This window comes from Leptodactylus fuscus (assembly GCF_031893055.1).
Source record: "Leptodactylus fuscus isolate aLepFus1 chromosome 7 unlocalized genomic scaffold, aLepFus1.hap2 SUPER_7_unloc_1, whole genome shotgun sequence".
NCBI classification, from domain to species: Eukaryota; Metazoa; Chordata; class Amphibia; order Anura; family Leptodactylidae; genus Leptodactylus; species Leptodactylus fuscus.
This window is the reverse complement of record NW_027439807.1, coordinates 746262-818350: the sequence shown is the minus strand read 5'-3', so window position 1 is coordinate 818350 and position 72089 is coordinate 746262. Positions and strand designations below refer to the sequence as shown.

The 72089-nt window shown below is 43.4% G+C and overlaps 1 protein-coding gene across 2 annotated transcripts; it reads left to right on the top strand.

Annotated features, from left to right (window-relative positions):
- The first annotated feature begins 12534 nt into the window (after positions 1-12534).
- On the top strand, positions 12535-69201 carry NPR1 (natriuretic peptide receptor 1). 2 transcript variants are annotated; one of them, XM_075261213.1, is made up of 22 exons: positions 12535-13843; positions 46478-46677; positions 47557-47667; positions 48094-48229; positions 51499-51590; positions 51674-51812; positions 53787-53871; positions 55112-55232; positions 57243-57317; positions 57524-57601; positions 59905-60009; positions 60131-60202; positions 62871-63030; positions 63477-63632; positions 63713-63881; positions 65786-65932; positions 66106-66229; positions 66392-66460; positions 66542-66716; positions 66807-66905; positions 68178-68269; positions 68361-69201. In XM_075261213.1, exons 1-22 carry the CDS (start codon positions 13138-13140, stop codon positions 68421-68423), a joined length of 3174 nt encoding a protein of 1057 aa, XP_075117314.1. In that variant the 5' UTR covers positions 12535-13137; the 3' UTR covers positions 68424-69201. The 2 variants fall into 2 exon arrangements, with proteins under 2 accessions (XP_075117314.1, XP_075117315.1); XM_075261214.1 differs by lacking the exon at positions 12535-13843 and adding an exon at positions 41947-42011.
- The last annotated feature ends 2888 nt before the right edge of the window (positions 69202-72089 follow it).

The window sequence follows — 72089 nt, the reverse complement described above, 5'->3', positions numbered from 1 at the left end:
TTCGTTTCTCCATTCTTCAATGTACCGCTCTCTGTTTGCCTCTGCGGTCGCCTTTATTTCGGCCTTGGTTATCATCTGTTGGTGTTTTTGGTTTGGTGGTTGGCTGCTGTTTGGTTGGTGAATGTCTGGTTTGCTCAGGTGGCTTAGCCATGCTTGGTGGTGGTAGGAGTCGCTCCCCTGGATGTGTGCCTGGAAAGCTAGCGCCCTCTTCTGTATGGTGAGCCATAGGGGGAGTCTGCCTAGCTCTGCCCTGCAGGCCATGTTGGTGGTGTTGCGATGGACATGGAGCAGGTATTTGCAGAACTCCAGGTGGAAGTTCTCTGTTGGGCTGGAATCCCACCTTGACTGGTCTGGGTAGGTGGCTGGGCCCCAAACCTCACTGCCATAGAGAAGGATCGGGGAGATGACAGCGTCAAATATCTTCATCCAGACCCTCACCGGTGGTTTGAGGTGGTACAGTTGTCTTCTGATGACGTAGAAGGTTCTGCAGGCTTTTGCTTTCAGGGTTTCTATTGCTGCTTTGAAGCTTCCTGATTGGCTGAGCTCCAGCCCCAGGTAGGTGTAGCTGTTGGTTTTCTCCAGTGTGGAGCCGTTCAGTGTGAATTGTGGGGTGGTGGAGGCTTTATTGTGGCCCTTCTTCTGAAATACCATGATTTTGGTCTTCTTCTGGTTGATGGGTAGAGCCCATGTGGTGCTGAATTTCTCCAGCACAGACAGGCACTTTATTATAGTGACCTGTGACCTCCTCTCCTGGGGGCGGGGCTGGTTGATTCCTTCTATTCCAGGATTCCCTGCACTTCCCACTGTTGAGCACTAGATGGCGCAGTAGAGCCGCGTCCCCCTGGCTGGGAATGTTGCGCGGAGTTAATGATTTTAGTGGAAACTTCCTAATCTCCTGGATCAGGCATGAAGGCCACGAGGAGGATATGGAGAAGGTCACATGACTGCCGGGAGAGAGGCCATTACCGGTGTGGGATGTAACCACAAACTGGGGGCACATACTTATATACTGCGCACTGTATGGGGGGGGGGCACATACTTATATACTGCGCACTGTATGGGGAGGGGCACATACTTATATACTGCGCACTGTATGGGGAGGGGCACATACTTATATACTGCGCACTGTATGGGGAGGGGCACATACTTATATACTGCGCACTGTATGGGGGGGGCACATACTTATATACTGCGCACTGTATGGGGGGCACATACTTACAGTCCTATGAAAAAGTTTGGGCACCCCTATTAATCTTAATCATTTTTAGTTCTAAATATTTTGGTATTTGCAGCAGCCATTTCAGTTTGATATATCTAATAACTGATGGACACAGTAATATTTCAGGATTGAAATGAGGTTTATTGTACTAACAGAAAATGTGCAATATGCATTAAACCAAAATTTGACCGGTGCAAAAGTCTGGGCACCTCAACAGAAAAGTGACATTAATATTTAGTAGATCCTCCTTTTGCAAAGATAACAGCCTCTAGTCGCTTCCTGTAGCTTTTAATCAGTTCCTGGATCCTGGATGAAGGTATTTTGGACAAACAATTCAAGTTCAGTTAAGTTAGATGGTCGCCGAGCATGGACAGCCCGCTTCAGATCATCCCACAGATGTTCAATGATATTCAGGTCTGGGGACTGGGATGGCCATTCCAGAACATTGTAATTGTTCCTCTGCATGAATGCCTGAGGATTTGGAGCGGTGTTTTGGATCATTGTCTTGCTGAAATATCCATCCCCGGCGTAACTTCAACTTCGTCACTGATTCTTGAACATTATTCTCAAGAATCTGCTGATACTGAGTGGAATCCATGCGACCCTCAACTTTAACAAGATTCCCGATGCCGGCATTGGCCACACAGCCCCAAAGCATGATGGAACCTCCACCAAATTTTACAGTGGGTAGCATGTGTTTTTCTTGGAATGCTGTTTCTTTTTGGACGCCATGCATAACGCCTTTTTTTATAACCAAACAACTCAATCTTTGTTTCCAAAATGAAGCTGCCTTGTCCAAATGTGCTTTTTCATACCTCAGGCAACTCTGTTTGTGGCGTACGTGCAGAAACGGCTTCTTTCTCATCACTCTCCCATACAGCTTCTCCTTGTGCAAAGTGCGCTGTATAGTTACCGATGCACAGTGACACCATCTGCAGCAAGATGATGCTGCAGCTCTTTGGAGGTGTCTGTGGATTGTCCTTGACTCTTCTCACCATTCTTCTTCTCTGCCTTTCTGATATTTTTCTTGGCCCGCCACTTCTGGGCTTAACAAGAACTGTCCCTGTGGTCTTCCATTTCCTTACTATGTTCCTCACAGTGGAAACTGACAGGTTAAATCTCTGAGACAACGTTTTGTATCCTTCCCCTGAACAACTATGTTGAACAATCTTTGTTTTCAGATCATTTGAGAGCGGGCTGTCCATGCTCGGCGACCATCAAACTTAACTGAACTTGAATTGTTTTGTAGAAAGAAATGGTCCAAAATACCTTCATCCAGGATCCAGGAACTGATTAAAAGCTACAGGAAGCGACTAGAGGCTGTTATCTTTGCAAAAGGAGGATCTACTAAATATTAATGTCACTTTTCTGTTGAGGTGCCCATACTTTTGCACCGGTCAAATTTTTGTTTAATGCATATTGCGCATTTTCTGTTAGTACAATAAACCTCATTTCAATCCTGAAATATTACTGTGTCCATCAGTTATTAGATATATCAAACTGAAATGGCTGCTGCAAACACCAAAATATTTAGAACTAAAAATGATTAAGATTAATAGGGGTGCCCAAACTTTTTCATAGGACTGTATATACTGCGCACTGTATGGGGGGCACATACTTATATACTGCGCACTGTATGGGGGGGGGGGGCACATACTTATATACTGCGCATTGTATGGGGGGCACATACTTATATACTGAGGATTTGTTACACTTGTATCCAGTCTCTGCTGGGTGCAGTGAATGGTTGGAGGGGCTGTCCGGCATACAGGAGGGGGCAGTGCCCCGGGGCCTGCGCTCTCCAGGTGGGGCCCGGTTATGAATGTCCCATTTATATCATCTCCTGGCACTGGAGGCGGCAGAACCGGATCATCTAGTCAGAGCCAGACAATAGCGCCATTATCTGCCATCACCAGGAGATGGCGTCAGAGCCGAGAACAAAATGTGGGGCGGAGCAGTGATAACAATATATACAGGTGGTTGTCAGTTACAGGGGGCGGGGCTGTGATAACAATATATACAGGTGGTTGTCAGTTACAGGGGGCGGGGCTGTGACTACCTCTCAGACATGATATATACAGGCTGGTTGTCGGCTAGTTTTCTCTTCTTCCTCTTTCTGTTTCCTCTTTTTCTGCTTCTTCTTAAAGGGCCAGCGCCTCCTCTTATACTAGTGCAGTATGGCTGGAGATCCCGCCTGGGACATGAGCAGTGGTCTCTGTGTGTGCAGACCCTCAGTACCTATAGAGGGCGCTCTGGTCCTCCATGCTGCCATCTAGTGTACAGTATATACAGTCCATGCCATCCTGTCCTCTCACTGGGGACCCGTGTATCATATTGCCTTACATAACATAAGGTGTATACCTGTATATAATGCAGCAGATACGTTCCTATATACCGGATATTTCAGGCCTGTATATAATGCAGCAGGTACGTTCCTATATACCGGGTATTTCAGGCCTGTATATAATGCAGCAGGTACGTTCCTATATACCGGATATTTCTGGCCTGTATATAATGCAGCAGGTACGTTCCTATATACCGGATATTTCAGGCCTGTATATAATGCAGCAGGTACGTTCCTATATACCGGGTATTTCAGGCCTGTATATAATGCAGCAGGTACGTTCCTATATACCGGATATTTCTGGCCTGTATATAATGCAGCAGGTACGTTCCTATATACCGGATATTTCAGGCCTGTATATAATGCAGCAGGTACGTTCCTATATACCGGGTATTTCAGGCCTGTATATAATGCAGCAGGTACGTTCCTATATACCGGATATTTCTGGCCTGTATATAATGCAGCAGGTACGTTCCTATATACCGGATATTTCTGGCCTGTATATAATGCAGCAGGTACGTTCCTATATACCGGATATTTCTGGCCTGTATATAATGCAGCAGGTACGTTCCTATATACCGGATATTTCTGGCCTGTATATAATGCAGCAGGTACGTTCCTATATACCGGGTATTTCAGGCCTGTATATAATGCAGCAGGTACGTTCCTATATACCGGATATTTCTGGCCTGTATATAATGCAGCAGGTACGTTCCTATATACCGGATATTTCAGGCCTGTATATAATGCAGCAGGTACGTTCCTATATACCGGGTATTTCAGGCCTGTATATAATGCAGCAGGTACGTTCCTATATACCGGATATTTCTGGCCTGTATATAATGCAGCAGGTACGTTCCTATATACCGGGTATTTCAGGCCTGTATATAATGCAGCAGGTACGTTCCTATATACCGGATATTTCTGGCCTGTATATAATGCAGCAGGTACGTTCCTATATACCGGATATTTCAGGCCTGTATATAATGCAGCAGGTACGTTCCTATATACCGGGTATTTCAGGCCTGTATATAATGCAGCAGATACGTTCCTATATACCGGGTATTTCAGGCCTGTATATAATGCAGCAGATACGTTCCTATATACCGGGTATTTCAGGCCTGTATATAATGCAGCAGGTACGTTCCTATATACCGGATATTTCTGGCCTGTATATAATGCAGCAGGTACGTTCCTATATACCGGGTATTTCAGGCCTGTATATAATGCAGCAGGTACGTTCCTATATACCGGATATTTCTGGCCTGTATATAATGCAGCAGGTACGTTCCTATATACCGGATATTTCTGGCCTGTATATAATGCAGCAGATACGTTCCTATATACCGGATATTTCTGGCCTGTATATAATGCAGCAGATACGTTCCTATATACCGGATATTTCTGGCCTGTATATAATGCAGCAGATACGTTCCTATATACCGGGTATTTCAGGCCTGTATATAGGTTCCTATATACTGGTGAGTGGTCAGAGATGACTCTGTAACGCCTGCAGCGCTCAGTTTGTCCAGCGGGTGTCAGCATCGGCTCCTCCTGGTGTCAGACCTGGGTAGTCAGAGATTTCGGGGCGACGCTCTTGGCTTTGGGGCCCCACAACATGGAGGATGTGACCAGAGGCGAGTTCTGGTCTGTGGGGCCCCGGGCAGACGTTTGGGGCCCTTTGCTCCCCGCGGCGATCCTATCGATTATCGGAGAATTCCTTCTTATTTTCTTACTTCTGCCCCCTTTGGGCATCCAGTTGCGTTCGATGCCCAGGTAACCCCAATGTGAGCCAACCCAGCCGCCATCTTGTCCCCTTTGCCCCCCCATTAGGTGGTGTTCTCTATGTCGGGCTCTTGGTCATGTGATCAGGGGCCGCCGCCTGGTATCGGGGCCCAGCCTGGGCAGAGGTCGGCGGTTCTCAGTGCCCGGGCTGAGTTCCTGGAATAGAATCCCACAGGGGGTGTCACAATCCGACATGACCAGCACAACAAGGGTTAACAAGGAGCCGGCCGGCCGAGCCTTAAAGGGCCCTGACATGTAACCCCGGCCCTGGACTCTCCTCCTCTGTTATAGCCGGGTGACTACTGATTCTTACAGGAGGAGTTGCAGAGGTACGTGGGTGATAAATCAGCGCTGACACCTTTATACACAGCCCGGAGCCGCTGATTGCCGTGTGTGTGACTCATGTGGGAACCGCTTACATGTTACACGCCTGTGACAATCCGCATGTAGCCAGGTTATTAGTGCAGAGCACAGCGACAAATGTCAGACATGCGTCAGTACGTGGGCGCCGGGACATGGTGGAGGGGGGGAGGCAAAATCGTGAGGCTGTGGAACTACAAGTCCAACAATGGCCACCTGATAACATTGATAGATGTCATATACAGACATATAGGGTACACAGACATATCATACCTATGTATATAGCATACGCTGACCATACACATGTATTACAGACACAGCTGTATATACAGGAGGCTTCACTGTCTGGTCCATCCCCCACAATCAATAATGGGTCATTACTGTCCGCCCCCATTAATGCTCCCATCCTCCGCTCTTGTCCTCACACTCATCTGCAGGGTCAGTACTACAACTCTCATCATCAGTTATGTGCTCACCTGTAATACTCTCACTCAGAAGTCATCTTCCATCCAGTCACGTCAGGTAGCCAGGTCTGTCTATCTACCACTTATACTCACCTGTGTAGTCTTATCTACCACTTATACTCACCTGTGTAGTCTTATCCATCACTAATACTCACCTGTGTAGTCTTATCTACCACTTATACTCACCTGTGTAGTCTTATCTATCACTAATACCTGTGTAGTCTTATCTATCACTTATACTCACCTGTGTAGTCTTATCTATCACTAATACTCACCTGTGTAGAATTATCTACCACTTATACTCACCTGTGTAGTCTTATCTACCACTTATACTCACCTGTGTAGTCTTATCTATCACTAATACTCACCTGTGTAGTCTTATCTACCACTTATACTCACCTGTGTAGTCTTATATATCACTTATACTCACCTGTGTAGTCTTATCTACCACTTATACTCACCTGTGTAGTCTTATCTACCACTTATACTCACCTGTGTAGTCTTATCTACCACTTATACTCACCTGTGTAGTCTTATCTATCACTAATACTCACCTGTGTAGTCTTATCTACCACTTATACTCACCTGTGTAGTCTTATCTATCACTAATACTCACCTGTGTAGTCTTATCTATCACTAATACTCAACTGTGTAGTCTTATCTACCACTTATACTCACCTGTGTGGTCTTATATATCACTTATACTCACCTGTGTGGTCTTATCTATCACTTATACTCAGCTGTGTGGTCTTATCTATCACTTATACTCACCTGTGTGGTCTTATCTATCACTTATACTCACCTGTGCGGTCTTATCTACCACTTATACTCACCTGTGTAGTCTTATCTACCACTTATACTCACCTGTGTAGTCTTATCTACCACTTATACTCACCTGTGTAGTCTTATCTACCACTAATACTCACCTGTGTAGTCTTATCTACCACTAATACTCACCTGTGTAGTCTTATCTATCACTAATACGCACCTGTGTAGTCTTATCGATCAGTAATACTCACCTGTGTAGTCTTATCTATCACTAATACTCACCTGTGTAGTCTTATCTATCACTAATACTCACCTGTGTGGTCTTATCTATCACTTATACTCACCTGTGTAGTCTTATCTATCACTTATACTCAGCTGTGTGGTCTTATCTATCACTAATACTCACCTGTGTAGTCTTATCTATCACTTATACTCACCTGTGTAGTCTTATCTACCACTTATACTCACCTGTGTAGTCTTATCTATCACTTATACTCACCTGTGTAGTCTTATCTACCACTTATACTCACCTGTGTAGTCTTATCTATCACTTATACTCACCTGTGTAGTCTTATCTACCACTTATACTCACCTGTGTAGTCTTATCTATCACTTATACTCACCTGTGTAGTCTTATCTATCACTTATACTCACCTGTGTAGTCTTATCTACCACTTATACTCACCTGTGTAGTCTTATCTACCACTAATACTCACCTGTGTAGTCTTATCTACCACTTATACTCACCTGTGTAGTCTTATTTACCACTTATACTCACCTGTGTAGTCTTATTTACCACTTATACTCACCTGTGTAGTCTTATCTATCACTAATACTCACCTGTGTAGTCTTATCTATCACTAATACTCACCTGTGTAGTCTTATCTATCACTAAAACTCACCTGTGTTGTCTTATCTATCACTAAGGCTCACCTGTGTAGTCTTATCTACCACTTATACTCTCCTGTGTAGTCTTATCTACCACTTATGCTCACCTGTGTAGTCTTATCTATCACTAATACTCACCTGTGTAGTCTTATCTATCACTAATACTTACCTGTGTAGTCTTATCAATCACTAATACTCACCTGTGTAGTCTTATCTATCACTAATACTTACCTGTGTAGTCTTATCAATCACTAATACTCACCTGTGTAGTCTTATCTATCACTTATACTCACCTGTGTAGTATTATCTACCACTTATACTCACCTGTGTAGTCTTATTTACCACTTATACTCACCTGTGTAGTCTTATCTACCACTTATACTCACCTGTGTAGTCTTATCTATCACTAATACTCACCTGTGTAGTCTTATCTATCACCAATACTCACCTGTGTAGTCTTATCTACCATTTATACTCACCTGTGTAGTCTTATCTATCACTTATACTCACCTGTGTAGTCTTATCTATCACTTATATTCACCTGTGTAGTTCTGATCTATCACTAAGGCTCACCTGTGTAGTATTATCTATCACTTATACTCACCTGTGTAGTCTTATCTATCACTAATACTCAGGGTTACTGTCTCTCTCCTTGTTACTCTCTCAAACTCTTTCTTCATGTTACTCTCTGTTTCTCATACTCTCTCCTCTTGTTACTCTTTCTATTGCTCTCTCCTCTTGATTCTCTCTCATACTCTCTCCTTTTGTTACTCTCTGTCTTTCATACTCTCTCTTCTTGTTACTCTCTCCTCTTGTTACTATCTCTCATACTCTTTCTCTCTCCCTCTCATACTATCTCTTCTTGTTACTCTCTGTCTCTCATACTCTCTCCTCTTGATTCTCTCTCATACTCTCTCCTTTTGTTACTCTGTCTCTCATACTCTCCTTGGTACTGTCTTCTTATAACTCTACTCTTGTTACTCTCTGTCTCTCATACTCTCTCTTCTTGTTACTCTCTCTCATACTATCTCTTCTTGTTACTCTCTGTCTCTCATACTCTTTCTTCATGTTACTCTCTGTTTCTCATACTCTCTCCTCTTGATTTTCTCTCTCTCCCTTGTTACTCTCTCTCATACTCTCTCATACTCTCTCTTCTTGTTACTCTCTCCTCTTGTTACTCTCTCATACTCTCTCTCTAATACTCTCTTACTCTCTCCCCTTGTTATTCTCTCATACTCTTTTTTTACTCTCTCCTCTTGTTACTCTCTCATACTCTCTCCCTTTGTTACTCTCTCATACTCTCTCTTATAATCTCTCCCCTTCTTAATCACTCTCTCTCATACTCTTTCTTGTTACTCTCTCCTCTTGTTACTCTCTCATACTTTCTCTCATACTCTCTCTTCTTGTTACTCTCTCCTCTTGTTACTCTCTCTCCTTGTTACTCTCATACTCTCTCCTCTTGTTACTCTCATACTCTCTCGCCTTGTTATTCTCTCATACCCTTTCTTCATGTTACTCTCTGTTTCTTATACCCTCTCCTCTTGATTTTCTCTCTCTCCCTTGTTACTCACTCTTACTACTACCCTTGTTACTCTTGTTACTCTCTCATACTCTCTCCCCTTGTTACTCTCTCATACTCTCTCCCCTTGTTATTCTCTCATACTCTCTCTCATACTCTCTCCTCTTGTTACTCTCTCATACTCTCTCCCCTTGTTACTTTCTCATACTCTCTCATACTCTCTCCTCTTGTTACTCTCTCATACTCTCTCCCCTTGTTACTCTCTCATACTCTCTCTCATTCTCTCTCCCCTTGTTACTCTCACTCTCTCATACTCTTCTTGTTACACTCTCATACTCTCTCTCATACTCTCTCCTCTTGTTACTCTCTCATACTCTCTCTCCTTGTTACTCTCATACTCTCTCTCTCATACTCTCTCCTCTTGTTACTCTCTCATACTCTCTCCCCTTGTTACTCTCATACTCTCTCTCTCATACTCTCTCCTCTTGTTACTCTCTCGTACTCTCTCCCCTTGTTACTCTCTCCTACTCTCTCCTACTCTCTCCCCTTGTTACTCTTTCTCTCTCATACTCTTCTTGTTACTCTCTCATACTCTCTCTCATATTCTTTCCCCTTGTTACTCTCTCTCTCATACTCTCTCCCCTTGTTACTCTCTCATACTCTCTCATACTCTCTCTCTCATACTCTCTCCTCTTGTTACTCTCATAATCTCTCCCCTTGTTACTCTCTCATACTCCCTGTCTTATACTCTCTCCCCTTGTTATTCTATCATACTCTCTCTCATACTCTCTCCCCATGTTACTCTCTCATACTCTCTTTCTCATACTCTCTCTCATATTCTCTCCTCTTGTTACTCTCTCATACTCTCTCCCCTTGTTACTCTCTTATACTCTCTCTCATACTCTCTCCCCTTGTTACTCTTTCATACTCTCTCTTATACACTCTCCTCTTGTTACTCTCATACTCTCGCCCCTTGTTACTCTCTCATACTCTCTCCCCTTGTTACTCTCTCATACTCTCTCACCTTGTTACTCACTCTCTCTTACTCTCTCTTCTTGTTACTCTCTCCTCTTGTTACTCTCTCTTACTCTTTCATACTCTCTCTCTCATACTCTCTCCTCTTGTTACTCTCTCATACTCTCTCCTCTTGTTACTCTCTCATACTCTCTCCCCTTGTTACTCTCTCATACTCTCTCCCCTTGTTACTCTCTCATACTACCTCTCATACTCTCTCCCCTTGTTACTCTCTCTAATACTCTTCTTGTTACTCTCTCACACTCTCTCATACTCTCTCTCATACTCTCTCCTCTTGTTACTCTTTCATACTCTCTCATACTCTCTTTCTCATACTCTCATACTCTCTTCTCTTGTTACTCTCTCATACTCTCTGATACTCTCTCCCCTTGTTACTCTCTCATACTCTCTAATACTCTCTCCTTGTTACTCTCTCATACTCTCTCCTCTTGTTACTCTCTCATACTCTCTCTCATACTCTCTCCCCTGGTTACTCACTCTCTCTCCCATACTCTCTCTTCTTGTTACTCTCTCCCCTTGTTACTCTCTCATACTCCCTCTCTCATACTCTCTCCCCTTGTTACTCTCTCATACTCTCTTTTCTTGTTACTCTCTCCTCTTGTTACTCCCTCATACTCTCTCTCATACTCTCTCCCTTTGTTACTCTCTCATACTCTCCCCTTGTTACTCTCTCATACTCTTTCTCTCATACTCTCTCCTCTTGTTACTCTCTCATATTCTCTCCTCTTGTTACTCTCATACTCTCTGATACTCTCTCCTCTTGTTACTCTCTCCCCTTCTTACTCTCTCATACTCTCTCTCTCATACTCTCTCCTCTTGTTACTCTCTCCCCTTGTTACTCTCTCATATTCTACTCTCTCTCCTTGTTACTCTCTCATACTCTCATACTCGCTCCTCTTGTTACTCTCTCATACTCTCTCCTCTTGTTATTCTCTCATACTCTCTCATACTCTCTCTCTCTCATACTCTCCCGCCTTGTTACTCTCTCATACTCTCTCTCTCTCTCTCATACTCTCTCCCCTTGTTACTCTCTCCCCTTGTTACTCTCTCATACTCTCTCCCCTTGTTACTCTCTCATGCTCTCTCATACTCTCTCCCCTTGTTACTCTCTCATACTCTCTCCACTTGTTACTCTCTCATACTCTCTCTCTCATACTCTCTCCTCTTGTTACTCTCTCATACTCTCTCTCTCATACTCTCTCCTCTTGTTACTCTCTCATACTCTCTCTCTCATACTCTCTCCCCTTGTTACTCTCTCATATTCTCTCTCTCTCTCTCATACTCTCTCCGCTTGTTACTCTCTCATACTCTCTCCTCTTGTTACTCTCTCACACTCTCTCTTCTTGTAACTCTCTCATACTCTCTCCACTTGTTACTCTCTCATACTCTCTCCTCTTGTTACTCTCTCATACTCTCTCTCCTCTTGTTACTCTCTCATACTCTCTCATACTCTCTCCCCTTGTTACTCTCTCATACTCTCTCCTCTTGTTACTCTCTCTCTTTCTCTCATACTCTCTCCTCTTGTTACTTTCTCATACTCTCTCTTTCATTCTCTCTCTCTCATACTCTCTCTCTCATACTCTCTCCCCTTGTTACTCTCTCATACTCTCTCCCTTTGTTACTCTCTCATACTCTCTCCTCTTGTTACTCTCTCTCATTCTCTCTCTCTCTCATACTCTCTCTCTTTCTCTCTCATACTCTCTCCTCTTGTTACTCTCTCTCAGTCTCCTTTCCTCTCTCTATGTCTTGCCTTTGAAGCCAGGGGAGATGTCACAGATGATTGTGACTGTCGTGCTTTTTCCTTCCTTCCTCCCCCATTATTACTCTCTGTTAATACTTCCTTCATTTCTCCGTCACTGTTGTCACCTTCCTGACTTTGTGTGTCAGAGTATTACCACACCCTCTGGTGCCCCCCCAGCCGCCGTCTCCATACTCCCCTCGCTCCTCGCTCTCTCTCATTCTGCTACCTGCCTCTCTCGCACAATCCCTCTCGCCCGGCTAGTCTTACTTTTCCATCATCCTCCTGTGTCCTCCTCTGTACCCCCAACCTCCTCACCCCCCCCCCCCACCACCCCACCAGACAACTCCCTTCCTCCTTCCTTCACCCCTGTCCTGTGGTCATTACCTGTCTCTGCGGGGAGAACTTCCCGGGGATTTCGTTTCTTACGTCCCCATTTTATTTCAAATTTTTAAAAATCTTCATAAAAATATCGAAGAAGAAAAAAAAAAAATCTGAATCTCTCGGTTCTGCTTTTCAGTAAAGATTCTGGGCGCCCTCCAAGTTTCAGGGTTGGAAGTCTCGCCTCCTCCGCGCCTCCACCAAGAGCCCCCCGTGGATTTGCCTAGGCTGTGAGATCCAGTTGGACTCTGCTGGAGGGGGGGGGGGAGAGACCTGGATGATTTGGGTTGTAGCCTTGGAAGGGTTAACCAGCAGGGCTTATGATAACAACCCTTTTGTCACTGAGTCAGGGGAAGGAAAAAAGGAAGCCAGCCTCCAGATAATAGGAATCCTGTCCTCCAGTTACTTCCAGCAGCGGGAGTCTAATGGCTGAGTGCGGCGACGCTCTCGCACACAGACGAGGAGATGATTAACATGAGTCTGCCTGGATCTGACTACGAGGAGCAGCAGTGAGCGCCTCCGACTCAAGTGCTCGCATCTGGAAGAAGAAGGCGGCTGGAAGGAACCTTGCGCGCTCCAGACCTTTCCTGACTTACCTTTCTTCTGGGGCATCTGGAGCATGAGGTCCCTCTAACCATGCATGGAGGTTGGGAGCTGGCGCTGCTGCTGCTGCTTTGGTGCGTTGGTCGCAGTTCTCAAACAAACGGCAAAGTTCACAATCTGACGTTGGCCGTGGTGCTGCCGGAGACCAACACGCAGTATCCATGGGCACTGCCGAGAGTCGGCCCGGCCATCAGACTTGCCATTGAACGTATCAACAACGACTCCGATCTCCTACCTGACCTCAACGTCTGGCCCGTGTTTGGGAACAGCGAGAACAAATACGGAAGATGCTCGGACGCGTCGGCCCCGTTGGTCGCCGTAGACTTTCAGTTCACCTACAAACCGGCAGTGTTCATAGGTCCCGGGTGTATGTATTCGGCGGCTCCGGTGGGTCGTTTCACTGGGCATTGGAAGGTCCCTCTGATCACGGCTGGAGCCAGTGCCTACGGGTTTGGTGAGAAGGATGAGGAGTACAAGTTTACCACCAGGATGGGTCCCATCTATCTGAAGCTGGGGCAGTTTGTGGTTCATCTCCACCAGCAGTACAACTGGAGCAGGCGGGCGATGGTGCTGTACAGTGTGGACAAACAGGACGACCGGCCCTGCTACTTCACCATCGAAGGTCCATACGTGGAGCTAGGAAAACTCAAAAACATGACCGTGGCCGACATGAGCATCAACGAGACGGAACCGGTCAACTTCACCCCCATCCTCCAGGAAATCACCCAGAAAAGTCGTAGTAAGTAGTAACTAAAATCATTCTCGTGTCTGGTGCATGGTGGGGCGGACGCCGCTCGGGTCAAACATCGTAGGAATGCAGATGTAGCAGAACTGAACTTGTTACTTTGGTACCATGAAAAGCCTAATGCAGGAGGTGTTACCGGCAGTCCTACGTAACCGCAACGGTAACACATCCTAGGAATTGTGCCAGGTCACAAAGTCAGCACTGCTACATTACACACAGTGAGAACATACATGTTAGACCGCTGCCTTGAATCTAAGAGGAAGCTCTGCTAGGTCTGGCAGTCGGCTCGGCTACCTCTGACACAGTCAGCTCTGCTACCTCTGACACAGTCAGCTCTTTGTGTTTATGTCATAAGGTCTCCTACATTGCACAGTCAGCTCTGCTACATCTTACACTGTTAGCTCAGGTCTAGTACATCGTACGGACTCGGCTCTTGCACACCTGCCAGAGTTTGCTCGGCTGCATGAGACAGAGTCAGTTCCGTACTAGTCGCAGAGCCAGCACTGCTACATCCGTACTTTACGGGAGTCCCCGGAGCGGGGCTCTCGTCGTCTTGGAATTAATATTGAAGGAATCTTTCAAAAACAAATTAACTTTTGCAGTTAAAACGACATTAAAGTTTAATCACACGGCGCCCCCCCGACGTCCGTTCCCGATAACTGGTAAAGGGCAGCGCACTCCTGAGCTCCGCTCTGTCTCCAGACGCGGCGACGACCGCTCCATGAAACGCAGATCTTCACCCCGAGAGGTTAATTCGCTGGTGACACAAGTAAAAGGACGACAAATCTGCCAGTAATGAGTTCTAAGATCTCCTGGAGGAGTTTTGGGATCAGCAAAATTCCTCTGTGACAGGCGGCGATACAACAAAGCGCTGCCAAGTCCACACGCCTGCCGAGAACTACGCCGAAATCTGCTCCTCCAGGGGTGGAGAGGCTACAAACACTTCCAGCAGCTCAGAGGTGATGGGGCTAAGTAAGACAAAGATGTCCGTGGGTCAGAAAAACTCTAAGTATATACCTATATACCATCATATACTGGGCATTGCCCAAGGAGTCAGGTCTGGAGGCCCCCCATAGTGCGGCAGAGCTGTGAAGGGCCTCATTGGCTCTATCATCTCTCGTTGTCATTATAACCTTGAGCAGTGCGAGGGTTAATGGTGAGTTTCGGGGAGTCACATAGTTACAGGTCCAGTGAATGAGTAACCAGTCACCATAACCAGGAGCGGCAAACCAGGCGGCCATTTTACATCAAACACTCCTAAGGTACGAGAGGGGGAAGGGGGACAGGCACACGGGCTTCCTGCAACTAAGGGCAACATGCCAACGACAGAGACGTATTGTTACCAACATAGCGCCAGCCAATGATCTCCACCCGAAACACAGAACTCGCCATACACAACATGTGAAGTCCATAAAACTACCCAGACTCCACCGGAGAGGACGACAGGACTCCAAAAACCTAAATATATAGAAACATCTTCATGTGACCACAGCTCTATATAATCCTCACATGTCTCTTCTTTATGTGACCACAGCTCTATATAATCCTCACACGTCTCTTCTTCATATGATCACAGCTCTATATAATCCTCACATGTCTCTTCTTCATGTGACCACAGCTCTATATAATCCTCACATGTCTCTTCTTCATGTGACCACAGCTCTATATAATCCTCACATGTCTCTTCTTCTTCATGTGACCACAGCTCTATATAATCCTCACACGTCTCTTCTTCATGTGACCACAGCTCTATATAATCCTCACATGTCTCTTCTTCTTCATGTGACCACAGCTCTATATAATCCTCACATGTCTCTTCTTCTTCATGTGACCACAGCTCTATATAATCCTCACACGTCTCTTCTTCATGTGACCACAGCTCTATATAATCCTCACACATCTCTTCTTCATGTGACCACAGCTCTATATAATCCTCATGTCTCTTATTCATGTGACCACAGCTCTATATAATCCTCACACGTCTCTTCTTCATGTGACCACAGCTCTATATAATCCTCACATGTCTCTTCTTCATATGACCACAGCTCTATATAATCCTAACATGTCTCTTCTTCTTCATGTGACCACAGCTCTATATAATCCTCACATGTCGCTTCTTCTTCATGTGACCACAGCTCTATATAATCCTCACACGTCTCTTCTTCATATGACCACAGCTCTATATAATCCTAACATGTCTCTTCTTCTTAATGTGACCACAGCTCTATATAATCCTCACACGTCTCTTCTTCTTCATGTGACCACAGCTCTATATAATCCTCACACGTCTCTTCTTCTTCATGTGACCACAGCTCTATATAATCCTCACACGTCTCTTCTTCTTCATGTGACCACAGCTCTATATAATCCTCACATGTCTCTTCTTCATGTGACCACAGCTCTATATAATCCTCACACGTCTCTTCTTCATGTGACCACAGCTCTATATAATCCTCACACGTCTCTTCTTCATGTGACCACAGCTCTATATAATCCTCATATGTCTCTTCTTCATGTGACCACAGCTCTATATAATCCTCATGTCTCTTCTACATGTGACCACAGCTCAATATAATCCTCACACGTCTCTTCTTCATGTGATCACAGCTCTATATAATCCTCACACGTCTCTTCTTCATGTGACCACAGCTCTATATAATCCTCACATGTCTCTTCTTCTTCATGTGACCACAGCTCTATATAATCCTCACATGTCTCTTCTTCTACATGTGACCACAGCTCTATATAATCCTCACACGTCTCTTCTTCATGTGATCACAGCTCTATATAATCCTCACACGTCTCTTCTTCATATGACCACAGCTCTATATAATCCTCACACGTCTCTTCTTCATGTGACCACAGCTCTATATAATCCTCACACGTCTCTTCTTCATGTGATCACAGCTCTATATAATCCTCACACGTCTCTTCTTCATATGACCACAGCTCTATATAATCCTCACACGTCTCTTCTTCATGTGATCACAGCTCTATATAATCCTCACACGTCTCTTCTTCATGTGACCACAGCTCTATATAATCCTCACACGTCTCTTCTTCATGTTACCACAGCTCTATATAATCCTCACATGTCTCTTCTTCTTCATGTGACCACAGCTCTATATAATCCTCACACGTCTCTTCTTCTTCATGTGACCACAGCTCTATATAATCCTCACACGTCTCTTCTTCTTCATGTGACCACAGCTCTATATAATCCTCACACGTCTCTTCTTCTTCATGTGACCTAACCTCTATATAATCCTCACGTCTCTTCTTCTTCATGTGACCACAGCTCTATATAATCCTCACATGTCTCTTCTTCATGTGACCACAGCTCTATATAATCCTCACATGTCTCTTCTTCATGTGACCACAGCTCTATATAATCCTCACACGTCTCTTCTTCATGTGACCACAGCTCTATATAATCCTCACACGTCTCTTCTTCATGTGACCACAGCTCTATATAATCCTCACACGTCTCTTCTTCATGTTACCACAGCTCTATATAATCCTCACATGTCTCTTCTTCTTCATGTGATCACAGCTCTATATAATCCTCACACGTCTCTTCTACATCTTACCAGAGCTCTATATAATCCTCACTTGTGTCTTCTTCATGTGATCACAGCTCTATATAATCCTCACACGTCTCTTCTTCATGTGACCACAGCTCCATATAATCCTCACACGTCTCTTCTTCATGTGACCACAGCTCTATATAATCCTCACACGTCTCTTCTTCATGTTACCACAGCTCTATATAATCCTCACATGTCTCTTCTTCTTCATGTGACCACAGCTCTATATAATCCTCACACGTCTCTTCTTCTACATGTGACCACAGCTCTATATAATCCTCACACGTCTCTTCTTCATATGACCACAGCTCTATATAATCCTCACACGTCTCTTCTTCATGTGATCACAGCTCTATATAATCCTCACACGTCTCTTCTTCATGTTAACACAGCTCTATATAATCCTCACACGTCTCTTCTTCATGTTAACACAGCTCTATATAATCCTCACACGTCTCTTCTTCATGTTAACACAGCTCTATATAATCCTCACACGTCTCTTCTTCATGTGACCACAGCTCTATATAATCCTCACACGTCTCTTCTTCATGTTAACACAGCTCTATATAATCCTCACATGTCTCTTCTTCATGTGACCACAGCTCTATATAATCCTCACACGTCTCTTCTTCATATGACCACAGCTCTATATAATCCTAACATGTCTCTTCTTCTTAATGTGACCACAGCTCTATATAATCCTCACATGTCTCTTCTTCATGTGACCACAGCTCTATATAATCCTCATGTCTCTTATTCATGTGACCACAGCTCTATATAATCCTCACATGTCTCTTCTTCATGTGACCACAGCTCTATATAATCCTCACACGTCTCTTCTTCTTCATGTGACCACAGCTCTATATAATCCTCACATGTCTCTTCTTCATGTGACCACAGCTCTATATAATCCTCACATGTTTCTTCTTCTTCATGTGACTACAGCTCTATATAATCCTCACATGTCTCTTCTTCATGTGACCACAGCTCTATATAATCCTCACATGTCTCTTCTTCTTCATGTGACCACAGCTCTATATAATCCTCACACGTCTCTTCTTCTTCATGTGACCACAGCACTATATAATCCTCACACGTCTCTTCTTCATGTGACCACAGCTCTATATAATCCTCACATGTCTCTTCTTCTTCATGTGACCACAGCTCTATATAATCCTCACACGTCTCTTCTTCTTCATGTGACCACAGCTCTATATAATCCTCACACGTCTCTTCTTCTTCATGTGACCACAGCTCTATATAATCCTCACACGTCTCTTCTTCTTCATGTGACCACAGCTCTATATAATCCTCACACGTCTCTTCTTCTTCATGTGACCACAGCTCTATATAATCCTCACATGTCTCTTCTTCTTCATGTGACCACAGCTCTATATAATCCTCACACGTCTCTTCTTCTTCATGTGACCTAACCTCTATATAATCCTCACACGTCTCTTCTTCTTCATGTGACCACAGCTCTATATAATCCTCACATGTCTCTTCTTCATGTGACCACAGCTCTATATAATCCTCACACGTCTCTTCTTCATGTGACCACAGCTCTATATAATCCTCACACGTCTCTTCTTCATGTGACCATAGCTTTATATAATCCTCACATGTCTCTTCTTCATGTGACCACAGCTCTATATAATCCTCACACGTCTCTTCTTCATGCGACCACAGCTCTATATAATCCTCACATGTCTCTTCTTCATGTGACCACAGCTCTATATAATCCTCACATGTCTCTTCTTCTTCATGTGACCACAGCTCTATATAATCCTCACATGTCTCTTCTTCATGTGACCAAAGCTCTATATAATCCTCACATGTCTCTTCTTCATGTGACCACAGCTCTATATAATCCTCACGTCTCTTCTTCATGTGATCACAGCTCTATATAATCCTCACACGTCTCTTCTTCTTCATGTGACCACAGCTCTATATAATCCTCACACGTCTCTTCTTCTTCATGTGACCACAGCTCTATATAATCCTCACACGTCTCTTCTTCTTCATGTGACCACAGCTCTATATAATCCTCACGTCTCTTCTTCATGTGACCACAGCTCTATATAATCCTCACACGTCTCTTCTTCATGTGACCACAGCTCTATATAATCCTCACACGTCTCTTCTTCATGTGACCATAGCTTTATATAATCCTCACATGTCTCTTCTTCATGTGACCACAGCTCTATATAATCCTCACACGTCTCTTCTTCATGTGACCACAGCTCTATATAATCCTCACACGTCTCTTCTTCTACATGTGACCACAGCTCTATATAATCCTCACACGTCTCTTCTTCTTCATGTGACCACAGCTCTATATAATCCTCACATGTCTCTTCTTCTTCATGTGACCACAGCTCTATATAATCCTCACACGTCTCTTCTTCTTCATGTGACCTAACCTCTATATAATCCTCACACGTCTCTTCTTCTTCATGTGACCACAGCTCTATATAATCCTCACATGTCTCTTCTTCATGTGACCACAGCTCTATATAATCCTCACACGTCTCTTCTTCATGTGACCACAGCTCTATATAATCCTCACATGTCTCTTCTTCATGTGACCACAGCTCTATATAATCCTCACAAGTCTCTTCTTCATGTGACCACAGCTCTATATAATCCTCACACGTCTCTTCTTCATGCGACCACAGCTCTATATAATCCTCACACATCTCTTCTTCATGTGACCACAGCTCTATATAATCCTCACATGTCTCTTCTTCTTCATGTGACCACAGCTCTATATAATCCTCACATGTCTCTTCTTCATGTGACCAAAGCTCTATATAATCCTCATATGTCTCTTCTTCATGTGACCACAGCTCTATATAATCCTCACATGTCTCTTCTTCATGTGATCACAGCTCTATATAATCCTCACACGTCTCTTCTTCTTCATGTGACCACAGCTCTATATAATCCTCACATGTCTCTTCTTCATGTGACCAAAGCTCTATATAATCCTCACATGTCTCTTCTTCATGTGACCACAGCTCTATATAATCCTCACGTCTCTTCTTCATGTGATCACAGCTCTATATAATCCTCACACGTCTCTTCTTCTTCATGTGACCACAGCTCTATATAATCCTCACACGTCTCTTCTTCTTCATGTGACCACAGCTCTATATAATCCTCACACGTCTCTTCTTCATGTGACCACAGCTCTATATAATCCTCACACGTCTCTTCTTCATGTGACCATAGCTTTATATAATCCTCACATGTCTCTTCTTCATGTGACCACAGCTCTATATAATCCTCACACGTCTCTTCTTCATGTGACCACAGCTCTATATAATCCTCACACGTCTCTTCTTCTACATGTGACCACAGCTCTATATAATCCTCACACGTCTCTTCTTCTTCATGTGACCACAGCTCTATATAATCCTCACATGTCTCTTCTTCTTCATGTGACCACAGCTCTATATAATCCTCACACGTCTCTTCTTCTTCATGTGACCTAACCTCTATATAATCCTCACACGTCTCTTCTTCATGTGACCACAGCTCTATATAATCCTCACATGTCTCTTCTTCATGTGACCACAGCTCTATATAATCCTCACACGTCTCTTCTTCATGTGACCACAGCTCTATATAATCCTCACACGTCTCTTCTTCATGTGACCATAGCTTTATATAATCCTCACATGTCTCTTCTTCATGTGACCACAGCTCTATATAATCCTCACAAGTCTCTTCTTCATGTGACCACAGCTCTATATAATCCTCACACGTCTCTTCTTCTTGCGACCACAGCTCTATATAATCCTCACACATCTCTTCTTCATGTGACCACAGCTCTATATAATCCTCACATGTCTCTTCTTCTTCATGTGACCACAGCTCTATATAATCCTCACATGTCTCTTCTTCATGTGACCAAAGCTCTATATAATCCTCATATGTCTCTTCTTCATGTGACCACAGCTCTATATAATCCTCACATGTCTCTTCTTCATGTGATCACAGCTCTATATAATCCTCACACGTCTCTTCTTCTTCATGTGACCACAGCTCTATATAATCCTCACACGTCTCTTCTTCTTCATGTGACCACAGCTCTATATAATCCTCACACGTCTCTTCTTCTTCATGTGACCACAGCTCTATATAATCCTCACATGTCTCTTCTTCATGTGACCACAGCTCTATATAATCCTCACACGTCTCTTCTTCATGTGACCACAGCTCTATATAATCCTCACATGTCTCTTCTTCATGTGACCACAGCTCTATATAATCCTCACACGTCTCTTCTTCTTCATGTGACCACAGCTCTATATAATCCTCACACGTCTCTTCTTCTTCATGTGACCACAGCTCTATATAATCCTCACATGTCTCTTCTTCTTCATGTGACCACACTCTATATAATCCTCACATGTCTCTTCTTCTTCATGTGACCACAGCTCTATATAATCCTCACATGTCTCTTCTTCTTCATGTGACCACAGCTCTATATAATCCTCACATGTCTCTTCTTCATGTGACCACAGCTCTATATAATCCTCACATGTCTCTTCTTCTTCATGTGACCACAGCTCTATATAATCCTCACACGTCTCTTCTTCATGTGACCACAGCTCTATATAATCCTCACACGTCTCTTCTTCATGTGACCACAACTCTATATAATCCTCACATGTCTCTTCTTCATGTGACCACAGCTCTATATAATCCTCACATGTCTCTTCTTCTTCATGTGACCACAGCTCTATATAATCCTCACATGTCTCTTCTTCATGTGACCAAAGCTCTATATAATCCTCACATGTCTCTTCTTCATGTGACCACAGCTCTATATAATCCTCACATGTCTCTTCTTCATGTGATCACAGCTCTATATAATCCTCACACGTCTCTTCTTCTTCATGTGACCACAGCTCTATATAATCCTCACATGTCTCTTCTTCATGTGATCACAGCTCTATATAATCCTCACACGTCTCTTCTTCTTCATGTGACCACAGCTCTATATAATCCTCACACGTCTCTTCTTCTTCATGTGACCACAGCTCTATATAATCCTCACACGTCTCTTCTTCTTCATGTGACCACAGCTCTATATAATCCTCACATGTCTCTTCTTCATGTGACCACAGCTCTATATAATCCTCACACGTCTCTTCTTCATGTGACCACAGCTCTATATAATCCTCACATGTCTCTTCTTCATGTGACCACAGCTCTATATAATCCTCACACGTCTCTTCTTCTTCATGTGACCACAGCTCTATATAATCCTCACACGTCTCTTCTTCTTCATGTGACCACAGCTCTATATAATCCTCACATGTCTCTTCTTCTTCATGTGACCACACTCTATATAATCCTCACATGTCTCTTCTTCTTCATGTGACCACAGCTCTATATAATCCTCACATGTCTCTTCTTCTTCATGTGACCACAGCTCTATATAATCCTCACATGTCTCTTCTTCATGTGACCACAGCTCTATATAATCCTCACATGTCTCTTCTTCTTCATGTGACCACAGCTCTATATAATCCTCACACGTCTCTTCTTCATGTGACCACAGCTCTATATAATCCTCACACGTCTCTTCTTCATGTGACCACAACTCTATATAATCCTCACATGTCTCTTCTTCATGTGACCACAGCTCTATATAATCCTCACATGTCTCTTCTTCTTCATGTGACCACAGCTCTATATAATCCTCACATGTCTCTTCTTCATGTGACCAAAGCTCTATATAATCCTCACATGTCTCTTCTTCATGTGACCACAGCTCTATATAATCCTCACATGTCTCTTCTTCATGTGATCACAGCTCTATATAATCCTCACACGTCTCTTCTTCTTCATGTGACCACAGCTCTATATAATCCTCACATGTCTCTTCTTCTTCATGTGACCACAGCTCTATATAATCCTCACGTCTCTTCTTCTTCATGTGACCACAGCTCTATATAATCCTCACATGTCTCTTCTTCATGTGACCACAGCTCTATATAATCCTCACATGTCTCTTCTTCTTCATGTGACCACAGCTCTATATAATCCTCACACGTCTCTTCTTCATGTGACCTCAGCTCTATATAATCCTCACATGTCTCTTCTTCATGTGACCACAGCTCTATATAATCCTCACATCTCTCTTCTTCTTCATGTGACCACAGCTCTATATAATCCTCACATGTCTCTTCTTCTTCATGTGACTACAGCTCTATATAATCCTCACACGTCTCTTCTTCATGTGACCACAGCTCTATATAATCCTCACATGTCTCTTCTTCTTCATGTGACCACAGCTCTATATAATCCTCACACGTCTCTTCTTCATGTGACCACAGCTCTACATAATCCTCACACGTCTCTTCTTCTTCATGTGATCACAGCTCTATATAATCCTCACACGTCTCTTCTTCTTCATGTGACCACAGCTCTATATAATCCTCACACGTCTCTTCTTCTTCATGTGACCACAGCTCTATATAATCCTCACACGTCTCTTCTTCATGTGATCACAGCTCTATATAATCCTCACACGTCTCTTCTTCTTCATGTGACTACAGCTCTATATAATCCTCACACGTCTCTTCTTCTTCATGTGACCACAGCTCTATATAATCCTCACATGTCTCTTCTTCATGTGACCACAGCTCTATATAATCCTCACATGTCTCTTCTTCTTCATGTGACCATAGCTCTATATAATCCTCACACGTCTCTTCTTCATGTGACCACAGCTCTACATAATCCTCACACGTCTCTTCTTCATGTGACCACAGCTCTACATAATCCTCACACGTCTCTTCTTCTTCATGTGACCACAGCTCTATATAATCCTCACACGTCTCTTCTTCATGTGACCACAGCTCTATATAATCCTCACATGTCTCTTCTTCTTCATGTGACTACAGCTCTATATAATCCTCACACGTCTCTTCTTCATGTGACCACAGCTCTATATAATCCTCACACGTCTCTTCTTCATGTGACCACAGCTCTACATAATCCTCACACGTCTCTTCTTCTTCATGTGACCACAGCTCTATATAATCCTCACACGTCTCTTCTTCATGTGACCACAGCTCTATATAATCCTCACATGTCTCTTCTTCTTCATGTGACTACAGCTCTATATAATCCTCACACGTCTCTTCTTCATGTGACCACAGCTCTATATAATCCTCACATGTCTCTTCTTCATGTGACCACAGCTCTATATAATCCTCACACGTCTCTTCTTCATGTGACCACAGCTCTACATAATCCTCACACGTCTCTTCTTCATGTGACCACAGCTCTATATAATCCTCACATGTCTCTTCATGTGACCACAGCTCTATATAATCCTCACATGTCTCTTCTTCTTCATGTGACCACAGCTCTATATAATCCTCACACGTCTCTTCTTCATGTGACCACAGCTCTATATAATCCTCACACGTCTCTTCTTCATGTGACCACAGCTCTATATAATCCTCACACGTCTCTTCTTCATGTGACCACAGCTCTATATAATCCTCACATGTCTCTTCTTCTTCATGTGACCACAGCTCTATATATACTTCTTGATATTTGTGACATTTTTACTGTTTTTGCCGGAATATGATAAATCTTTAATGCAGAACTCTCTTTTTTTGTGGTTGACTCTTTTTCTCTGCGTTGCTCCGGTGCTGGAACAATGGTTTGTTTATGTAACGCCCCGGGCAGCAGATGGCGAGCGAGATATCCACAGGGTAGTGAATGTTACCACAGCTAAAGTCATCCAAACCTCAGATGTACATGAGAGCCAGCTGTAGGCCCGTGATGGTGACCTGACTGCAGGAGCGGCCTGGGCCGATTCCCACATGTGAGCAACCATGACACGTATGAGCCAAGAGGTCTGTGGTCTTCAGGAACATGCCTGTGTGTACATACATGTGAGAAGGCATGACGTGTGTATGTAATAGTAAGACATGAAGTTAATCCTTGACATGTTCTTTGACTGGACGCTCTGAAAATGATCGGAAATCAGATTTTAAAATCGATCTTGAAATCTAAGATCGGCTGAACCCTAATTGTTACTCATGCTACCACTCATGACCATGGCTGGAATAGTCCTCTGGTGGTGACATGCAGGTGCCAGGTGATGCCGCCCATTACATGAGAGCTGGGCGTCCATATGTCCATGGTGTCACCACCTCAGCCATGCTCATGTCCTTGCACACGTCAGTAAATTTGTCTCCTCACATGTCCTGGTACTTGCTGACACGAGCAGCGCCTTATAGACACTTTGATGTAAACACTCACACTCGGGAAGGAAACCTCGCACCCCCTGACCGTGGCGTCCACCCCTCATCCTGCGGAAGGATTCAGGCAGCAGGAGGAAGCTGGATGTGACATTGTGCGCTGCCACCGCCGCTCCCTCGCTTAACCCTTGTCCTGCCACTATGCCTGTCCTGCTGGTCAATGCGCTGTGCATGCTGGACCAAAAACCGCATGAGCCAGCAGGTTACACAACGCCTTATATAACTAGTAACATGGAACTGAGAAGTAGTTATATAGCGCCAACATATACCGCAGCGCTGTAGTAACATCTACCTACTGGATGGTATAATGTATGACTATAGAGTGGTCTGCTCTAATGACTCTATACTAATACCGCCATTAGTCAGAGCAGACGAGATCTCCTCATAGGTGACAGAAGATGACAGCCGCGTCTTCACCCGCAGTCCTAGAGCCGGAGGCCTCCATACTAACTATAGGGAGTCCTCTGCCATAGTCAGACTGCACAGACAACTACCTCTACCCCTGCTTCTAGATATTAATGTCAGTCAGAAGCAGCGCCCCCTGTAGGAGCTCCCCGACAATGACACAGTGGCATAGGACACAGCAAGGGGCCCTCTATCTGCTTGGAAATGATATGCCCTGATACCCCTCCTCAGCTTTAACCCCTCAGTCTCCTCTCCCGTTGCTCTCTGGTATATGGATAGGCTATCTACTCTCTTATGTATTGGAGCTTTGTCTACTTGTCCGTGTAGTGCCGCCACTTCAGTTTTGGGGTACTCTGTAGCGGTCGCTGTTTGTGTAGGCCAGTGAGTCAGCTGTGGGAGATCCTGTGATCAGCGGTGACATCTGCCATCCATGTCCTTCAGCGTGTTCTCTGATCAGGTTGGGCCCAGCCTTGCTCTATTCCGTACGCTTGATCTCTCAGCCTCAGGCTTTTATTCCATTATATTCTACCTTCTACAAGGTCTCAGAGGATTCGGTCCGATGGAGCGATGTGTTAGACGTGCGCGCCGCCACCCCTGACTCCTCTGCTGAGATCCACTAATGAAATCTTGCACAATTTGATGTTAAACGTCTGAAATGTCACAATAAATTATCAGTTCTCAAGAAATTGCGCAATTGCTGAGCACAGGAGAATCCTCCGGAGTAGGGGCCGCGAATTTACAGGATTCATGAGGAGCTCTTAGTAAAACAGAAATCACACGCAGTCCCATTTTTGATGTCATTGACTCATACAGTATATATGTCCAGTCACCCCACATCTCCCAGCAGTCCCAGGAACAGCAGAGGCCCATCAAACTGTCCCGGGGACCAGAAATGGACAATTTATCTCATAACAAGGCCAAGGATTACAAATTGTTCCAAACAAATGGAGATTCATTTTGGGCGAGCTCGAGTCAAGGTAGCACTGATACCTCCCCAATAAAGGTCAGTGCTACAAACCTACTCTTGTTTTCGGGAACAGCGCGACCAGTAAACTCCCCACCCCCCTTATGACCTTCCTCAAGTGTTCCTATCGCTTCTAATTTGGCATCGCTGTCCTACAGGTAGGAGACACCTTGATGGTCCACCTGATCTAATGCTATCCTAGGACTCCAGGACTCCCGGTGCTCACGTCCCTGCAGGATCCATTGGATAAGTGTAAATAATGAGGCGTGGGATGTTCCCCTCTCCATTATGCATGAGATAAACATTACCGACTGCTATTAGCATTTTAAACACACATCAACTGTGCGGAGATTGGAGAGGAGTGACACTGCTGTGCCGCACCGGGGGTCCAGCCGGTGACAGTAGTGTTTACCATCCCTGTAGCTCCTTCCATATCTCATTTCCTCCTCGATAATCCTCCTGGTGTAAGGGATTTATAATTATCACAGATTTATAAATCTTCTTCTCCATGTCTCGCTCAGCCTGTGCGCTCTGTCACATGATGCTACATCTTTTGCTGGATACAGGATTTGGGTGTTGGGCATATCCTTGTTTTTGACAAGTTTTTATGGAATATCCTTCCTGGTCTTGACATTGTTGGAAGGAGAGTGTGTGTTTAGGAGGGATCATCCAGCATGTCGTGTACTGCCGAGTCTACTATAATCTTGCTGAGTTTGGGTTGTGTGGTCTTCGGGATCCTGTCGTCGGTGTTGTTGTAGATCCATGTCGTTCAGGAATCTCGGAGGATCTGCTGGCCGCCTAGTTTGGGTTTTCTTTAGTTAGTCTAGGTTCACCAGAATGGGTTGATCCCAATGGGTATATAGACATAGTCACGTGGTCTTTGGTTTCTTCTAGACTTGGTGACATTGGATCCTAGTTATGAAATTAAAGGTTTTTTTAGTAGGGTCAGTCCTGTAATCCTTTATAATAGGGTTAGTCCTGTAATCCTTTACCGTAGGGTTAGTCCTGTAATCCTGTACGATAGGGTTAGTCCTGTAATCCTGTATGATAGGGTTAGTCCTGTAATCGTTTACCACAGAGTTAATCCTATAATCCTTTACCATACAGTTAGTCCTGTAATCCTATACATTTGGGTTAGTCCTGTAATCCTTTACCATACGGTTAGTCCTATTATCCTTTACCACAGAGTTAGTCCTACAATCCTTTACCATACGGTTAGTCCTATTATCCTATACCATAGGGCCTGTCCAGTGCCGCACCTCCCATGAGGCGACCTGAAGCGAGCGCTTCAGGTGGCACTATGCCAGGGCCTCAGGGAGGGCGGCATTTTTGCTAACCTAAGCCAGTCCAGGACAAGCTGTCCTGGACTGGCTTAGCATGGAGCGGTGGTTTGGGGAGGCCACTGGAGCAGCGCTGCTCCAGCAGCCTCCCCTCACGCTCAGGCAGAGCGCAGGCAGTCTCCGGGCCTGCTCTCTGCTGGGAACGGCGCTAAGCCCAGCCCCCTTTCGAGGCGCCACACCCCCTCCGCTAAGCGGGGGGGGGGGGGGGGCAGCTTTCTGTACTTAGCTCGGGCGGCGAAAGGAGCAGGTTCACCCCTGGGCCTGTCCTATAATTAGACTTTGATTTACCACGATGGGTTGACCCCAATGGGTATGTAGTGATATTCATGTGGTTTTCATTGTCTTCTTCATTTGGTGACATTAGATCCTAGTTTTCTTCCTGCAGTTGCCTACATTTGCTTCCTTCTGGACACGTTCCGACATCTCATGCTTCACGCGGTTCAACAAGGTTTGTGATCTGGTGACTGTGCGTTTCTCTACGTTGGTATCTTCGGTGCCACCTTCCAGGGCTCCAGATCCCCAGCGTTCAGGTGGCCATGGTTCTGATGGGTTTATAGAAGGGATAGTATTGCCTTCCTTGTCTGGTTGGCCTGTGATGGGTTTCTGTCTTGTACTCGGTGTATGGTCGACTATGCATTTCGATTTACAGACAGTCACGTGTACATACGTATTGGAGTTGTCTAGTACTACAGGGTTGAGTTGGATCCTTGGCAGGCCATCTCCCTGTAGTTTTGGATTTACATTTGGTTTCACAGACATCTCTATGGCCGGGTTGTCTATATTTAGGGTTTGGTTCATAGGAATGGGATAAATCCTCACATGTTGCAACGCGTTGTTGTTGTTTGACTCGATTATCCCGGCCAGAGGTGGTGTCATATATTTTTGGCCATGAGAAGAGTCTATGTTGTCATTGCTTGGCAGAGTGACATCAAGTCCTTGGCAGAAAACGGTTGTGTTTGACTTTTGGGTTGGCAGAGATTTGGTTATAATGGCTCCAAATTTGGAAGAATTGTTTAGGTCTCTAGTTACCAAAGTCTTCTATGACATGTCTTTTGGAAGGGAGCGTCGACTCCGTTGTTGGCCTTGTGGATGTGTTGAAAGTATGTCACTTGGGGTTGTACAAGAACAAGAATAATCTCGATTTGGAAAATTACCCAAGTAAGCTGCATTCAATTATTTAAAGAAATACAGACGCGGCCAAAATATAAAGTGCAGAACAATGTTACGATGGCCGTGCCAGGATCTGCGAGCTCAGTGTTTATAAGCCTGGAACCTCTCTCCATGACCTTCTCCTGAATTCTTCTATCTCCACCGAAGGCTACCGTGACTGTCATGTTGGCAAACACATACACCGGGAATGGCAGGACTGGTCCTCCTATATACCCTGTGAGTATCATTAGGCAGGGCTTTTCTTCTCAGGCTGGTTATCAGGTGAAATATACAAGTTCTGAAATCTTCTCTTCGGTCTGTCACATTGTAAACTCCAGCCATACCCTGAACACCTTTCATATTTCGGATAGCCAACACACCCAGTATGATTATCTTATGTGAAGAGTGAACGTCCATCATATAGCGTCAGCACCGAAGGATATCAACACCTAATACTCTAAAGTCACGAGAGAACTTGATGGTTTCAATCTCAAGTGATGTAAATGTTATATTCTGCACCAAAAGTTATAACTGTTGGTGGAGATTTGGTTGTTGTCCTTGTGAATCTTCCTCGTCCTCTAGCCTGGATACAAACATGGAGGTATAAAGGTTCTGTATCCTCGGGGACATTTACCACAGATCCTGCACACTCGTAGGCTGGTCCCATAAATGATGAACTGGTGATAAATCTGGTGACCAGGAAGTGAGGAAATCTGGTGGAGACTTTCCTGGGGAACCATTGTGTGTGAAGGAGCATTACCCTGCTGAAAGACGGCTGGTGACCGCCCTGCCATTAGAGATAACACATGTGGCGACAGATTTACAGTATATATAACTAAGCGGCTAATGTCTCTCTTAACACTACTAGGGGTGACTGACTGTTGTATGTATAATACTGCTCCTATGTACAAGAATATAACTACTATAATACTGCTCCTATGTACAAGAATATAACTACTATAATACTACTCCTATGTACAAGAATATAACTACTATAATACTACCTCCTATGTACAAGAATATAACTACTATAATACTGCTCCTATGTACAAGAATATAACTACTATAATACTACCTCCTATGTACAAGAATATAACTACTATAATACTACCTCTTATGTACAAGAATATAACTACTATAATACTACTCCTATGTACAAGACTATAACTACTATAATACTACCTCCTATGTACAAGAATATAACTACTATAATACTACTGCTATGTACAAGAATATAACTACTATAATACTACCTCCTATGTACAAGAATATAACTACTATAATATTACCTCCAATGTACAAAAATATAACTACTATAATACTACACCTATGTACAAGAATATAACTACTATAATACTACTCCTATGTATAAGAATATAACTACTATAATACTACTCCTATGTACAAGAATATAACTACTATAATACTACTCCTATGTACAAGAATATAACTACTATAATATTACCTCCTATGTACAAGAATATAACTACTATAATACTACTCCTATGTACAACAATATAACTACTATAATACTACACCTATGTACAAGAATATAACTACTATAATACTACTCCTATGTACAAGAATATAACTACTATAATACTACTCCTATGTACAAGAATATAACTACTATAATACTGCTCCTACGTACAAGAATATAACTACTATAATACTACCCCCTATGTACAAGAATATAACTACTATAATATTACTCCTATGTACAAGAGTATAACTACTATAATACTACTCCTATTACAAGAATATAACTACTATAATACTGCTCCTATGTACAAGAATATAACTACTATAATACTACCTCCTATGTACAAGAATATAACTACTATAATACTACTCCTATGTACAAGAGTATAACTACTATAATACTACCTCCTATGTACAAGAATATAACTACTATAATACTACCTCCTATGTACAAGAATATAACTACTATAATACTACTCCTATGTACAAGAATATAACTACTATAATACTACTCCTATGTACAAGAATATAACTACTATAATACTACCTCCTATGTACAAGAATATAACTACTATAATACTACTCCTATGTACAGAATATAACTACTATATTACTGCTCCTATGTACAAGAATATAACTACTATAATACTACTCCTATGTACAAGAATATAACTACTATAATACTACTCCTATGTACAAGACTATAACTACTATAATACTACCCCTATGTACAAGAATATAACTACTATAATACTACTCCTATGTACAAGAATATAACTACTATAATACTACCTCCTATGTACAAGAATATAACTACTATAATATTACCTCCAATGTACAAGAATATAACTACTATAATACTACACCTATGTACAAGAATATAACTACTATAATACTACTGCTATGTACAAGAATATAACTACTATAATACTACCTCCTATGTACAAGAATATAACTACTATAATATTACCTCCAATGTACAAGAATATAACTACTATAATACTACACCTATGTACAAGAATATAACTACTATAATACTACTCCTATGTATAAGAATATAACTACTATAATACTACTCCTATGTACAAGAATATAACTACTATAATACTACTCCTATGTACAAGAATATAACTACTATAATATTACCTCCAATGTACAAGAATATAACTACTATAATACTACTCCTATGTACAAGAATATAACTACTATAATACTACTCCTATGTACAAGAATATAACTACTATAATACTACCTCCTATGTACAATAATATAACTACTATAATACTGCTCCTATGTACAAGAATATAACTACTATAATACTACTCATATGTACAAGAATATAACTACTATAATACTGCTCCTATATACAAGAATATAACTACTATAATACTGCTCCTATGTACAAGAATATAACTACTATAATACTACCTCCTATGTACAAGAATATAACTACTATAATACTACCTCCTATGTACAAGAATATAACTACTATAATACTACTCCTATGTACAAGAATATAACTACTATAATACTAACTCCTATGTACAAGAATATAACTACTATAATACTACCTCCTATGTACAAGAATATAACTACTATAATACTACCTCCTATGTACAAGAATATAACTACTATAATACTACTCCTATGTACAAGAGTATAACTACTATAATACTACCTCCTATGTACAAGAATATAACTACTATAATACTACCTCCTATGTAAAAGAATATAACTACTATAATACTACTCCTATGTACAAGAATATAACTACTATAATACTACTCCTATGTACAGAATATAACTACTATATTACTGCTCATATGTACAAGAATATAACTACTATAATACTACTCCTATGTACAAGAATATAACTACTATAATACTACTCCTATGTACTAGAATATAACTACTATAATACTACTCCTATGTACAAGACTATAACTACTATAATACTACCTCCTATGTACAAGAATATAACTACTATAATACTACTGCTATGTACAAGAATATAACTACTATAATACTACCTCCTATGTACAAGAATATAACTACTATAATATTACCTCCAATGTACAAGAATATAACTACTATAATACTACACCTATGTACAAGAATATAACTACTATAATACTACTCCTATGTATAAGAATATAACTACTATAATACTACTCCTATGTACAAGAATATAACTACTATAATACTACTCCTATGTACAAGAATATAACTACTATAATATTACCTCCAATGTACAAGAATATAACTAATATAATACTACACCTATGTACAAGAATATAACTACTATAATACTACTCCTATGTACAAGAATATAACTACTATAATACTACTCCTATGTACAAGAATATAACTACTATAATACTACCTCCTATGTACAATAATATAACTACTATAATACTGCTCCTATGTACAAGAATATAACTACTATAATATTACTCCTATGTACAAGAATATAACTACTATAATACTACTCCTATGTACAAGAATATAACTACTATAATACTACTCCTATGTACAAGAATATAACTACTATAATACTACCTCCTATGTACAAGAATATAACTACTATTATACTACACCTATGTACAAGAATATAACTACTATAATACTGCTCCTATGTACAAGAATATAACTACTATAATACTACTCCTATGTACAAGAATATAACTACTATAATACTACCTCCTATGTACAAGAATATAACTACTATAATACTACCTCCTATGTACAAGAATATAACTACTATAATACTGCTCCTATGTACAAGAATATAACTACTATAATACTACTCCTATGTACAATAATATAACTACTATAATACTGCTCCTATGTACAAGAATATAACTACTATAATACTACTCCTATGTACAAGAATATAACTACTATAATACTACTCCTATGTACAAGAATATAACTACTATAATACTACTCCTATGTACAAGAATATAACTACTATAATACTACTCCTATGTACAAGAATATAACTACTATAATACTACCTCCTATGTACAAGAATATAACTACTATAATACTACTCCTATGTACAAGAATATAACTACTATAATACTACTCCTATGTACAAGAATATAACTACTATAATACTACCTCCTATGTACAAGAATATAACTACTATAATACTACCTCCTATGTACAAGAATATAACTACTATAATACTACCTCCTATGTACAAGAATATAACTACTATAATACTACCTCCTATGTACAAGAATATAACTACTATAATACTACTCCTATGTACAAGAATATAACTACTATAATATTGCTCCTATATACAAGAATATAACTACTATAATACTGCTCCTATGTACAAGAATATAACTACTATAATACTGCTCCTATGTACAAGAATATAACTACTATAATACTACCTCCTATGTACAAGAATATAACTACTATAATACTGCTCCTATGTACAAGAATACAACTACTATAATACTACCTCCTATGTACAAGAATATAACTACTATAATACTACTCCTATGTACAAGAATATAACTACTATAATACTACTCCTATGTACAAGAATATAACTACTATAATACTACTCCTATGTACAAGAATATAACTACTATAATACTACCTCCTATGTACAGGAATATAACTACTATAATACTACTCCTATGTACAAGAATATAACTACTATAATACTACTCCTATGTACAAGAATATAACTACTATAATACTACTCCTATGTACAAGAATATAACTACTATAATACTACTCCTATGTACAAGAATATAACTACTATAATACTACTCCTATGTACGAGAATATAACTACTATAATACTACTCCTATGTACAAGAATATAACTACTATAATACTACCGCTATGTACAAGAATATAACTACTATAATACTGCTCCTATGAACAAGAATATAACTACTATAATACTACTATGTACAAGAATATAACTACTATAATACTGCTCCTATGTACAAGAATATAACTACTATAATACTACCTCCTATGTACAAGAATATAACTACTATAATACTACTCCTATGTACAAGAATATAACTACTATAATACTGCTCCTATGTACAAGAATATAACTACTATAATACTACCTCCTATGTACAAGAATATAACTACTATAATACTACTCCTATGTACAAGAATATAACTACTATAATACTGCTCCTATGTACAAGAATATAACTACTATAATACTACCTCCTATGTACAAGAATATAACTACTATAATACTACCTCCTATGTACAAGAATATAACTACTATAATACTACTCCTATGTACAAGAATATAACTACTATAATACTACTCCTATGTACAAGAATATAACTACTATAATACTACTATGTACAAGAATATAACTACTATAATACTACTCCTATGTACAAGAATATAACTACTATAATACTACTCCTATGTACAAGAATATAACTACTATAATACTACTCCTATGTACAAGAATATAACTACTATAATACTACTCCTATGTACAAGAATATAACTACTATAATACTGCTCCTATGTACAAGAATATAACTACTATAATACTACTCCTATGTACAAGAATATAACTACTATAATACTACTCCTATGTACAAGAATATAACTACTATAATACTACCCCTATGTACAAGAATATAACTACTATAATACTACTCCTATGTACAAGAATATAACTACTATAATACTGCTCCTATGTACAAGAATATAACTACTATAATACTTCTCCTATGTACAAGAATATAACTACTATAATACTACCTCCTATGTACAAGAATATAACTACTATAATACTACCCCTATGTACAAGAATATAACTACTATAATACTACCCCTATGTACAAGAATATAACTACTATAATACTGCTCCTATGTACAAGAATATAACTACTATAATACTGCTCCTATGTACAAGAATATAACTACTATAATACTACTCCTATGTACAAGAATATAACTACTATAATACTACCTCCTATGTACAAGAATATAACTACTATAATACTACCTCCTATGTACAAGAATATAACTACTATAATACTACTCCTATGTACAAGAATATAACTACTATAATACTACCTCCTATGTACAAGAATATAACTACTATAATACTACCTCCTATGTACAAGAATATAACTACTATAATACTACTCCTATGTACAAGAATATAACTACTATAATACTACTCCTATGTACAAGAGTATAACTACTATAATACTACTCCTATGTACAAGAATATAACTACTATAATACTACCTCCTATGTACAAGAATATAACTACTATAATACTACTCCTATGTACAAGAATATAACTACTATAATACTGCTCCTATGTACAAGAATATAACTACTATAATACTACTCCTATGTACAAGAATATAACTACTATAATACTACTCCTATGTACAAGAATATAACTACTATAATACTACCTCTTATGTACAAGAATATAACTACTATAATACTACTCCTATGTACAAGAATATAACTACTATAATACTACTCCTATGTACAAGAATATAACTACTATAATACTACTCCTATGTACAAGAATATAACTACTATAATACTAACTCCTATGTACAAGAATATAACTACTATAATACTACTCCTATGTACAAGAATATAACTACTATAATACTGCTCCTATGTACAAGAATATAACTACTATAATACTACCTCCTATGTACAAGAATATAACTACTATAATACTACTCCTATGTACAAGAATATAACTACTATAATACTACCTCCTATGTACAAGAATATAACTACTATAATACTGCTCCTATGTACAAGAATATAACTACTATAATACTGCTCCTATGTACAAGAATATAACTACTATAATACTACTCCTATGTACAAGAATATAACTACTATAATACTGCTCCTATGTACAAGAATATAACTACTATAATACTACTCCTATGTACAAGAATATAACTACTATAATACTACTCCTATGTACAAGAATATAACTACTATAATACTACTCCTATGTACAAGAATATAACTACTATAATACTACTCCTATGTACAAGAATATAACTACTATAATACTACTCCTATGTACAAGAATATAACTACTATAATACTGCTCCTATGTACAAGAATATAACTACTATAATACTACTCCTATGTACAAGAATATAACTACTATAATACTACCTCCTATGTACAAGAATATAACTACTATAATACTACTCCTATGTACAAGAATATAACTACTATAATACTACCTCCTAGCTGTGAGGACGTGTTTTTGTAGCTCTCCTGAGGCTCCTGATGTCTGGAGATAGCCCAGGGCGGGGCCGCCCTGGGTGGGGAAGTTCCCCTGCCAAGGCCCAGGCTCCAAGGCCTTCTCTGGGAAGCAATTCCCAGACAACTAAAAAAATGGATGGAAATCCTAAAGTCCCCAGTAATGGGAATCGTGTCCAGTGTGTCAGCAGTCCTAGTGCAGCAAGCCAAGATGGGAAGAAAGTTGTAAAGGAAGAAGTAACGGAAGCAAGCAGTAGTACGGTGCAACAACCAAGCAAAATGGTTGAATGTAAGGAGCAAACTTTGCAGCCTGTGCAGACTCCATTGCAGGTTGCAGGTGTCCAGTCCACCCCACCCTCCTGCAGACAGAGGAGAACATCCCTGGAGAAGCAGACCATGCAGGAGAACATGCAGCAGTCTGTATTGGTACGGTCTGAGCGGACAAGATCTGGAAGCGGTAACTACAAAAATGTAGTGAAGGCAGTGGAGGAGATCAAAGGGAGACCAGCGGGGAAGCTTCAAGGTACCAGCAGTACAGTCACTGGAAATAAACTGGGACATAGTCCCCAGTCTGGACATTGTGGGCCCATGGCAGTGACAACAGCCGTAGCATGTCAGAAATCACAGGCTACACCAACCAGAAGCCATACTGGGGGTAACCAACCTGCAAAGCTTTCCAACAATGCACAGACTGTCACAGCTACTGAGCGAGCACCAGAACTGCGCCTGGCAGATGAGATACCAGCACTGGTCAAGCGACTGGAGACATTGAAGGCCAGTAAAATATATCTGCAGAGACAGATTGAATGTGCGTATAATCTAAAAAAGTCTGCATGCCCTGAGAAACTGGTGTTACTGGACAGGAAGCTGAGCGCACTGGCGAAAGAGCTCGCCGAGAACGTACGGGAGACCGAGACTGTACTGGAGCAAATGGGACCGGTGGGAGAATCATACAGAAACCAGCAGCGGTTCCAGGAATACCAGAAGTCACCATCACCTTGTGCTAAAGCTGGGTCTGAACCCTCTCAAGGTGGCAGCCAGCAGTCCCATGTAAAACCAGTTCTGCAGCCAGCAAGTTTCCCTTTTAAGGAAGGGAATTTGTACGGGAAAGCGACCAGTGTTCAGCAACAGCAAAAACCTGCAGCAGTTCTCAGCAAGGCACCACAAGTCCCAGCAACCAGCACTTTGCAACCAGGTCATGGACCCCTGCCTAATGGTAATGAAGTAGCAGCTGTGCAGACACCACAAGTCCCAGGAGACAAGTCATTGCAGCAGGACTATGGACTCTTACCTGAAGGTACTGGGGGAGTAACATATTTGGGGTTACAGGTTGTGGACTCTGTTGTGCAGGACTCTGCTGCCGCTGACTGTAGTGGTAATATGGACTCTGCTATGCAGGACTCTGCTGCCGCTGACTGTAGTGGTAATATGGACTCTGCTATGCAGGACTCTGCTGCCGCTGACTATAATACTAATATGGACTCTGCTGTGCAGGACTCTGCTGCCGCTGATTGTCTGACTAATGTGCCTGATATTATGGATATTCCTGTATGTGATAACGGCCCAGCAGGGGAAGGTGTTTCTGGGGGGGATCCTTCACTATCTATGGCGTCAGACCCCTCTGCAGTCCAGTCTCTGGAGTCTGGTGATATTGCAGACATAGAGGTTGATGGTGGGGCGGACACAGGACAGTCCAGTGTGCAGGACTTTCCCCCTCTAGATACTCACACAGTAGCAGAACCACATGGTACAGGTGCTCAGCAGCCCACACAGCGCCCACAAACACGCCAAGATGGCGGATCCGGCCGTACCTCCTCAGGGAATGCCTGGAGCCGCGGTGCTCCATCTTTTGCATCAAACTCCAGTTATACAGGCCAGGCTTTCAGGAGGAGGAATGTAGTCAGGTTTAGGCACGGAGGTGCCAAGGAGGATCTGCCGGATAGGAGGTTTGTGGTCCGAGAGCTCCTATGTACCCAGATGGGCTTTGTGCCGACTGATATCCTGGCCGTCATAAACCTTCCTGACCGCCAGGGGTATGATGTTAGTTTTAAGCTGATGTCTGATCTGGACCGGTTCTGGGCCAATCTCTCCAGGTTGAGAGATACGGAAGGTTGGGATAAGTTCAGTTTCATCCCCATCTCTAAGCCAGATACAGCCTCTGTCACAATTGTATTTTGGAATGAAGCCGTTCCCCCTCAGGATATTGTCATCTGGCTCAGGAGGCATTGTGACCTCATGTCCGATCTTAGTAAGAACAGGGATGAAGACGGGGTCTGGACCGGTGGGTGGAGGGTCCTGGTGAAGTTGCGTCAGCAGAACAACATAACCCAACATCTGCCCAATTCGTTCTTTATAGGCCGAGAAAAAGGGATCTGCTTCTATGCGGGTCAGCCTCGCCGGTGCTTCAAGTGTGGGAAGGCCGGCCATGTGGCCAGTGTATGCTCCATGGTAAAGTGTAGCCTATGTAATGAAATGGGCCACGTGAGTGCCACATGCCAAAGCATTAGGTGTAACCTGTGCGGTAGGATCGGTCACCCCCACAGAGATTGTCCTGATGCCTGGCATAACATCTGTAAGGATAGCCCTGATGAGGACTTGCTGGCAGCGGCTGATGACATACAGGAGGAGGAGGAGGCGCTATTGTCAGGGTCAGTAGTCACGGAGGCGGAGCCTCAACCACATACAGGTGATACCACCCAAGACCAGGCCGAGTCAGGTCCCATTGAGACGACCATGGAGGTTGTCGAGCAGGTTGTACAACCCTCAGTGGTCGTCTCTTCTCCTGCCCGATCATCCAACAATAATAAAAGGAGGAAGAAGGATAAAGCCAGCCGTAAGCCTGAGGGTGAGTGGACCACAGTAGAAAAGCCCACAAAGATGAGAGTAAGTAGTGCAGGCGAGGTCACTGCAACGGGGAATAGATTTAGTGTCCTATCAGAGTCAGACGGAGAAGCAGAACTAGACAGAGAACTCTCACGAATGATGGCGGAGTATGAGGATGAACCAGAGGGCGATCCTCCCAATAAGAGGAGACCCCACCGAGATGAGGGGCAGTCCGAATCAGACATGGAAACAGCTGGTCACCAGGACACCTCTGACTCTGATCTATGACAATGGGGCCCATCTCTCTGTTTCTCATATTCCTAGTTGTTCTGATGGCAGGTTTCTATCTTAAAGTTATCTCTAGTAATGTGAATAGCATCCGAGCAAGGAGGACAAGACACGCAGTGTATGAACATCTGAGATATCTTGATGCCGATGTCTATTTCTTACAAGAAACCCGTTTAAATACTTTAGGACTAATACGAGAAGCAGAGAGAGAATGGAAATCTGGCCCGTCCTTCTGGTCTCTGGCTGTGGAACCTTATGCCGGGGTTTCTATACTGTTTAACACCCCTGATGTCACCATACACAGATTCACTGAGGTTCTGATGGGGAGGTGCCTGGTTTTAGAAGTTACCATCCGAGGCAGAAGGCTCCGACTCATTAATATCTATGGTCCACCGCAGTCGGTGATGGAAAGGGCACGTCTGTTTGATGAAGTCAAGCAGTACTTGTTTACATCTGTTCCGGTAGTCATGGCAGGGGACTTCAATGCCACCATGTCATCCAGTGACAGACCTACTGGTCGGCCTCTCACCAGGGACTGCAAGGTCTTAAGCAGAATTATTTCACAGGCTGGTCTGTCTGATGTGTTTACTGAGGGTGGTAGGAAACCAAAATTCACTTACTCCTGCGCTGGTAGATGCAGTCGGATAGACTTAGCTCTGGTCAGTCCCGCTGAGCATGTTAGTGAGAAAAGTGAAAAGACAGTCCCTTATTCTGACCATCTGGCTTTGTATTTTTGCTTGGGCTCCACAAAACGCCCTGATATTGGGAGAGGCCTATGGAAGCTCAATTCCAGCCTCTTGGACGATGACTGTGTCCGGAGTTGTGTCCACTCTCTATTTCAGAACCAGCTTGAGAGAGTGGTGTTTTATGACAACATGGCAGACTGGTGGGAGGATGTCAAGGAGGAGATCAGATCCCTCTTAAGGAGACTGTCAGTTAAGAAGGGGAAGAGTAAGTATAGCCAGTATCTCAGGCTGCGGAAAGAATTAGAGTCACTCTATTCGGCGGGCGGGGATAACCAACAGAAGATTGACCGGCTGAAATCTGAGATCAGTCAGTATCAGTACCGCAGGTATACATCCCTGGTTCTTGAACGGGATTATGGGTCCTTAGGGGCTCCGGATCCTTTTGAGAATTGCAGGGAGCGGGTGGCAAATAAATCGGTCACAGGTCTCACTGACTCCCAGGGTGTTTTACAGGAGTCTCGGGAGGGTATCCTGGGGGTGGTGAGAACTTACTATGCTGACTTGTTTCAGAAGAAGGTTTTGGATAGAGAGAAGGTGGCTCAATTCTTGGAGGCAACTCCAGGTCCTGATTCTAATGATTTGGACTTTTCTCCTTTGACAGCAGAGTTAACAGTGGAGGAGGTGAAAGAGGCCATAGATAAGTTACATCTGAAGAAGGCACCAGGTCCAGATGGGATTACAGCTGAGTTCTATAAGAAATTCCGAGACCTCTTGGCACCAATTCTCGTGGATGTATACAAAACTAGTCTAGAAAACCACCTGATGCCTCCATCCATGAGAGTGTCCTCCCTGATCCTGCTGTCTAAAGGTAAAGAGCCTAGTGACATCAAGAACTGGAGGCCGATTGCCCTCTTGAATGTCGATAGGAAGATTCTTGCAAAAATTCTGTTCTCTAGATTAGTTTGTTTGTCCCCGGCACTGTTGGCAGGCTCACAGTTTGGCACAGTTAAAGGGCGGAACATCTCTGGAGCAGTTATCTCGATAAGGGAGATGTTTGAGAGATGTAAAGCTCTGAGGTGTGGGAGATATGTTGTGAGTCTTGACCAGGCTAAGGCCTTTGACAGAGTAGACCATGAGTATCTATGGGCGACTTTGACAAAGTACGGTATTCCGGGACAATTTGTGGATTGGCTGAGAACTTTGTACCGTGAGGCGGAGAGCTTTCCTCTGATTAATGGTTGGCAGGGTGATGCTTTCAGGGTTGAGGCAGGGGTGAGACAAGGTTGCCCACTGAGTCCATTACTGTATGTGTTTGCCATAGACCCGTTTCTTAGGTCACTGCAGGAGTGTGATTTTCAGGGGGCGCCGGTCCCCCACTGCTTGCCCCTGAGAGTTGTTGCCTACGCGGATGATGTGACTGTGGTGATATCTGAGCCTCGTGAGGTGGAGATGTTGTCTGCAGCCATCAGAAGTTACTCAGAGGCCTCCGGGTCTCTTGTCAACCTTGAGAAGAGTCAAGCTCTCTGGACGGGTCATACTGGTCCTACATTTGATCTGCCGCAGTTTGCCCAGGCCTCCTCCTATATTAAGATCCTTGGGGTGAAATTCGGGAGGGATGATAATTGCAGACTAAATTGGGAAGAAAAGTTGGAATCCGGAAATGCAAAGGTTCAGCGATGGAAGAACTGGAGGCTGACCTATAGAGAAAGGGTTAAAATGTTGAAGACTTACCTGGTCCCTGTCTTCTTGTACGTCTCTGTTGTCTTTCCTTTGCCAGAATCTTTCTCCGCTAGGCTCTTTAGCCTGTTCTTCCAACTTTTGTGGGGGAACAGGTTGAACCCAGTAAAAAGAGGGATAACCTACCTACAGAGGAGAGAGGGTGGGCTGGATATGTTAAATCCAAGGGTGTTTTTTGACTCCATGTTTCTAAAAGTAAATTTTGGTTGCCTGGACTCAGATAACAGCTCCCTGTGGGTAAATAGTATCAGGGACTGGATATTGCCTTTTGCAGAATCCTGGGTGCGAGGCGGCAGCCTTAAGAGGGGTCGATCGACTCGTGACTACCTCCCCCAGTATCTGGACTATGGCATAAGGTGCCTAAAAAAATGGGGTATTGAAAAGACCTATCTGGTGAGTAAGACCAGGAGAGATCTATACACCAGGGTATGTAAGACCTTCTATTGTCTCCAGCCGGCTTTGAGGGACTGTACATCTATAACCCTGCAGGATAGTCTGAGGCTCCTCACTGGTCTGAGGCTCCCTGCAAAGTTCTTTGACATTGCCTGGCTATCTCTGCATGGGAAACTTTTTGTAAGAGGCAACTTAAAGCATCTCAGTGTGACAGATCGGGCATGTCCATTAGGTTGTCAGCAGGAGGAGACCATGGCACATTTTATATCAGAGTGCGGGGGAGGGCGAAAGATCTGGCAGGAAATATCCCGGAGGCTGAAAATTCCCCGATTACAATCACTCAAATACCCCGAAATCATATATGGCATCCCAACTAATATAGGTGACATTAACCGGGAGACCCTGTATATTATTATTACTGTCATCAAATATTATCACTGGCATACGAGGACCCAGGTGTCCCTACACAGAGAGCCCTTCCGTCATATGACCGCTGTCACATATATCATGTCTGAACTGAGGTGGATAAAGTCTCTGGAGGTCAGAAAAAAGTCTGATAATGTAAAATTGTGGAGAAATGTATATATCGATTGCTGAATATTCTGATAACACTGCAAATAAGTCTGTTCATTTATTTATGGATTTATTTATTTTTTTCCCCCTCTTTATCCTGCCAGCAATGGACTCTTAAGTTAAAGTGATTCTCATTTTTGTTATCTGACAGACATGTCTGATTTATGTTATATTATTATTATTATTATTAATTAGTTATTAATTCTGCTGGAATGTAATGTATTTTTGTTTTGTTTTTACTAATAAAAATTACCTCCTATGTACAAGAATATAACTACTATAATACTACTCCTATGTACAAGAATATAACTACTATAATACTACTCCTATGTACAAGAATATAACTACTATAATACTGCTCCTATGTACAAGAATATAACTACTATAATACTACTCCTATGTACAAGAATATAACTACTATAATACTACTCCTATGTACAAGAATATAACTACTATAATACTACCTCCTATGTACAAGAATATAACTACTATAATACTACTCCTATGTACAAGAATATAACTACTATAATACTACTCCTATGTACAAGAATATAACTACTATAATACTACTCCTATGTACAAGAATATAACTACTATAATACTAACTCCTATGTACAAGAATATAACTACTATAATACTACTCCTATGTACAAGAATATAACTACTATAATACTGCTCCTATGTACAAGAATATAACTACTATAATACTACCTCCTATGTACAAGAATATAACTACTATAATACTACTCCTATGTACAAGAATATAACTACTATAATACTACCTCCTATTTACAAGAATATAACTACTATAATACTACTCCTATGTACAAGAATATAACTACTATAATACTGCTCCTATGTACAAGAATATAACTACTATAATACTACTCCTATGTACAAGAATATAACTACTATAATACTACTCCTATGTACAAGAATATAACTACTATAATACTACTCCTATGTACAAGAATATAACTACTATAATACTACCTCCTATGTACAAGAATATAACTACTATAATACTACTCCTATGTACAAGAATATAACTACTATAATACTACTCCTATGTACAAGAATATAACTACTATAATACTACTCCTATGTACAAGAATATAACTACTATAATACTACTCCTATGTACAAGAATATAACTACTATAATACTACCTCCTATGTACAAGAATATAACTACTATAATACTACTCCTATGTACAAGAATATAACTACTATAATACTACTCCTATGTACAAGAATATAACTACTATAATACTACTCCTATGTACAAGAATATAACTACTATAATACTAACTCCTATGTACAAGAATATAACTACTATAATACTACTCCTATGTACAAGAATATAACTACTATAATACTGCTCCTATGTACAAGAATATAACTACTATAATACTACCTCCTATGTACAAGAATATAACTACTATAATACTACTCCTATGTACAAGAATATAACTACTATAATACTACCTCCTATTTACAAGAATATAACTACTATAATACTACTCCTATGTACAAGAATATAACTACTATAATACTGCTCCTATGTACAAGAATATAACTACTATAATACTACTCCTATGTACAAGAATATAACTACTATAATACTACCTCCTATGTACAAGAATATAACTACTATAATACTACTCCTATGTACAAGAATATAACTACTATAATACTACCTCCTATGTACAAGAATATAACTACTATAATACTACTCCTATGTACAAGAATATAACTACTATAATACTACCTCCTATGTACAAGAATATAACTACTATAATACTGCTCCTATGTACAAGAATATAACTACTATAATACTACTCCTATGTACAAGAATATAACTACTATAATACTGCTCCTATGTACAAGAATATAACTACTATAATACTACCTCCTATGTACAAGAATATAACTACTATAATACTACCTCCAATGTACAAGAATATAACTACTATAATACTACCTCCTATGTACAAGAATATAACTACTATAATACTGCTCCTATGTACAAGAATATAACTACTATAATACTACTCCTATGTACAAGAATATAACTACTATAATACTACCTCCTATGTACAAGAATATAACTACTATAATACTGCTCCTATGTACAAGAATATAACTACTATAATACTACTCCTATGTACAAGAATATAACTACTATAATACTACCTCCTATGTACAAGAATATAACTACTATAATACTGCTCCTATGTACAAGAATATAACTACTATAATACTACCTCCTATGTACAAGAATATAACTACTATAATACTACTCCTATGTACAAGAATATAACTACTATAATACTGCTCCTATGTACAAGAATATAACTACTATAATACTACTCCTATGTACAAGAATATAACTACTATAATACTACCTCCTATGTACAAGAATATAACTACTATAATACTGCTCCTATGTACAAGAATATAACTACTATAATACTACCTCCTATGTACAAGAATATAACTACTATAATACTGCTCCTATGAGTGGAAATATATAGATGAAATTTTGATATCACGCTGTTGTATTTTATGTGCTATCGGTTATATGTGTGTTATGGTTTGGTGGTATTAATTGATCTTCTTCTTCCTATAGTTGTGTACATTTGCTGCTCTCCGGACACGTTCCGACATCTCATGCTTCAAGCGTATCAACAAGGTTTGTGCTCTGGTGACTACGTGTTTTTCTACGTTGATATCTTCGGTGCCAGCCTCCAGGGCTCCAGATACCCAGATTTTAGGCGGCCATGGTACAGAGGAGACGCAGATGACGCTAAAGCCAGGGAGGCATTTCAGGTAACGGCAGTTCTCTCCGTCCTACGATATCTGCTGGTGGGAATCTCATTAGGTTCTTGTCTATGAGCGATGAACTCGCCGCCATGTCTGGCAGTTTTTCTTATAACCAGTTAAATGTACCAGTATGGCCAGGAAAAAACTCAGAACAGTCCCGACAGAGATATCCCTCCTGCGGAGATGTGACAGTCCCTCCTGCCGTGTCCTGTCACCTTGCTGGAGCTGCCTGTCACTCTGCAAGGAAGGGGTTAAGCCGAGGCTTAATACGGTTGAATGGAGACAAATTGTATGGAAAGCTCTAGAATAGTCTAAACACACAGATCTGCCGCTGCTCCCTAATTAAGGAGCCGCACCAGGTACATATTGACATGCTACTGTATATACAGCGCTAAGAACTAACACTATGGAGTATTTGCACACCAATTCCGGGACGGCGAGCGCACATATCATGGCAGTGAGTCAATGCCCGATTTTCCATTGATCAGAAAGGCTCATTTTGGTCGCCTCAGTCCTGAGTCGGGATCGTAAAAGATCGGATCCCGATCGGCGATCAAGCAAATTTCACAATCAGGATCGGCTGGAAAATGATCGGAAATCGGATTTTGAAATCTCAAGATCGGCTCAACCCTAAAAGTGACTTTTCCCACAGAGAAGCATTGACTAGGGTTGAGCGATCGGGATTGGGAAAGATCGGATCCCGATCGGCGATTGAGCAAATTTTACGATTGTGGCTTGAAAATGATCGGAAATCGGATTTTAAAATCGATCCTGAAATCTGAAGATCGGCTCAACCCTAGTCCTGAGTAGTGTCCGATCGCTCCGTCCGGCTGTCGTGTCCTATAGGTGTATGTTGGTGACTGATATGTTGTGTCTCCCGGTCAGGCAGTGATGATTATCACCATCAGAGAGCCCGACAACCCCGAGTACAAGGAATTTCTACACGACCTGCAGAGTTACGCTAACAAACACAACTACACTATGGAGAATACTCTGGTAAGTGGGGCCTGGGGGACCTCCGAGCGGAGACCTGATCTCATGTCATTGCCACGCCAGAACCTGAGTGCTTATTATCCAGGTTGCCCGGGGGGGGGGGGGGGGGGGTAGGGGGTTGTCCACTTTATTCCTACAATTGGAAATGAGCGCTTAGTAATTTACCACTTGGGTCTGATGGGCGATTAATTGTGAACGTCAGCAGGAAATGTTTCATTACCGGCCCGTGGGCAAAAAACAAAGAGATTAAATCTAGGACACGGTCCAACGTCATCGTTGAGTGCCTGGACTATAATGAGGGGGTGCGTGTGACACTGGGCTCCTGCAGGTGGTGTGGAATTACTTGGAAGTCTAAGCGTGCGAGGACAATGTGCAAGGAAGTGTGTGCGTTCCGGGATGCGTGCTCACGACTGTGTGTGTTGTTTACAGATGAACACGGTAGCAGCAGCCTTCTACGATTCGGTCATGCTCTATGCCCAGGCTGTCAATGACACCAGGGCAAAGGGGTACAGTATGAAGAACGCCTCCGCCATCACTGACCGTATGTGGAACAGGACCTACTATGGTGAGTTCACGTTCCCAAGGTATCACTACGGGTGGTGTCGGTGTTCAGAATCACACTGCTTAGATGTAGACACATGTTCCTTGCTGATTGTAGCAAATGTAGAAAAGCCTTAGGGTCCCTTTAAATATAGGCAACCCCATAGTACAGGATGACGCAGCCGAGGGTTCCTGAACGTACAGGAAGCAGCTGGGACTCGGCCTTCGCACTGTTCCAGTGTTATGTCAGGTAACACGGGTGGTGAGAACTCTACAAATCCTAATAACTACATTCTTCCACAACATGAACTCCCGACGTTCCTCCGCTGCGACGCTCTTCTGGTCCAGTCACGTTTATGGTGTAATCTTAAGGAATCGTCATTGGTTGAGTCTTCAGCTGACGACTCTCTGGAGTGGATAGCCACCTCAATAAAGTCAAGGAACATTCAAGGAATATGAAGCTTCCCGCGGCTGTCTTCTTCTTGTATCTGCTGAGCCTTTCCTCATCTCGGATTATTTTCTCCATCTTATGACTTTGCTCATTCTCGACCTCTTTTCTACTCTGGTTCTTCCTCGGTCTCCTTCTTCCTATTTATTTATCTAGTCTTCTAGATCTTTTCTCTTGCACACAGACGTCGCCCCACATTTACTAAGCTCATTGTGCCAAATTTCTTGTCTTGTTGTGCCTATCGACGTAGTGATCTCTGTAAGACATTTAATAGAATTTGCACCAAAAAGAAGAATAAAGAAGAAGATCACGCAGCATGGTTGTAACATCTCATGACTGCCTCACAGATATCAAGAGAGAGAAGGTGGAGATTGGGATGTCAAAGTGTCTGCTCCTTTTTACTCGGAAAGATAAGCTGCTGCTTAAGGTGCCTAGGGAGGACAGTGGGGTCTGGGGGTGACACAGAGGTCTGGAGATGAGAGAACAGTCTGGAGGGGACAAAAGGGTCTGGAGGAGGCAGAAGAGTTTGTGTGGGGCAGAGAAGTCTGGAGTGTGCAGAAGTGAGTAGAGGGGACAGAGGAGTCAGGCAGAGATAAAGTGACCCAGTAAGGACAAAAGTGTTAGGAGAGTCTAAAGAGGACAAAGGAATCTTTAGAGGTCAAAGTAGCCTGGAGAAGGGAAGAGGACAGAGCTTGTCTGGAGGGGCTAAAGGGGTGTGCAGAAAGAGAGAGGAGTCTGCAGGGTACAGAAGAGTCTGGGGAGGAGAGAGAAGTCTGCAGGGAGCAGAAGGGTCTGGGGAGGAGAGAGGAGTCTGCAGGGAACAGAGGGGTCTGGGGAGGAGAGAGGAGTCTGCAGGGAACAGAGGGGTCTCGGGAGGAGAGAGGAGTCTGCAGGGAACAGAGGGGTCTGGGGAGGAGAGAGGAGTCTGCAGGGAACAGAGGGGTCTGGAGGAGGAGAGAGGAGTCTGCAGGGAACAGAGGGGTCTGGGGAGGAGAGAGGAGTCTGCAGGGAACAGAGGGGTCTGGGGGAGGAGAGAGGAGTCTGCAGGGAACAGAGGGGTCTGGGGAGGAGAGAGGAGTCTGGAAGGAACAGAGGGGTTTGGCAGGGATACAGGGGTCTGGAGGAGGAGAGAAGTCTCAAGTGAACAGAGAGGACTGGAGGTGATAGAGGATCTGGAGGAGGAGTATGGGGAGAACATAGGTATCAGGAGAGTACAGAGGTTTGGAGGGAACAGTGGGGTTTAGAGAGGTAACAGAGGGGTCTGGTGGGAGTACAGAGGAGTCTATCAGCAGCGTATTCTCCTCTCCCCATTTTTGACGTATATCGCGTCTCTGGGTTGAGCTGAAATCCGGAGACATTGAGCAGTATGGGCAGTCTCAGGCAGTGAGCGTCTACATTCATCTTACTCATGGTTGCCATTTACATCTTGTCCCTTCACCTCTGACCACAATAATTGACTTTTCCAATGATCTCAGTAGATGAAGATGGAGTGAAGATCAAGTTTTCTTCTTCTGCTAATCCTTCGATGGTCTCCACCACCTTACGTTACCGTGCCAGTGCTTCTCCACTTCTTTCTTGCCTGCGGCTCAGATCCATCGAGGCCACAGAACTGATGTATTCGATATCACATTGAACTTCTCTTTCATCCTAGTTCTACCAAGTTCTAGTTTCTTCTTTCTTTTTCGGTTCTCTTCTCATTAGAGCGTCTTCTTCTACGGTTGACCACCTCTGTCAGCTTGTTAAAAATTCTATTCAATATTCCAGTTCTATCTGTTGCTAGAGCGGATGGATGGCATCCTATAGGGCTGACATTACAGATTCCTCCGGGGATTGCTAGACTCCTACCTGCCCGCTCATGCAGTGATATATCTCCCATCCGTACAGAGCTGAGACGACCACTGCGTCGTTGGGTTGATGCGAGTGTTGGGCGTAGTCGCCATCTCCAGGATCACGGCTGGTCTTCTCATCTACTGTATGGCATCTGGGACTCTGAATACATTGCTGCTCATTTTCGATGCTTTGGTTTTCAGTATAATTGTCCTATTCTGGGTAATTATCCCTTCATTACTCGCTACTTCAAACATGCCGGAGGATAACGCGCCACACAGGCCGTCCCCTACGGGAGGCAATCTGTGGAATTTGTGTGTTTAACCCTTCGATCGTCGTCTTATATGGGAAAACTAAAGTTAGGCTTGGAATTGATGTGAGTCCTTGTGTGTCACAGTCATTACTGTCCCCTCATCTGCCGTGTGTCACAGTTATTACTGTCCCCTCACCCTCCGTGTGTCACTGTCATTAGTGTCCCCTCATCCCCCGTGTGTCACAGTCATTAGTGTCCCCTCATCTCCTCCTGTGTCACAGTCATTAATGTCCCCTCATCTCCTCCTGTGTCACAGTCATTAGTGTCCCCTCATCTCCCCCATGTCAGTCATTAGTGTCCCCTCATCTCCTCCTGTGTCACAGTCATTAGTGTCCCCTCATCTCCTCCTGTGTCACAGTCATTAGTGTCCTCTCATCTCTCTGTGTCACAGTCATTACTGTCCCCTCATCTGCCGTGTGTCACAGTCATTACTGTCCCCTCATCTCCCTGTGTGTCATTCATTACTGTCCCCCCATGTGTCCCGGTTATTAGTGTCCCCTCACTTCCATCTTCAGTCATGTGGTACTTTTACTATAGTCTTTGCTCAGTATCACTACTTTTAGTGATCTGTTTAGCCCACAGGTATGATGGGTCACAATGGCTCTTAGTATGGCGGCCCTTGGATCCATCTCCAGTCAGCTCTCAGCACTGTCTTTGAGTTCTGCTGCCGATCACCCAGTTTCATTGATGTTCTGCCATGTTACAGGGGTGTCTGGGTTCATGAGGATAGATGACAATGGTGACCGTGAAACAGACTACTCCCTCTGGGACATGTCTTCAACCACTGGAGACTTCCAGGTACGTGAGGCCAACAACCTGCTACAAAGCCCAGTCTATACATTTCCCCATATGTATAACAGATTCATTTACTTCACTTATAGATTGTGGCCACTTACAACGGGACTCTGAGGAGAATAGTCAAGGTGCCAGGACAAGAGATCCACTGGCCGGGGAATGGCGTTCCACCACTTGACGTCCCACCCTGCGGATTTGATAACAACAATCCGGCGTGCAAGAAAAGTGAGTAGCTGAAGGGTCTATGAAGGGGCTTAGCTAGTGACCTGGACACAAGTAGGGGTCTCTTCTGTCCTAAAGATCTCATATTTAGGGGCATTCACACTACGTAACGCCAGCGTGTATCACAGCCGTACACGCCGGTGTTACAGCAGGGCTGCCGAACACTTCCCATTCATTTCTATGGGAGCCGGCATGCGAGCGTTTCCCCATAGAAATGAATGGGCTGCTTCTTTCACTGCGAGCAGTCCCATTGAAGTGAATGGGAAGTGCCGGCGTATACGGCAAGCTCTGCTCATGCTGAGCCGTACAGCCTTTTTTGAATTGAGGAGAAAAAGATCCTTGAAAATTGTTCACAAATTTCACAAATCTTAAAGGTCTTGACATTGTTCCCAATCGTCATTGGTTAGCAGTGCATCGGGGAGTGGATGCAACGGGAGAGGAGGAAAGACGGGCAATAGTATGAATGATCACATGACCAATAAGGCACATGACGGTGGTACCAATTACACAGGGGTGATAGACTCTATATATCATCGATCAGTGCTTGTTATGGGCGACTCATCTGTCCGTGTAAGAGGACCCCTAGTTACATGGACTTGTGAATCATCATAGGGCCGCCATTCTCCGAGCGGAAAGTGAATTGGGCTCATTAAGGCAAACAAATGCTACAAAGTGACGGGCAGGTCATGGAGAATTGGCCTTGCACCGGTATCCATGGAAATAACGTGTGCACGGCACTTTTATATGATTACACAGTTTGTACGGAAGGTCACTTATTGGCGATAAGGGCAGGTTTACGAGTTATTGACAGGTTAGATGCTTGCAGAATTACTGGGTCTAAGCATGACTTGTGTGGTCTTCACGATTATATCACATTGTAGGTTCTTTGTGCTTGAGTTTGGCAAAGTTCCTCATGTTATGTAATTATTGACTCGTCTATGTGTCGCGCATGGTCTTTGTAATACTGTTCTACATGTATGACTTATGTATGTGCTGCTCTGTTATTATGTCTTCTTCATGTTGGATAGACATGTGGATATTCTTAGATATGTCTCCTACAACTGTACGTACACTATAGATTTCAGAGAACCGTCATGCTAATCCCAACATCAACAGCAAAACTGCCCAATGGGTGGACAGTTAAAGTTAGCTGATCACTGGACCCAAAGCAGGGGATCGTGCCAAATACTGGTATTTTTGGCCAACAGTTAGACAAAAATATCCGGCACGGCTGATCTGTTTTTGGTTGCTGTTGGACAGCCGAGAAAGATTGTTCACAGCAAATAAAATGTCCGATCGGCAGCCGAAATGACTGTGTATGGTCGGTTTACGAGTGATGCGTATGTGCACAAAGTCTGAGGTTGTATGTTCTATTGGATGGGCTGGTGCGCCAACTTGGCAATATTTCTCCAGGTTATGCTCTCCACGTTGGCCACAAGTGTTTGGTACATTATGTTCTCTGTGTTAGATGTACCTGTGAGGTTGAGAGCATGTACGGTACGTTCTACTTTATGTTGTTGAGGTTGTTCCATTTCGTGGACATTTGTGGACTTTGCCATATTTCTCGATGGTTGTATGTTCTCCGTGTCATTACAGTTGCATCCTGATGTCACCATGTTCCTCATATTGGATCCATCTGTGAGTTGCGCACGGACTTTGAGGTGGTGACCCGGGTGGATCATTAAACACATTTACACGTTGCTCCATCCTGTATTATTTTTTTACTAGCCAGTTTCTCCGTTGAGTGTCTCTTTATTTGTTGATCCATCCCTTATGGTTCCTGTATTTTTTGCTCGCCAGGTTCTCCATCAGGCGTGTTTTTATAGGTTCCTCCACTCTTAATGGTTTCTGTATTTTTCCATAGCCATGAAGTGTGTGTTTTATGTTAATGGATCCTGTAATTTTTTTTTTACTGGCATGAAGTGTGTTTTTGTATATGTTGATCTATCCCTAATGGTTCCTGTATCCCTTTATTAGCCAGTTTCTCCATCCTGGAGGTCACGTCGATAGTGATCTGCTTCATCCTCCTGGCCATTGCCGTCTCGTCCATCTTCATATACAGGTATCTTTCTTCCTCTTCATCTTCTTCCGCTATCTCCTAACAAACAAACTTCACCTCCTTCTACTTCTTTCACCTCCTGTTCCCGCTGCCTCGGCCTTGCAGCTGTTAATTGAAAACTGGGATTCTCAGGATCCTGGTAGACGGGGAGGGAGGGGATGTGTCATTTGGAGCCTCCAGACCTGCGTTTTGTTTCCATGTGAGCTGTAATTGGAAGGGACCGCTGCTTGACTTCAGCTTTCAAAAATCGAAAGGGTGGGGGGATTACAAGGATTAGGGAAGAGCAGCTGCTGGTCATAGCTGTAGATTTTACAAGGAATAATTAGGACATAGTGAGACACTGGGTAAGATTTGGCCAGTGGGCAGAACAAATAGATGGACGCTCTGTGCTTTTAGTAGCCTTGTATGTAGTGTGAATAGGCGGCTAACTCTTACTGCTGCTCCACTTTTGCTTCACGATGACTGCCCTCGGTAGACAGATAGCAGATAACCAATTAGCCATAACATTAAAACCCGAGGGAAATGAATAACATTGATTATTTTGGGACAACATCGCAGGTCAGAATAGGATATATTAAGCACCGAGGGAACAGTCAGTTTTTGAAGCTGAAGTATTGGAACCTGGAAAAATAGGAAAGAGTAAAGATCATTACGATGACTAGCTGAGAGTATGATCGAAACGGCGGGTTTTATGTGGTGATCCAATTATCTACTGAAGAACGTCCAAGGAAGGTCAACCAGAGAAGCAACAACTGGGTCATGGGCACCGCGGCTCACCGAAGTGTTATGGACTAAAAGCTGTAGGGCGAATGGATGACAAACTTACCTCTGGCTAAGATAGAAAGGTGCGAGAGGACACAGGGTATGGAAGTCCATCCGGCCCCTCTCCACCACCAATGGCACCCTGTGAAATCTTCTGATGTGTAAGAGGCAGTCTAGTGTAGGTTAACCAGACATGACTATGTGTGACAATGTGAAGTAGAGCAGCCTACAGAATACATGGGTAGTCGCGTTGAGTCACACTCGAGTTGCACAATCTGTTGCCTTTGATGTCATCGAGCCTTGGCCTTATGTGATAAATTAGCCTCACTACATTAAAAGCGAACTGCTCATATTGACTTTGATGAAATCTAGAATGATAACACCCAAGGCTATCAGCTGTCAACGCTCCCTGTCCAATGCCTTCTCTGTTGCAAGAAAATATGTCAATTTTACGAAGCAAATTTCTACCTTCTCTCCCCAGGAAGCTGCGTTTGGAGAAAGAGTTGGCTGCCGAGCTGTGGAAAGTGCGCTGGGAGGACATTCAGACAAGCAACATGGAGAAAAACCTCCGCAGGGCAGGCAGCAAGCTCACACTATCACTGGTAACTGCGCCAGAAGCATCTTGCATGCCTGCCTGTCAACCTCGTCACGGCATCTGTAACGGCTGATTTATCTTTTTGGGTGTTATAGCGAGACTGCGTTATCTTATAGTTATCACACGTGCTTCGCGCTCAGCGATCGGTATTGTGTAGTCGTAGCGGGGTAAGACGTTACATGTAGACTCGTCTCGATGTCCAAGAAGATCTAGTGATGTCCTAGTTGGTGTAGTTAGGTGGGCATCGGATTTGTTAGCAACAATACTGTCATTGAAATATCTTAGTAAATCTATAAAAGAGTAATGTAGAGTTAAAAATTAGAGGTAGGGACCACAAAGATACACACAGGTTGGTGGTAGGACTTCTGCCCATCCCTGAACTCCACACTCGGCCAATAAGACATCCTGAGATGGAAAATCTATAATCTGACTTGATCAAAAGAGCTTGGAATACCCTATAGGTTATCCATTCTTAGATGTCACCACACAGTTGGGACCATCACTGGTGGGAGTGGTGAGGTGCCGGTTACGTTGACGTCCTGTTTGTATTACCTGTGTCCATTGTGTCTTCTGTTACCCTTTGAGCCCTCTAATAAAAGATACCATGGTTATACTCACAACGGCTGGGCTTGCCTTTTCTACCGCTTACGGATGTAAATTTGCGTTGATTGCCCGAAAGTGATGAGATGACTATGGATGGTGCTGAGATTAGAGCCAGAGAATATTTTTGCTCTATAGAAAATAATTGACCAACCGCTGCGCCATGGAAGTTTTGTGGCAATCGATCCTCTTACTCTTTATGTTCCAAACCTCGTAAAAAAAAATGGTTTGGTCTCAAGTCCCTTAATCCAAAGGAGGGAACAATCCACTCGACCTTCTACCTTCACTTGAAGGCTTCTCCTGCACTTTCCACATATATTGGAGTTTTTACCTCCTTCACAAATTAAGGGAGACATTATTGAATTTCTGGACAAAGTTCTTGGCTGAGAAAATAAATAAAACGTTTGGGGCATTGGTCTCTTGGAAAAACATTGATGACTGAGGTGTTTGGGCATTGGCCCCCTTGATGAACATCATAGTATAGACAGTTGATGGTAGAATTCCAGGTAGGAAGTCAATATGGCTTCTTCACATTGAGATCATTGACCTAATGACTTTGGTGTGATCCATAAGATGGAAATATTAATCCAAGATATTGGCGACTTTGTTAGGTCTTGACTTCTAGCTTAATGGTTTGAGCTTCCACCTCATTTTCATGTCAACAACCTAGTGTCTCATGTCTGTCCTCCACCATTTCCTTTGTTGATTTCCACTCTTGTCCACATCTTTACTCTTGCCCGACCTCTACGACATCCTTCTCGCCCTCTCCAGCTCTTTCTTCCTCTTTGTCTTTATCCTACTGGCACTTCCATGTCCCATCACCTTCGTTACGTCTTTCTCGACTTTGTCTCGAATCCCAAGTTATACTTTTCCTTTCTTTTATCTCGCCTTCACCTGAGTCCACGACTTTGTCACAAATCTAAAACATCTTTTTCCTCAATATCTCCTGTTACTATTTTCCTGCCATAATCTACAACGTGCGTCAACACGTCTAGATAAGATTGCAAACCTATCAAAGTTGGCTTGGCTTTCCAGAAATATTCAGCGAGCAGTCCATTATCCCAGGCCTCACCGAGCAGTCCATTATCCTGGGCCTCAGGCAGATGTATTGTGTTCTAGATGCCGTTGTGCAGTGCTCTAAATAAAACGTGCTAAACTAAACATATAACTCCATGCTAAGTCTGAGGACAACCCTCGTCCCGTCGTCCCGAATGTCTTTCATCTTCTCCATACACGTGATTTATTTTTTCCAGTTTCTTCTCATTCTTGGACTTCTATTTCTCATGTCACTTTCATCTGATTATTCCTGCCCATTACTCATGCCCTTGTGAGCATTCTGTGCATATTTCTTCTCGTTCTTGCTGTCATGCGGACATGTTTTGTATGCTTATTGTTATTAATATTGTTTTCACTCTAGAGAGGCTCCAATTACGGATCTCTGCTCACCACCGAAGGCCAATTCCAGATCTTTGCCAAGACGGCCTATTACAAGGTACTCTCGCTTCATGCCACCCAACCAATGTAAACAGTGCATAAATATCTCTTGATTAACCGGATGTCTTGGCTCTCTTGAGATCAAACATTCTTCAGATAGGTCCCTCGGGAACAATCTAGAATGAGTTATAACCCTTCTTAATGGGATGTTATTCTGTGACCGCCACTGCATTTTCGTTGGCTTTAACCTCTTCTCGTTTGCAGGGTAATATCGTCGCCGTTAAGTACATCAACCGGAAACGCATAGAACTGACCCGCAAAGTCCTGTTTGAACTAAAACACGTAAGCATTGTGTTGTGCGTCTAATTTGTCCGACAACAGCCGTCCCACACTGGCATCTGGGAGCCGTCGTTTGCTCCGACACATCCTTGGCTTCCAGACTCTGGAATTGCGCTGACACCACAGAATTTGTTCTAGCTTAACATAAACAGCTTGTTTGTTGTCATTTCTATGGTGAGCACTGGCTGGATCCTCCACTTAACCCGAGTCACTTGGTCACGGCTCCTCTCTTGCATCCAAAGAGTCCTCATAAAGAGACGACCGCTGCCTGCTAATCTGTACGCTTGTCACTTGTTAAGCAGTAAAGTGGTGACAACAACGTCTGGAGAGAGCCGAAAGCAACCGTGATACCCAGATAGCTGGCCGAGCTTCTGCCTTGCCCAATGAAAAATGTAACCTACAAAGAGCGTTGACCCAAAGGTTACGTGTTGGGGTAAAGTCAGTTCAGATTTAGAGCATTTACCCCTAAAGTCTAGAGATGACCTGGAAATACCGGCTAAAATATGTGATTCAATTTAGCGAGGAGGAGACAGATGCTCGGAGACATCTAAGAGGTCGTCACCAGGCTTTTCGCCTACCATAAAAATTAGCATATTATATCCCACTTCTACCCTCTGTGTCAGTCTCCACTGTAAGTCTGCCATGACATTCACGCTTTGCAGTCTCTCGCCAGTCTCCACGTCTCCTATCCTCCTTCCTTTTTCTTTATTCTGGTGCCGCCTCTCCCTCGTCTTTAGCATTCACTGTGTTCTCTCTCCGTCGGCTTCTTAAAACCTCTAGATAATGTTATTTTCTCTGCCCCAATATTAATCAGAACTAGCGCTGACATTTCAGTAATATTTGCAATCTTCAGTCTGAGCAGCTCTCCTCCGTCTGCCTCCCCCCTCCCTCGCTCCGTGGATGCTTAAATCAGGAATTATCTCAGCATTTAATGTCTAGCATCCATCACTGAGAAGATGAGACCCCATCGGCAATCCATATGTATGTGTGGCAGTAGTGCCGCCATAAACTGCGTACAAAAGAAGCGCAGACCCGCAGGCTGGAGTATATCACCACATACACTGTAGTGGAGGTCTAGCCCATAACCACACATGGTTGCCCTATACCTGTAAGGTGTTGCCCTAAAGGAAGACGTATCCTCTAGAGATGAGTGAACACTATTCGAAACAGCTGTTTCGAATAGCACGCTCCCATAGAAATGAATGGATGTAGCTAGCACGTGGGGGGTTAAGCAACCGGCCGCCGGCAAAGTCTGCGTGCCGGCCGCTTCCATTCATTTCTATGAGAGCGTGCTATTCGGAACAGCTGTTCTGAATAGTGTTCGCTCATCTCTAGTATCCTCATGTTATGGGAACCCGAGAATCTTGTAGTCGTAGTCCGCCCCTTTGGATCTTGTGCATTTTTATCTTAAAGGGATCCTATCATTCAGACGTAATTTTTTCTGCCTAACACGTCGGAATAGCCTTAAGAAAGGCTATTAGTCTCCTCCCTTTAGAACTGGTCTCCGGCCCGCAGTTCGGTAGAAATACCGGTTTTTACCGGTATGCAAATGAGTTCTCTCGCAGCACTGGGGGGCGGGCCCAATGCTACCAGAGAATGCTACCAGAGAATGCTACCAGAGAACTCTCTCCAGCGACGCCTCCATCTTCAGCAGCAACCGCCTCTTCTGTCGTCTTCTTCCGTCTGGGGTCACACTCTGCTCTTGCACGAATGCGCAGTACGCTCCTGTAGTTCTACGGAGAACTACAGGAGCGTACTGCGCATGCGCGCTGAGTGGCCTCCATAAAAATGGCCGCCGGCTGGCATGCGCACTCGCCTCTGCTAGAGTCTCGATGGCAGAGCTGACTGCGCAGGCGTCGGAGTGTGACCCAGACAGAAGAAGACGACAGAAGAGGCGGTTGCTGCTGAAGATGGAGGAGTCATTGGAGAGAGTTCTCTGGCACCATTAGGGACACCTCCAGTGCTGTTTGAGCACTGAGGACCACCCCCAGTGCTGCGAGAGAACTGCAGAGACCACTTCTAAAGGTAGGAGACGAATAGCCTTTCTTAAGGCTATTCTGACGTGTTAGAAGAAATTACGTCTGAATGATAGGATCCCTTTAATGTCTATGTTGCACCCCGTGAGACAAGACAGGTTGCTGACTTGATGGACTATAGATCCGTGGCGTGACTCTATTGGAATAATGCCACCAGCATCCTCTACGATGGCAGATCAATGTCTGATAACGAACTTTACATGGAATTTAGCAAATTTTGTGATGAAATGGTCAATCGGGTTTTCCATGTTTCTACTGTGTGTCTTCCAGATGAGGGACGTTCAGAATGAACACCTTACCCGCTTTGTGGGTGCCTGTACCGACCCTCCCAATATCTGCATCCTGACCGAGTACTGTCCTCGAGGCAGCCTGCAGGTAGGAGCTATATCAGGACATCCACGAGATAACTGTATCAGTGAGCCACGTAGAACATCTCCGGAGAGCTGGATGTGACAAGACGTAATGACTGATTCTATTGAACAATCTGTCTCCTCAGGATATTCTGGAAAATGAGAGCATCACCTTGGACTGGATGTTCAGATATTCACTAATCAACGATATCGTGAAGGTGAGTCATGGTGGTTTGGGGAAGAAGGGCAAGGGTAACACATGTAAACCCCCAAGTATCAATAGACCTTTCACCATCTCCACTGACCCCAGTGCTTTCCATCCTCTATTCCAATGCACTTTGATTCTGATGCACTTGGGTGGTGTCAGGCAGGAGCAGACAACGGGGCGTGACTCAATCCAAGGCAGACAGTATCAGAGATCTTAGAATTGCACCCCCTTGCCTGCTCCCACCTGACGTCGCCCACTTGACAGTAGAGAGCCTAGATAGCGCGGAATCTGAAAGAACTGATTGATTGGGAACGCTGCGGGCTAGGGAAAATATTCCAGCTGTGCCAGAATCAATGGAGCGAAGCCTATTACAGGATGAAAAGAGCTTGAGTTGTTGCAGGTGGTGAAAGGTCCTCTTTAAGGGAAAATACAGGCGTAGCGGTCATTACATGAACATTCCTATCACATTAATGAACATTCAGTTTGCTCTTACAAATGTTCCTTCTGGGGTTGAGCCGATCTTGAGATTTCAGGATCGATTTTAAAATCTGATCATTTTCCAGCTGATCCCGACCTCGATTGTGAAATTTGCTCGATCGCTGATCGGGATTCGATCTTTCATGATACCGATTGCTCAACCCTAATTGTATATTATACAGTCCTATGAAAAAGTTTGGGCACCCCTATTAATCTTAATCATTTTTTGTTCTAAATATTTTGGTGTTTGCAGCAGCCATTTCAGTTTGATATATCTAATAACTGATGGACACAGTAATATTTCAGGATTGAAATGAGGTTTATTGTACTAACAGAAAATGTGCAATATGCATTAAACCAAAATTTGACCGGTGCAAAAGTATGGGCACCCTTATCATTTTATTGATTTGAATTCCCCTAACTACTTTTTACTGACTTACTGAAGCACAAAATTGGTTTTGTAACCTCAGTGAGCTTTGAACTTCATAGCCAGATGTATCCAATCATAAGAAAAGGTATTTAAGGTGGCCAATTGCAAGTTGATCTCCTATTTGAATCTCCTCTGAAGAGTGGCATCATGGGCTACTCAAAACAACTCTCAAATGATCTGAAAACTAAGATTGTTCAACATAGTTGTTCAGGGGAAGGATACAAAAAGTTGTCTCAGAGATTTAACCTGTCAGTTTCCACTGTGAGGAACATAGTAAGGAAATGGAAGAGCACAGGGACAGTTCTTGTTAAGCCCAGAAGTGGCAGGCCAAGAAAAATATCAGAAAGGCAGAGAAGAAGAATGGTGAGAACAGTCAAGGACAATCCACAGACCACCTCCAAAGAGCTGCAGCATCATCTTGCTGCAGATGGTGTCACTGTGCATCGGTCAACTATACAGCGCACTTTGCACAAATAGAAGCTGTATGGGAGAGTGATGAGAAAGAAGCCGTTTCTGCACGTACGCCACAAATAGAGTTGCCTGAGGTATGAAAAAGCACATTTGGACAAGGCAGCTTCATTTTGGAAACAAAAATTGAGTTGTTTGGTTATAAAAAAAGGCGTTATGCATGGCGTCCAAAAAGAAACAGCATTCCAAGAAAAACACATGCTACCCACTGTAAAATTTGGTGGAGGTTCCATCATGCTTTGGGGCTGTGTGGCCAATGCCGGCATCGGGAATCTTGTTAAAGTTGAGAGTCGCATGGATTCCACTCAGTATCAGCAGATTCTTGAGAATAATGTTCAAGAATCAGTGACGAAGTTGAAGTTACGCCGGGGATGGATATTTCAGCAAGACAATGATCCAAAACACCGCTCCAAATCCTCAGGCATTCATGCAGAGGAACAATTACAATGTTCTGGAATGGCCATCCCAGTCCCCAGACCTGAATATCATTGAACATCTGTGGGATGATTTGAAGCGGGCTGTCCATGCTCGGCGACCATCTAACTTAACTGAACTTGAATTGTTTGTCCAAAATCCCTTTATCCAGGATCCAGGAACTGATTAAAAGCTACAGGAAGCGACTAGAGGCTGTTATCTTTGCAAAAGGAGGATCTACTAAATATTAATGTCACTTTTCTGTTGAGGTGCCCAGACTTTTGCACCGGTCAAATTTTGGTTTAATGCATATTGCACATTTTCTGTTAGTACAATAAACCTCATTTCAATCCTGAAATATTACTGTGTCCATCAGTTATTAGATATATCAAACTGAAATGGCTGTTGCAAACACCAAAATATTTAGAACTAAAAATGATTAAGATTAATAGGGGTGCCCAAACTTTTTCATAGGACTGTATATACAGTAGGGTTGGGCCGATCTTGAGATTTCAAAATCCATTTGTCAATCATTTTCCAGCCGATCCTGATCGCGAAATTTGCTCGATCGCCGATCGGATCTTTCCCAATCCCGATAGCTCAACCCTAGTTCCTTCATTCACTTCGTATGACAATGGCTATTTCGTAACGTGCCATAGAGTGAAAATGGTGCAACAAACCCTATGATCTCTATTCTGGGTACCCGCTCCTTCTCCATAACTTCTCTGTCTTCTTCCTGGGTGGGCTTCTTGGCAAATCGGATGATGAAATAATCATAAATCAGTCTAAAATTTGAGTTTCTCTTCCAATTCCCAAATTCTCTGTGGGTATTATGTAATGAAATACAGGGGGCAATTATATTTTCCAAACTGCATTGTTTTCCCTTCAGGGGATGCTCTTCCTCCACAACAGCGTCATTGTATCCCACGGGAACCTGAAGTCGTCCAACTGCGTGGTGGATAGTCGCTTTGTCCTGAAGATCACTGACTATGGACTGGCCAGTTTCCGCAGCGCTGTGGACTCCGAGGATTCTCATGCTTATTTTGCTAGTAAGTTCTGTGAGATGAACTTTAGTTGAAATATCACGGAACCATCTCTACAGATCGCGGATACTTTTAGGGACACTTGAAATGTCGCTAGAGTTAAATCTGCATTCTATATTGGTCGCCAATGAACAAGATACTGGTGATACTGGGGAACAGAGAGTAAAATGAGACAGATGTTCTTCAGATACGGAGGGAGGCTTGCGGTAACATAAGGCAACCTCAGCGCACACAGATGGCTTGGCCCGAGGACACCAATTTTGTGCATAAAATTGTGGTCAACATGAATGTAGGTCAGTGAGTAGCAAACATACAGTCAGGAGAGACAGTTGTCGCGAGGGCTGGACTGACTGTGGTCATCCTACATAAGGCTTGCGGAGACATTTGTTCTACCTGACTTATTATATATTTTCCGATGTGAAATACTCACCACCACTACAACTTTGCTATAGAGAAACTTTGGACGGCACCTGAACTTCTGCGCATGGAGTCTCCCAACCCCCAGGGCAGTCAGAAAGGAGACGTTTACAGCTTTGGCATCATACTGCAGGAAATCGCGCTGAGGAACGGGGTCTTCTACATGGACAGTGGAGACTACAGCCCTAAAGGTACCTCCGACACTGATCTGAGGCAGATGCCACCACTAAGTCATTCTTCCTTCTTCAATTACTTATCTTTTTTTCCCCAGAAATCATAGAAAGAATAAAAAGCAGAGAGAAGCCATATTTCAGGCCATCTACCAACCTTTACTGCCATATACAGGAGCTGGGGATCCTCATGCAACGATGCTGGGCAGAGGACCCATTGGACAGACCAGACTTCAACCAGATCAAAGTCCTGCTACGCAAGTTCAACAGGTTCATAGTCTTTGCAGCTTATTCTTACTCTTGTACGGTCTAGTATCCATTCTTGCACTGTACAGTCTAGTATCAAAGATGTGGATTCTCTAACCTGTATTCAGTTAGGAATTGGCTAAACTGGGGTTTGCAGAGTCTACAGTATCCCCTTCAGAAGGTGGTGTGGACCTTCCTCCTGTAGGTTGTTGCAAAAAAGAGAATAGTCATGGATTGGGAATTGTAGACCTAATGTAGTAGTAGCGTAGGAAGGAGGTCAAGGTTTACGCATAGTCAAGGAAAGAGCCAGGTGAAGACCAACAGGTGCAGGCGAACAATCCCAGGGGTAAGAACAAGATCAGTGTGGGGGTCAATCAGGTCAGAACCAGGAAAATGAGCCAGAACTATGCACCCCAAACATCAAAAAAGGTATGGAAAGGCGATTTCCACAAAATAGGCCCAACATAACTTTACAAGTAGAGTGGCAGAGCTATGGCCTGGTCCAGTAGGCCCGCATCTGTAGACTGAAGCCAAAGCAGGAGAGGATGAAGTATCTGGTTGTTTCGCTGGGATTCAACACTATATCCAGAAGAGATGAGTAACATGGACATCTAGATTGTTCCTTCCTCAAAAACACTCCATTATTTCTTTAGCTCTTTAGACATGTCTGTCATTCCATCTATTTCTCTACCGATCAATATGTTGACCTTTTATAATGTTACACATGATCTTAGCCAAAAGGCAGAGTAGCGCCCCCTCGTAGCTATGGATCAATAAATATGCTGATTGTATGTATTGTATACAGAACCTTCTCATCGTATTATGAGGGGATAGACATGGGGTGACTCTATATGTCCTAATTCCTCCTATCATGAAGCTTCTGTGGCCGCTAGGGTTGAGCCGATCTTGAGATTTCAGGATCGATTTTAAAATCCGATTTCCGATCATTTTCCAGCCGATCCCAATCGCAATCGTGAAATTTGCTTGGTCACCGATCAGGATCCGATCTTTCCCGATCGCTCAACCCTAGTCAATGCTTCTCTATGGGAAAAGTCACTTTTAGGGTTGAGCCGATCTTGAGATTTCAAAAACCGATTTCCAATCATTTTCCAGCCGATCCCAATCTCAATCGTGAAATCTGTTTGATCGCCGATCGGGATCCAATTTTTCCTGATCTCGATTGCTCAACCCTAATGGCCGCTCATATCTACTTGAAAGTTCTTTGTTCTGTGATGGTTTTATCATCTGTTGTAAAAAGATCTTCTAGGAGATACAAGACTAATGTCACAGGAACAGCACACCAAGTTTTGAATATGTCAACTGGGGCTCTCCGGGCATTGCACGCATCAGATATTCGGGGCAGCATCCGATCCCGATACTATACAGTGAACAGAGCTGGAATCTGATCCTTCCAACTCTGTAGTCTAATATCACAGGGTTAGCACACAAGGTAGTCATCAATGGGAACTGGCTGGCCACTATATAGTGTAAGGAGCCATACACTTTCAGCTCTGTATACTGTATAGTACAGGCATACAAACAGCCCCATACGGTTGATCTGAGTGGGGTCCGGATGCCAGCCTCCCATCTATCCTAAGGACTTTGAACTAAAGGTCATGTTAAAACTAGAGCACCAGGTGCTGCCTTATCCACTACCGGATTGGTCCACTGTTTGACTAGAGTGCCAGTGATTGCAGGATAGTCGTGTGCAGTGTACACCCGTACCCAACACCCCTACCAGAACGACCAACTGGAACATCATGGCAGGGACTGGCAGGGCAGAGACCACCAGAGACCACTATCACTGTCCCTGTGAATAGTTTACTCCTATATCCGAAGACTTCCGCAGACTTTGTTCCTCGTCTCCTGAATATCCTTAATCTACAATCTGTGCTCACAACCTTTTTATTCTGGTTTGTGTCCCGTAGAGAAAACAGCACTAACATCCTGGACAATCTGCTCTCTCGTATGGAACAGTATGCCAATAACCTAGAGGAGCTGGTAGAGGACAGAACTCAGGCGTACCTGGAGGAGAAACGTAAGGCCGAGGCCCTCCTGTACCAGATCCTGCCTCAGTAAGTATCGCGTTGATCCGTCGGAGGTCTACAACTTCTATAGTCTACTGGTTAGTTATGGATGTTCTTACCCGTGTAGCTCCTTTCATATTTCGACCATAGTTTGGTTTGCTGCATTTACCAAAATCTCCTTGGTTTATTCCTTCTCACGAGTTGTTCTCTCTATTATTCAGCTCTGTTGCGGAACAGCTCAAAAGAGGGGAAACCGTTCAGGCCGAAGCCTTCGACAGTGTCACCATTTACTTCAGTGATATAGTTGGATTCACCGCTCTGTCGGCCGAGAGCACGCCAATGCAGGTATTTGACATCTAGGTAGACCAAGCTTTGCCATTTCTGGCCGCTTCTCTTTGCCCCATCATCAGATGTCTTTACATAAACCTTCTTCTCTGTTTGTACCAAGTCAACTTCAGTCTACCTAATGTAATGACTTTGCGCCAATGCCGTCTTCTCTTCCCACAGGTCGTGACTCTACTGAATGATCTGTACACCTGCTTTGATGCCATAATAGATAACTTTGATGTCTATAAGGTAGGAGAACGTGAACGTGTTTTTACGGTATGACAAGTAGTCAACGGACCTTCATCATTCCCCCGTCTTCGTATATTCCAGGTGGAGACGATAGGAGACGCTTATATGGTGGTATCTGGGCTGCCAGTTCGTAACGGAAAACTCCATGCTCGTGAGATTGCTCGGATGTCTCTTGCTTTACTGGACGCAGTCAGGACTTTTAAAATTCGCCATCGCCCAGACCAACAACTGAGGCTTCGTATTGGAATTCATACAGGTGGGGATCTAAACTCATGTTTTTCTGCACTGTCTGACTTTCCCAACTCATTCCTTGTCAATACGTCAAAAATCCTAATGCTTCCTGTAGGTCCGGTCTGTGCTGGAGTTGTTGGCCTGAAGATGCCACGATATTGTCTATTTGGGGACACCGTGAACACAGCTTCAAGAATGGAGTCTAATGGGGAAGGTGAGATTTCGGTTCAATGCTGCTGATAGTTTAATATCCAATGGAGCAAGTTAGACAATTTCGGTGAAATTGTCTGAAAATTGTTCATATTGTAACACTGGTTGTGGGTATGTGCCAGCGACCAAGTCCTTCTAGTGGTCCCTGCCACTGTGGCTGTCCATGTATATCCTCGCGAGGCTGCTGTTGCTCCTTATATTGACCTGTGACTACTTCCTCCTCCCTTATGGCTACCACATGTACACCAGTAATCAGCCAATACCAACCAGACTTCCCCTCCCCCGTTATCAGCCAGAGCAAAGTTTACCAGCCAGGTAGTGTCCTGCCCAAAATGTTCTTGATATTGCTGATTTATATGACCTCACTCTCGCTACCTATGGTTTACTCATGTTGCCCATAGCTTGTTTTTAGACATATGCACCTGTGCCACTTGCCCTGACCACCTGCCTGATCTTGACCTTGCACAAATTCTGCCCTCCCTGACCTTGGTCTGTACAAGGACTATTCTCTTGCCTCTCCCCTGGTGCTTTATGCCAGCCTCTCTTGGTCTTCTTAACCAGCTGCTACCAACACTAGGACCCATCCAAGAGTTAGCAACCGATGACTATAGGAGTGAATACACGGGAGGCTACTTGGACAACATCCTCAAGACTGGACAAAAGTCAAACTGGTGGTCCACATTTATCTTTAGCTACAGATATGGATATTTCGTCCAGACCATTGTCCCATGTCCAGCAATTGAACAAAATGTTGGTTTTCTATAACGTTGATTGCGCCCATGTAAATGGGGTTTAACATGGAGGATGAGTTTGATTCCTTGTTGGGGTTGAGCCGATCATGAGATTTCAGGATCATTTTCAAAATCTGATTTTCAATGATTTTCCAGCTGATCCCGATCGTGAAGTTTGCTCGATCGCTGATCAAAATCCGATCTTTCCTGATCCCAATCGCTCAACCCTAATGTTAGTTTTTCCCACAATGAATGGCCAGTAGCCAAGCATTGTGGGAAATAATCTCCGACTTCGATCCCGCTGGAAAAGATCGTGAAATTTACTTGATCTGATATTTTCCGATCCTGATTGCTCAACCCTAATCATTGTACTTTGCAGCTCTTTGTATCTGACTTGTACTCGGGAAGGTCTATGACATCAGTAAATATATTGTCCTGTAGAGCTGTAGTGTTGGTGGCGATCGTCGTGATGTCTCTTGGTTCATAGTCATTCTGTTCTTCCTTACCTGTATCGCTACTCACGCTGATCTCCTGGTATCTTGCAGCACTTAAGATTCACGTCTCCACAGACACGCGGAATGTCTTAGAGGAGTTTAACTGCTTCCAGCTGGGCTTGCGAGGAGATGTAGAGATGAAGGTAACGTACATATTTTTACCATTAATCACGTAATAAGTATCGACGTTATCCCATTCCGTGTTGCTGAAATCCTGATAAATTCTTCCCTCAGGGCAAAGGGAAAGTGCGGACGTACTGGCTGTTAGGAGAAAGAAGCAGCAGCACCCATGGTTGACCTCCCATTGACCGTCAGTAGTGGATAAGACTTGGGATACTCTCCACCTTTAAGCCATGCTTGTACTTCTTGGACACAGTGAACAGATGTTTCCACCTCGGGTCCAGGACCCTAATTTTTACGAGGGACGTGGAGTAACCTCCGTAAACGTGGACCAAACAGAATGTACCGTAACATTGTCCAACAAAACCATCAACTCCGTGTCGTAACGTGAGCAATCACCTGATGCCCACCGATCTTTCCAAGATATATCACCGAGGATCGACAGCAGAGACTGACGTGGGTTCGCCTTGGCATTAGGGTATACTTGGCTACCTTCGGGATGACTGGGTGTTCATTAGACAACTTCAAGTTAGTTATCTGCTGTCATGGTCCACAGATTTTGGCTAAACACGTTAGTCTATATATATATATATATATACGAGTTCTGTCCAGACGATACCGTCCTCAACACACACCAAAGTCTATCAAAACTCTTTAGCAGGCAACAGTTCCCCTACCAAAGTGCTGGTTCGTCTCAGTACGAGAAGCCTGCGCATGGCTTTAAGATAACTAGGCCTTAACGAAGAGGTTCCTTTCACTTAGTTTGGTAAATCTTGAGCTTTATAACTGTATTAAAATGGACAAAAATCACGATACAAAAAGACTCTGGAAGCAGGACCACTGGTGCTTCATGACAGAAGGTCACTGGACTGGAAGGAACACGTGACTCGCCGCCTCCAATGCCCTGATAGGATTCCCTGTGAACGGGCTACAAATGTGAAATGGACGTTCTCATTTTACTGCTATAAATATTTCTAAATTCTCCGTTGTTGGGTGGAAATTTTTGGTGATATTTATACGAGGAGAAGTCTCTTTGTGGACTCCTATTTAGTTGTGTGTCTGCATGGTGAGAGAATGGTTGTACGCGTAGACCTCCAATAGGTCCCATCAAAGGTGCGTTTTGTAGATACCGGACCCCAAGGCTACGGGAACATGGGATGACCCAATGGCAGCGACTTTGTCCAGAAGCTAAAGCCTAAAACAAGGTGGTTTTTGCAGAAGTATTATTACGCTCTCTGTGTATACCGGGCTGTCTCTGTAAGGCTGGCGGAGGTCACTCTCTGTGTATACCGGGCTGTCTCTGTAAGGCTGGCGGAGGTCACTCTCTGTGTGTCCCGGGCTGTCTCTGTAAGGCTGGCGGAGGTCACTCTCTGTGTGTATACCGGGCTGTCTCTGTAAGGCTGGCGGAGGTCACTCTATGTGTGTACCGGGCTGTCTCTGTAAGGCTGGCGGAGGTCACTCTCTGTGTGTACCGGGCTGTCACTGTAAGGCTGGCGGAGGTCACTCTCTGTGTGTATACCGGGCTGTCTCTGTAAGGCTGGCGGAGGTCACTCTATGTGTGTACCGGGCTGTCTCTGTAAGGCTGGCGGAGGTCACTCTCTGTGTGTACCGGGCTGTCTCTGTAAGGCTGGCGGAGGTCACTCTCTGTGTATACCGAGCTGTCTCTATAAGGTTGGTGGCGGTCGCTCTCTCTGTATACTGGGCTGTCTCTATAAGGCTGGCGGCAGTTGCTCTCTGTGTGTACCGGGCTGTCTCTATAAGGCTGGCGGCAGTCGCTCTCTGTGTATACCGGACTGTCTCTTTAAGGCTGGCGGTGGTCGCTCTCTGTGTGTACCGGGCTGTCTCTGTAAGGCTGGCGGAGGTCACTCTCTGTGTGTATATCGGGCTGTTTCTGTAAGGCTGGCGGAGGTCACTCTCTGTGTATACCGAGCTGTCTCTATAAGGCTGGTGGCGGTCGCTCTCTCTGTATACTGGGCTGTCTCTATAAGGCTGGCGGCAGTTGCTCTCTGTGTGTACCGGGCTGTCTCTATAAGGCTGGCGGCGGTCGCTCTCTGTGTATACCGGACTGTCTCTTTAAGGCTGGCGGTGGTCGCTCTCTGTGTGTACCGGGCTGTCTCTGTGTATACTTTAAGGCTGGCGGTGGTCGCTCTCTGTGTGTACCGGGCTGTCTCTGTGTGTGCCGGGCTGTCTCTGTGTATACTTTAAGGCTGGCGGTGGTCGCTCTCTGTGTGTACCGGGCTGTCTCTGTGTATACTTTAAGGCTGGCGGTGGTCACTCTCTGTGTGTACTGGGCTGTCTCTGTGTGTACCGGGCTGTCTCTGTGCGTACCGGGCTGTCTCTTTAAGGCTGGCGGCGGTTGCTCTCTGTGTGTACCAGGCTGTCTCTGTGTGTACCGGGCTGTCTCTGTGTGTACCGGGCTGTCTCTGTGTGTAACGGGCTGTCTCTTTAAGGCTGACGGCGGTCGCTCTCTGTGTGTACCGGGCTGTCTCTGAGTGTACCGGGCTGTCTCTGTGTGTAACGGGCTGTCTCTTTAAGGCTGGTGGCGGTCGCTCTCTGTGTGTACCGGGCTGTCTCTGTGTGTAACGGGCTGTCTCTGTGTGTAACGGGCTGTCTCTGAGTGTAACGGGCTGTCTCTGAGTGTACCGGGCTGTCTCTGAGTGTACCGGGCTGTCTCTGTGTGTACCGGGCTGTCTCTGTGTGTACCGGGCTGTCTCTGTGTGTACCGGGCTGTCTCTTTAAGGCTGGCGGCGGTCACTCTCTGTGTGTACCGGGCTGTCTCTGTGTGTACCGGGCTGTCTCTTTAAGGCTGGCGGTGGTCACTCTCTGTGTATACCGGGCTGTCTTTGTGTGTACCGGGCTGTCTCTGTGTGTACCGGGCTGTCTCTTTAAGGCTGGTGGCGGTCACTCTCTGTGTGTACCGGGCTGTCTCTGTGTGTACCGGGCTGTCTCTGTGTGTACCGGGCTGTCTCTTTAAGGCTGGCGGTGGTCGCTCTCTGTGTGTACCGGGCTGTCTCTGTGTGTACCGGGCTGTCTCTTTAAGGCTGGCGGTGGTCGCTCTCTGTGTATACCGGGCTGTCTTTGTGTGTACCGGGCTGTCTCTGTGTGTACCGGGCTGTCTCTTTAAGGCTGGCGGCGGTCGCGCTCTCTGTTATTAGCGGCTGTTTTGGATGATTAAGTGAATGAGAAACAGAGAATTGGACAATTTGTTCTGATGTTTTTCTACTGCGGAAATAAGAGCAGAGAAGAGAACAGGCCCCCCCCCCCCCCCCCCCGCCCGCCTGCCACTGACAGCCACCGCCGCTCATTACAGCCCCTGCCAGGTCTCCACTGCCCGTCACCTGCACAAAGCCGTCCTAGTCCATATGTGCTGAGAATGTGAATGTACACTGAATAACCCCGCCCCTGCCAGTGACATCACTGATATAGTAATACGCTGACCAATATAACCCCGCCCCCTGCCAGTGACATCACTGATATAGTAATACGCTGACCAATATAACCCCGCCCCCTGCCAGTGACATCACTGATATAGTAATACGCTGACCAATATAACCCCGCCCCCTGCCAGTGACATCACTGATATAGTAATACGCTGACCAATATAACCCCGCCCCCTGCCAGTGACATCACTGATATAGTAATACGCTGACCAATATAACCCCGCCCCCTGCCAGTGACATCACTGATATAGTAATACGCTGACCAATATAACCCCGCCCCCTGCCAGTGACATCACTGATATAGTAATACGCTGACCAATATAACCCGGCCCCCTGCCAGTGACATCACTGATATAGTAATACGCTGACCAATATAACCCCGCCCCCTGCCAGTGACATCACT

What these genes read in the sequence shown, in the direction of transcription:
- NPR1 (XM_075261213.1), top strand. Translation starts at nt 13,138, where the DNA reads ATGCATGGAGGTTGGGAGCTGGCGCTGCTGCTGCTGCTTTGGTGCGTT. An exon ending in AATCACCCAGAAAAGTCGTA is followed by an intron (nt 13,844 to 46,477) that starts GTAAGTAGTAAC and finishes TTCTTCCTATAG; the next exon opens with TTGTGTACATTTGCTGCTCT. An exon ending in AAGCCAGGGAGGCATTTCAG is followed by an intron (nt 46,678 to 47,556) that starts GTAACGGCAGTT and finishes TCTCCCGGTCAG; the next exon opens with GCAGTGATGATTATCACCAT.